General features: G+C 51.1%; 5 protein-coding genes across 15 annotated transcripts in view; 4 read left to right on the forward strand and 1 right to left on the reverse strand.

Annotated features, from left to right (window-relative positions):
• Positions 1 to 1,730, forward strand: part of LOC133357203 (homocysteine S-methyltransferase-like) — an 8,668-nt gene extending 6,938 nt beyond the window's left edge. The window contains exons 7-9 of the mRNA XM_061575032.1: positions 75 to 283; positions 470 to 546; positions 1,269 to 1,730. Coding sequence (XP_061431016.1) covers positions 75 to 283; positions 470 to 546; positions 1,269 to 1,357 — 375 coding nt within the window. The 3' untranslated portion in view covers positions 1,358 to 1,730. The remainder of the gene's footprint in view (positions 1 to 74; positions 284 to 469; positions 547 to 1,268) is intronic.
• Positions 1,731 to 3,229: 1,499 nt separating this feature from the next.
• LOC133357187 (nucleotidyltransferase MB21D2-like) lies at positions 3,230 to 14,989 on the reverse strand. Of its 4 annotated transcripts, none has more exons than XM_061575012.1 (5): positions 13,779 to 14,989; positions 11,388 to 11,745; positions 10,316 to 10,693; positions 9,554 to 9,691; positions 3,230 to 8,587 (listed from the first exon to the last, which is right to left on the reverse strand). In XM_061575012.1, the coding sequence occupies exons 2-5, from the start codon at positions 11,608 to 11,610 to the stop codon at positions 7,794 to 7,796; spliced, it is 1,533 nt and encodes a 510-aa protein (XP_061430996.1). In that variant the 5' UTR covers positions 11,611 to 11,745; positions 13,779 to 14,989; the 3' UTR covers positions 3,230 to 7,793. The 4 variants fall into 4 exon arrangements, with proteins under 4 accessions (XP_061430996.1, XP_061430995.1, XP_061430998.1 ...); XM_061575011.1 differs by having other exon boundaries at positions 11,388 to 11,901; XM_061575014.1 differs by lacking the exon at positions 13,779 to 14,989 and adding an exon at positions 12,376 to 13,314.
• Positions 14,990 to 18,358: 3,369 nt separating this feature from the next.
• On the forward strand, positions 18,359 to 30,319 carry LOC133357332 (RUN domain-containing protein 1-like). The gene is made up of 6 exons (XM_061575225.1): positions 18,359 to 18,870; positions 25,600 to 25,758; positions 26,138 to 26,336; positions 27,426 to 27,524; positions 28,363 to 28,520; positions 29,028 to 30,319. The coding sequence occupies exons 1-6, from the start codon at positions 18,481 to 18,483 to the stop codon at positions 29,814 to 29,816; spliced, it is 1,794 nt and encodes a 597-aa protein (XP_061431209.1). The 5' UTR covers positions 18,359 to 18,480; the 3' UTR covers positions 29,817 to 30,319.
• A 3,986-nt stretch (positions 30,320 to 34,305) lies between these two features.
• LOC133357158 (carnitine O-palmitoyltransferase 2, mitochondrial-like) lies at positions 34,306 to 50,961 on the forward strand. 3 transcript variants are annotated; one of them, XM_061574969.1, is made up of 10 exons: positions 34,306 to 34,612; positions 41,078 to 41,158; positions 41,827 to 41,933; positions 42,279 to 42,540; positions 43,030 to 43,237; positions 43,882 to 44,088; positions 44,547 to 44,771; positions 45,695 to 45,901; positions 46,176 to 46,470; positions 47,008 to 50,961. In XM_061574969.1, exons 1-10 carry the CDS (start codon positions 34,443 to 34,445, stop codon positions 47,340 to 47,342), a joined length of 2,097 nt encoding a protein of 698 aa, XP_061430953.1. In that variant the 5' UTR covers positions 34,306 to 34,442; the 3' UTR covers positions 47,343 to 50,961. The 3 variants fall into 3 exon arrangements, with proteins under 3 accessions (XP_061430953.1, XP_061430954.1, XP_061430955.1); XM_061574970.1 differs by having other exon boundaries at positions 44,550 to 44,771; XM_061574971.1 differs by having other exon boundaries at positions 44,553 to 44,771.
• Positions 50,962 to 54,793: 3,832 nt separating this feature from the next.
• Positions 54,794 to 70,061, forward strand: part of LOC133357345 (transcription factor Dp-1-like) — a 40,412-nt gene continuing 25,144 nt past the window's right edge. For 2 of the 6 annotated variants that reach the window (XM_061575245.1, XM_061575251.1), the window contains exons 1-4: positions 54,794 to 54,934; positions 60,993 to 61,074; positions 61,715 to 61,778; positions 62,791 to 62,897. In XM_061575245.1, the coding sequence (XP_061431229.1) occupies positions 61,063 to 61,074; positions 61,715 to 61,778; positions 62,791 to 62,897 (183 nt within the window). In that variant the 5' untranslated portion in view covers positions 54,794 to 54,934; positions 60,993 to 61,062. Of the gene's footprint in view, positions 55,017 to 60,475; positions 60,497 to 60,595; positions 60,615 to 60,759; positions 60,781 to 60,992; positions 61,075 to 61,714; positions 61,779 to 62,790; positions 62,898 to 70,061 lie in introns of those variants that run through there. The other 4 variants (XM_061575247.1, XM_061575249.1, XM_061575250.1 and 1 more) reach the window with 4 other exon arrangements.

Raw genomic sequence — 70,061 nt, forward strand, 5'->3', positions numbered from 1 at the left:
CGCACGTGACCCCGCGTCGCGCTCCACTTTGACCCCATATCTTCCCCCACGTGACCCCTTATCGCGCCCTGCAGGACAGCCGCCACACGTGCCATGGCGAGGAGTTTGGCGAGGTGGCGCTGGCACTGGCCGCGCGGTCGCGGCAGCTGCTGGCCGTCGGGGTAAACTGCTGCGACCCCGAGCTGGTGGGCGACCTCCTGGGTGGCGTCGCCAACGCCAAGGGCTTCGACAAACTCCTGCTGGCCTACCCCAACAGCGGGGAGCACTGGGATGTGCAGCGAGGGTGCGTGCCACACCAGCCTCATGGGGGTATAAATCATCATGGGTACACCACAGCATGGACACACCAGAATCACACCACACCAGGGAGACACCACTGCTGCTACTGCTGCTACGACTGCTGCTACGACTGCTGCTACTACTGCTAATGCCACTGCTGCTTCTGCTATTCCGTGCATTCCTTCCGCAGGTGGGAGCATAGACCGCGCAGACCCACGCTGGCGACGTACAGCCTCGCGTGGAGGGACCTGGGCGTCTCCTGGATCGGTTCGTGCGCCCACCGTCCCGCACGCGTGCCGGCGATTTGACCCACCCGCCGTGCAGGCCTCCTACCCACCCTCGCCAGCGCTGCGGTGCCCGCGTGCCGGCCGCTTGCGTCAATCCACTGCCGGACGAGGGCCTCCCCCACAACCGTGCGGGGGTCGCGAGGAGGGTGATTTGACCGTAGCGGACGGCGCCAGTCTGTGTGGGTCGCTGAACGCAAGGAGCATAGATGAGGGAGCTTTGTAGAACGGCGACGGAATGGACCTTTGCAGCCCCTCCCTCTGCTGCCCACGAGGTTGCGCCGCAGCAGCCTATAGCACCTGTTGCGCACGGTACTCACCCATCCAAGCACCCACCCAGGCCCAACGCTGCTTAACTACGGTACAGCAATCGGTGCGCTAGCTTCTGCTGACAACTGCAGTCCAGTGCCACGAGGATTCACACGGAGCACGAACGCCACCGCAGCAATTGCTCCTTGCTCCCCGTTTGACTCGGGCCTCCACTGAAGCCTCGTCAACCCCACCTCCCCCCCCCCGCTCTGTTTCTTTAGCGTGTTTCTATGTTCTCCCGTGTCGATCGTTGTGTGTGTGACTTGTGTGTGACTTGTGTGTGACTTGTGTGTGTGTGTGACTTGTGTGTGTGTGGGACGTGTGTGTGTGTGACTTGTGTGTGACTTGTATGTGACTTGTATGTGACTTGTGTGTGACTTGTGTGTCTGTCTGCAGGCGGTTGTTGCCGGACGGGGCCTCAGGACATCGAGGAGTTGAGACGCACCCTGAGGCCTCAAATGCAGCCGCCCAGCACCACTGCCTGAGCTCCTCCTGCCTGGGCCTCCTCCCCGCCCTGATCTCCCAACCTTAGTTTCCTAGCCTTGGCCTCTCATCCCAGGTCCCCCAGCCCTGGTCTTGATATCACAGGTCTCCCAAACCTGGTTCTGCTATTCCAGATCTCCGAGCCAAAGCTGGTGTCATGAAACTCCGCACGGGCACGGAGCTCTGTGCTCGACTTGGCAGGCTCTGACAGAAGAACGTTCAGTGCATGTGTTGTGTTACCCTAATTTAAATTAATTATTTGCCAAAATGTGAATGCGTTCGACGTTCGTGCACGGTTGCGTTAAAAGAGAACAATGCCAACGCTGCCTTGAGTGTTCGCAGTGGAATCGTTTAAATAAACATATCAGAAGCGTGCGGGGCTGTGGTGTGAGAGTTTTAATAACACGGCCTATACCAGGCATTGTGGTGATATTAATCAACATCCCCCCCTCCCCCAGAAAAAAATGTATTTTCATCAATTGACTAAATCGAGGCATCCCTGGATGCCCGATCCATATAAAACCCACAGTTGTAATGATTCGTCAGGTTTATACTGCCCACTGGTGTCCAATCCGAATAGACTGGACAGACCAAGGAGCCGGCACCGGGGCAGCATTGTAGCCGTGTGTGCAAGCTCAGCCGCCCGGCTGGGTCGCTCACTCAGAACGACGCGCTGCACGTGTGCACGTTGTGCTTCTTTTGCACCGTACGTAGCCAACCGTGATCCGACTAGCACGGTTGTGTACGTGCGGTGCCAAATAAGTTTAACATGAAATTGGAGGTGCCGCAACGGAGGACTTTCTCTCTCGACTTGCAATGTTCTTTTTTTTTCTTCTAGATTTGAAGCTTTCGTGACTGCAAGGATTCATATTCTTAGGTTTTTTCGGTAAAAATAAAATAAAATTCACGACGTTTCGGAGGCAACATGATTGCTGTATCGCGCTGTGACGGTTCCACCTGAAAACGGAAGCTTGTGTTGCCTCCGAAACGTCGTGATTTTTATTTTACTTTATTAATTTAAATTTTTTTACCTACGTGACTTTACCGAAAAAACCTAAGAATTGCAATGTTCTGCTTCGCCAGACGTCCAAACCCCCGCGCTCTCTCGCGTGTCAACGCTCACAAACCACACCGTAACCCTGCGAGGACATTATTACCTCACTATCCGTTCCCGCATAACGCCCGACTCGATGAAGCGACTTTGCAGACCGTGCCCAAGGCCGAGCTGGCCCAGGTTTGGGAGCTGCTGTGGTAGAGCGTTGCACGGCCACGCTCGTGCACGGTCTTGTTGGGGAGGCTCGACACGTGTGGGCGCCTACGCCCTAGGTAAGCGCCCACCCCACCGTGGGATATTTGTAAGCTAGCCGACGGTGTAAACACACCGTGTGGGCCAATGTCGGGGATCATCTCGGACCCTCATCGCCGACCGGACGAGAGAGTGACTTGGAGAGCGGCTCGGGCTCCTGCCCTGCCTGTCTTGTCCACAACTCAAACGTCGGCCGTCTCCCGCTGCTCAAATTAGCAATGAGATTGGTGCTCATCTGCCGTGTAGAGCCCTGAGGTCTGTGGTGGAAATTCCTCATTTCTATGGCGGCAGCAGCGGCGAGTCTCTCCATTGGACAACCGACAAAATTCGTCGTCATTTTAAGAGACACCAGTTGAGACGATGGATTGAGTCGCCTCTCCCCCTTCAAACCATGAAATCGCAACCCTCTGGTTGCGAGCCACCGGCTCTACCGCTGAGCCACCTGGGCTGCCGCTCTCCTCTGTGGTTGGTGTCGACGCAGGGGTCACTTTGCTCGTTGTGTTCGGAGCAAAAAGTGGCCTCCTAAACACGCATTCCAGACAGCCATTAAATGCAAAGTGTCGGTAAGTTTCAATTCAGAATTTATTTATTTTTGACAGTAGTACCCTTGCATACATAATCTGAAGAAACGCTTCGTTTTTTGATTACACTGATGATTTTTTTAAGTTTAGTACACTTTTTGGCTTTAAAAAAAAACAACTGATCATGACGACCGATAAAACATTCCACGTATTCATTACAACGGAGGAAATAAACCCGCAAGATCACCTGACAACAACGCTATCGATCACGTCACACCTGTGACGAGAGAAGTTTTACATCGAGACTCCTCTCTGCAGAAAGAGCACGAGACAATCGCGACGTCGCGCAAACAACGCACCTCGAGCGGGGGGGGGAGCGGGGGGGGGGGGGGAGCGGGGGAGCCGGGCCACTCAGGGCATTCAAGTCCGGGCGAAACACGAAATTAACCCAGATCGACCACAGCGAATGTAATAACCTCCCTCAACCACAGTTCCCTGCTCAACTCGCCACTCCCTGCACCAGCCTCCCTGCCCTAACCCCCTGCTCAATCACAATTCCTTGCATCACCCTCCCTGCCCAATCACCACTCCCTGCACTCCTCTCCCTTGCGGCGAGTCACTGCACTCTTCCCTAGCCGCACTGTGCTCAGCCTCCCAGCCCTAACAGACCGCACACCGGTTGTAGCTGCAGCGGTCTGGGGAGTGCAGTCGACCGGTCCGTCCGTCCATCCGTCCGCGAGCCTCTGTAAACACAACGCTGCGAGCTGGGTGCAAGTGTGTGTCCCCCCCATGTACATGCGGTACGTTTATCAAACGTCTCTCTTTTTTTTTTGTTTCGGATGTACGAGCGAGTCACGCCAGAGCCGTGCCAAGCCAGCCCGGCGCGCGTCGGGAGGCGCCGTGCTTTCCCACCGCAGAACCCCCGAGCCGTGCCGGTGACACGTCCTTAGCCCTGCACCCTGGCTCTGCTTGGGCCCCGGTCTAAAAAATGCAGACGTCTTCTTGGGGAGGACCAGCAGTGCATCACTGTTTGCTTTGGGCTCTGCACGGCAAAACTAAAAGAATCCGGTGGAAAAATCACCCCCCGCGCTGGCCCGGCTCCAACGTGCCAGCGGGAAAAGGGGTGAAATTGTCACCTCTATACAAAGCAGACTGGTTACGACGGTATTTCGCTGTAAATAAGGCCCTCAAAAATATATATTTCAATATGAAATGTTTGCCATGCTCCGAATGTGGCAAAAGCCCTAATGTCCTGTGTGTGAGTGTGTGCGTGAGGTGTGCGGATGAGTGAGTGACCTCCCCCCCACGTATGTTCACACAGTGTTTCGATTTTTTTTCTGCTCGAATGCTCCATTCCCCCCCGCGTCTTATCAAGACACCGCTTGACTCTGTGCTATAGAAACCAAGTCGCGCTTCTTCGCGAGGGGAGGAACGACGTATGGGGCGCGCGTGGCTTCGGACCCTGGGGTCAATGACAATCGTAGCTTGTGCCGTCCGCAAGGGATTGCGATCGCGGATTATATAAGACCCTCGGCAAAGTAAGACGCACGCCAAATTCTTAGGCCAATCGAGTTGCGCAAAAAAACTGATCTCACTTAACACACGCGGCACACCTACCGGATTAATCCTAAGACACACCCACCCCCCACCCCACCCCACCTGCCCAGCTTTTGCTTTGAAATACAAGCAAAAAGGTGTGTCTTATAACCCAGAGAATACGGTAATTGTAAGTGCTGTGGATCTTATAATTGAACTTAGGTCCAATTGTTCCCCCCCGCTGCTACCCCCCTCCTGAATCTCCTCCCTTCCAGGATGGGGCCCCTACACGCTCCCATGATGACACAAGGACCGCACAAGACAGAGCACGAAAAATCCAGTGTCCGATCGGTGCATCTGCTCCGCAGCCCTCTCCCAATGCGTGCCCACATTCTTCTCCACCACTCCGGCTCAACGTTTAGACCCACACTTAGCTTAGCGAGCTCGGCAGCTCATTTTTAAGTCAGCATAGTGCATTACTCGAAACATCTACGGTACTCTATTTACATATAAAAAAGCGCACACACTCACATACATACACGAAACGTGTCATGTCAACCGGCACGAACCGGTTACAAAAAGATACAACGCACGAGACCAGACGGGCGGCAGGAGGGCTGCAGATGGGCCAGGGCGCACTGCGCGATGTCACCTTGTGCAAGCTGGGCCTGCTCGCGGCAAGGATAGCCGTGACAGAGAGGCTAGAGAGACCAGGTTGTCGACTCTGCCAGACAAATACCACTCATGACAACAAATCCCAATCACTACCCCAGACCAACCCCACCACTTCCTGAAAACCCCGCCAAAAAACAAAACCGTGTCAAAACAATCCGTATCATTTTGTGACGACACCTGGCCTGGACTAGTGCCGTGGCCTATGCGGGAATCGTAAAACGAGCGAGCTTCCTGGATTCCATCCGACTACCCCGGCAGCACGGGCCACGCTCTCTCGCTCGCAACGGCGCGTAGCGTGGCGCTGTCGGGGCACGGGCGCCCGCCCTCCCTTCCGTCACCCGGCGCCTGGACCCCTCCAGCCAGCCCACGGGCTCTGGTGCAGCTGCATCACCTTCGCGCTCGACAGCTCGCTCGCTCAGCCGGGGCTCGCAACAGCAAGCGGCACGCGCGCGCGCACATCAAACAATACGTCCTGCCGTTGTCTTCACCAACACTGTCCAGTAACAACAAACGTTGCAGAAGGCTTTGCTCAGAGCAGACAGAAGTAGAGCCATTGCCCAGAACGTTAGCCTACGGTGTTTTTTGTTTAAATGATAATACAGCGTTTATGAATTACATTTTTTATCCTGTGCTTGTAAAAGACACACTGCAGACGCAGTCCTCTAAGGCCCAAGACGCTCGTTTCGCTCGTGCCGATGATCCCAACCGAGATCTTCACCTCCCACCACCCGGGACGCAGCCGCTTTACGTCCCGCGCTTGTGGGTGTTCGCGGCTCTGTGCTCAACGCAGCGACCCTCTCAAAAGTCTCTCGCGGAACTGCTATAGTTCAGCGATCGCCTCCGACCGCCCGATTACCGACGGCGCCACATTGAGCGAGCGGCCATCGGCTTAAGCCGCTGAACGTCACGGTTGCGGCGAGCAGATGCAAGCACGCTCCACATGCGATGGTTGTTGAACGACGCTTAATCCTCCTGGAGGCATCCACTCCCAACTGGCGGCGACGGTGGCGACAACGTCGCCAACGGCGGGAGTGCTGCGCCGGTCGTGCGTACGCGGGGGGTTGAGCTTCAAGCCATGGCCGGGTCTCGACAGCGCGGCTGCGTTCATCGCAACGACCGGCACGCAGCCAATGGCCGGTGCCACCCTCTCTTCTCCCGTGTCGCCTCGGCTACAGCTGCGACAACCGTAGACGCGGAATTAAACGCCGTCTGCTGCTGCTGCTACTGCCGCTGTATCTGCAGCGAAGCCACTGCTGGTGCCCCGGTGTTTCCGAATCGCTCCCCACCCTCACCCACCCCGACCGAGTTAAATCTCATCCGGCACCGCCTCAACGTCGATTGAGAGTAGGCATGCAACGACGCATCAATTCATCCCGGACGCTCACGAGACACGGACCTAATCGTGGGTGCGACAATGACGTGCGATTTATGTAGATGTATGTGCGAACGATATTCAAATGTGACACTTAGACTGGCGGACTGGACAGAAATGTACAGACGAGACCAAAACAAATGATATGAACAAGACTCGAAATTCCGAGAAAATGTTTTTCTTGATTTGAACCACGATCGCAACTCGTAATAATTCATCAAGTTCCTCGGGACGAGTGAATCATTACATGCCGACTGAACTGGAAAGGACACTTAATCAACCGTTTTCTTTTTTTTAAACGCCACCGTCGCCCGTGCATTACCGCGGGGGGCACGTCACGCAACACGGCGACACGTCATCCACATGCCACCGCCGAAGATCGCGATGCGCGGCCGCTTCCGGCGCGAAGCGAAAACGCATCACGTCGGGGAGTCATGTGACAAGGGGGGCGACGCCACCGATCGGGGGAACTTGCCGAGAGCTGCGACGATTGGACGACGAAGTCGATATGTCAAACTGACATTTCGCCTCTACTTGGTGGTCGATGATTAAAAAAAATTTTTATCAGCCGCACCTAGAATGTGGCACCCACTTGAAGGTGGGAATCCCCTGTAAGCCACGCCTCGCATGACGTGGCGAATGATGATGTCACCAAGCCCCGCCCATCATCTCCGGTCCCGGGTCATAGGTGGGGAGCAGAGGTAAGCTTTTCTTTCAACTATTTTCATGATATCTGACAAGACAGAGCGACTGAACTGAAAATTTAAATAGCGATCAATTACTTGGATAATTGTATTACAGGCCGGCTCTGAACGACGTAACCTGCCCCCATCACAAAGCTGACGACATCCCATCATACCCCGAATGCTCCCGATCTCGGGAACAAAGGGGAGTTAAACCCGGTGACAGTACTCGGTCGCGAGACCACTTTGTGAATCCCGGGCGTCGTTAAGACTTGGGCCGTGATGCCGGCCAGGAGACGTCAGCGCGACGACTGGGTTCTTGATAACCCAAAAGTACGACGTCGCTCAAAAGAACTTGTCGTCGATGCGGAAGTGCGGCTTAGTCACGTCGTCCGGGTTGATGAACACCGAGATGGACTTGCCGGGGTTCTCCGTCACCAGCTGCTGCAGCTTCTTGGCCAGTCGGTCGTCCTGCCCTCGGATGTCGGCCAGCGCCCCGTCCGACTGCGATCCCGGCAGGCCGCCCGAGCCTCCGCCGGCGCTGGCGGCGGTGCCTCCGGCCGCGGCGGCGGCGGCCGCGTGCGCCTCCAGCCGCACGGCGTTGGCGGCCTTCACCTGCTCCACGGCCGTCGAGAGGTGCTCCACGGGGTCCGATCGCACCGACGAGAGCTTGCGCGCCAGCAGCAGCACCGTCTCGTCGGTGAAGTGCTCGAACATGTTGCACTGCGGGATGAAGTAGTTGGGGCACGACTTGTTGACGAGGCAGTGCAGGACGTCGTCCAGCAGGCCCAGCAGCAGCGCCGCCTCGTTGCTCTCCTGGCCCAGGAAGCTCGAGGGCAGGCGGTCGCAGGCCCAGAGCACGACGGAGCGCAACTGGTAGGGCCCCACGGCCTGCGGGCGGGACAGCAGGCGCAGCACCATGGCCTTGCACGCCTGGAAGGCCTGCATGAAGGGCGTCGGGATGCACTTCTTCATCTGCACCTCGCTGCGAGCGAACGACAGGCGCCACTCGTTGTCCCGGCAGCCGCTGGGCGACGAGGCGGGCACCAGGTAGAAGCCGCCGATCACCTCCTCCTCCGTGATCTTGCCGTCCCAGAAGTGGTTCTCCATGAGCCAGCTCTGCGCCACGGCCGGCCAGCCTGCGCCCGGATTAGACCGAGGAAGTATAGTCACGCACGACAACGCTTACATTATACTCTCCAACATGCTGCTCGTGCTTGGTTACTGATGTTACGACAAAAACACACGAGGAGCGAGAAGTGCGCAAGGAAGCAAGGGGAAATGCACGCTTGGAATTACACATGGAGTACAGAACGCAAGCAAGGGAATGACAAAATTCAAACTGTTTAGGAAAATAAGTGGGCATGTCAATTAATTCTGGAATTACAATATCCGTTGGTGTGATCTCATAACAGCTGGGATGTTTGGTCACGTGACACTGGTCAGAGCGCAAGACCTCACCCCTCCAAGCCAGCTGGTGAGATAATTTTATGCTGCATCTGAATGTATCCGCATCTTAAGATGCTGTTCAGAAACAGTGGGCACATTTATTTATATAGACAGTGATTTGTCTCCGTGAGAGTCTATGGGTCTCTGCGTAAGTCTAAGGGACTGCTTGTATGCCTCCGAGTCCCTGTGTAAATGTACGAGTCGTTTCTATGTCAGTATCTGTGTTTCTATGTGATTATCTGCGTGTCTCTATGTGAGTATTTGTGTAGCCATGTGAATTAGTAAGTGTCTGTGTCTACGAGTATCTGCATCTCTCTGTGTGAGTCTGCATCTCTCTGTGTGAGTCTGTGTGTCTCTGTGAGTATCTGCGTGTCTCTATGTCAGTATCTGCGTGTCTCTACGTGAGTCTATGTAGCTGTGTGACTATGTATCTGCGTGTCTCTATGCGAGTCTGTCTGTGAGTATATGCTTGTCTCTACGCGAGTCTATGTAGCTGTGTGACTATCTGCGTGTCTCTATGGGAGTCTGTCTGTGAGTATATGCTTGTCTCTACGTGAGTCTATGTAGTTGTGTGACTATATATCTGCGTGTCTCTATGTCAGTATCTGCGTGTCTCTACGCGAGTCTGCGTAGCCGTGTGACTCTACGCGAGTCACCTTTGAAGGAGACGACGGGGACGATGTCGTAGAGGATGCGGCTGCTGCCCACGACCAACACCATGGACACGAGCGTCCCCTTCTGCTCCACGCGCTCCACGCGCGGCATTCCCCTCTGAGGCTTCCGCTGCATCTCGCCTGACGAGACGGCGCCAGCGATCGAGGGACGGGAACCGTCGTTACAATCGGATTCACCGTCGCAGAGAGCCGCGCTGCTCTTACGAAAGCGCAGAGATGGCGATGTCACGATCGCGGCGCCGTCGTCGCGACGGCACGATGCCGCCGTCACGGCACCAGCGTTGCGGAGACCGAAACCGCGGAGACGATCGCAGCACCGCCACCGCAGAGAGCACGAGCACAACCTCACCATCACAACCCAGAACCACCGTCACAAGCCTACGCATACGACATCATGGCTGTACCGCCGGGAGGGCAAGAGACAAGCATACAGGAGAACCTGAATACCGGTGGTGCCAGGCTAGATGCACTTGGATGCCGTCACGTGAAGTGCAGAAGGTTCTTGCTGTCGGCAGGCGGTGACGGGACAGCCCCGGGTGCTATGGGTTTACTGAGATGACTGACAGATGCACCAGCTACCGCTCCCTATCGTGCCAACTTGCTGCGTTTTCAGCTGCCCAGCGCTCTGGAGACGGGGCACGCACACTGACGCAAGCGCACGCACAAGACGCCCGCACAAGACGCCCGCACGAGTCGCACGCACGAATTGCACGCGTCACACGGAGGGGGGGGTGCTTTACCCACCGAGCACGACCTCCACGGAGCAGTGGAACCAGTCGGCCACCTTCAGCGGCGAAAAGAAGTGGTTGGTGGCGCCGTTGGGGTGCTCCACCGTGGTGCAGCAGCCGCGCCACTTGCTGATGGTGGCCTCGTCGAAGAGGCGCAGGCTGAGCCACGAGTGGCACGGCGCCGAGCAGCGCATGTCGAGCGTCACGGGCTGGTTGCGGTCGTGTAGCTTGAGCGCGGGGACGAGCAACGTGAAGTCCATGTCGTAGTCTGCGCCGCGCGCAAAGTCGCCCAGCTGCTCCACGTCCATGTCCACGACGCCCTCGCGCACGCTGCCCGACAGCAGCAGGTACTCGTTGGCGACGGGCAGCTTGCCGTCCAGTTTCTGCACCATGCCTGCGCCGGGGCGCGGAGAATCGCGGGGGTGGTGATACGGCACAGCCGGGGTCGGTCGGGGGGGGGGAGGACGCGGGTGAATCAACAGCAAGACGCTCGGAGGGGGTTTACGGCCGCAACTGCGGCGAGACGCACACTCGACGTCAACGACACGTCACATCGGGCGACGTACACGCACGCGACGTACGAGGCGCCGCAGTTCAAACAAAGGTGCAAGCGCTTTAAATACCGCCCCCTGCGCCGCCTCTGTCCACACAGCAGTGTAAATGGGTACACCGCAGTTAAGTCGATTGGCAGGTCGCGTGTGGTGGAGTCAAGTGTGGTTACCTCTGATCTCTTCCAAGATGTCTGGCCAGCGAGAAAGAGCAGGCTAAATACTTCTATAGGGGGCTCTCTAGAGCCCCCTATAGAGTGTATGTCCTTTTGCCAGCATTGGTATGGGCAAGCAATTGCAGGGATGCTGCACTTTTTACACTCACTAAATTCTTTAGACACAGGGGTCGACTATTTTCATCATAAGAAAAAAAAAATCGAAAAAATGCTGAGAGACACCCAAAATTTTTGTTCCAACATTCATCGACTCGCTCACTGTAAGAGAGGACCGAGCCTTGTTGGCGACTTCTGGAGGGAACGTCGTAGTCGTCGCGCTTGCACACGTCCGCTCGCCCGCCCGCCCGTCCGCTCGTCCACTCACCCAGCATGGAAAAGATGAAGTCCTTGGCCGTGTGAATCTCGAGGGCGCGCTGATCGTCGTACTCGCGCTGGTCGTGCTTGTTGAACTCGTGGATGAGCCTCTCGATGTCCTGCAGCCGTGCCGACGACCGGAAGTCGAAGCCCAGCGACTTCGCCGCCGAGCCACCGCCGCCTCCTCCTCCGCCGCCGCCCGCCGCGGGAGCACGCTCAGCGCCGGACGCCATCTCCGCCGCGCCTCCCCCCACCGCCTCCTCCCCGGTTGCGCCGAACGCGCGCTCCCCTCGCCGGGAGAGCGGCGGCGGTGGTGGTGGTGGTGGTGACGGTGGTCGGCAGTCACGGGCGAATCAGGACAGGGCTCCCTACGGGCACAGATGTTGGCGCGGCACCGGGCGACGGCCTGTGAGTAGTTGACCCCGAGTGCGGCCGATCTCGTCGGGGTGCGTGGCAGCCACGCGGGGTTGGGAGCCTGGATGCCGTCAGGATAGGCGACCACCAGGGCGTAATTTCAGCAGGGTCTGCATATGATCGAACGGTCGCAAGAGCAGGATTGTTTACAGGTATCGTTATCACGTCAACCGAGTCAACCTTCGCTTGGCGAGAGGTCGCTACTTCTCTGCTGCTGCTCCCGTGGCAGTGATTGGTACCCACAACCACCGCAATCACACAGTCACTGGTACACACTAACACTGGCATCCCAGTCACTCATACTATGACAGGCCTAAGTTACCAGTACTCACTAACGCTGGTATCACACTCACCGGTATTCACGATAACTGGTGTAAGTTACCACTACTCACTACCACTGGCAGCACACACTCACTGGTGCTCACTAACTCTGCGATCTCTTTAACACGTTCCCACTAACAGTGACGGCGGTACTGCTGGTGGTTCAAGCTTTCGTGGTGTGGCCGTGGCCGAGAGACCTTGCTGTGGACACGGGAGGTCGCCAGCCATTCCACATCCGTGGGGCGCCCAGAGACCACACTCACCTCCACCGGCGCACATGAAGGAGATCAAAGTCCTACTCGCACTGTATGTGACTCACACACACACACACGGGGGCGTATTGACGCATCGATCGATGTCGACGCCGGCGTCAAACTGTGTGTGCAAGAATCGACTTCTTTCAACGTTACTTGACATGGAATGGATGTTCAGATGGTTGTTGTATATGTCGGTCCACGCAAACTCTCACGGATAGCAGTGCACCATCCTGTCTCATATAATGGCCCTGAAGGTCACTTTCAAATATGGATCTGTATCTGCACTAATGACACTTTTTATAATCCCTCGAAAGTGTTCATCGCAGGAAAATTAAACCAAAATAATTGTCATAATAATTACTTTAAAAAGAAAATATTCCACCCTGATCAATCGACTGCTGGATGAAGGCCTCCCCCCTTATCTGCCACGCTCCCTCGCGTTCCTGTGATGTGATATTTTTCTGTCTTTTCTTGGATTTTCTGTTTGCACATAGTCACTTTAAGATGTTTTCTTGTTCATGTTTTTGTTTTCTGTTTGTTGCGGTTGCACCCGATTCAAGAGCCGAATGGCTCACAGGGCTATATCTAATAAACGAACTTGGAACTTGAACAAGCCTCCATCTAGCTTCTGCACGTTCTGACGTCCTAACTTCACCTCTGTAGTTGGAGAAATATGATGGGGGGGGGGGGGGTTGCGTGCAATTATTGGTGCCTGGGCTCAAGATGAAGAACTTGCTGCACTTGAGAACTTGGTTGTAATCGTCACGGGTGGCTGACACCCGAATTTCAAGCCGGGGCTCTCACCACAAAGTCAAGGCCAACTCACACATACCCCAAGCTTATCTTCATGTTAATAAATCACAGCCATTGACCACGCGTATCAAGTGAGCCTGCAAAGCTGGGAGTATGCAAACTCAAGAACTCAGCAGCTTATTAACAAGTGCACGACATATACCGGCTTCATATTCTTGGTTCTTTCGGTAAAGTCACGTAGAAGGGAAATAATAAAATAAAAAAAAATATTAAACACATTTTTTTCGTTTATTTCTTTATTATTTCCTTTCTACGTGACTTTACCGAAAATGTGTTGAACTTCTTTCGCACGCTACCGTAAGCCAACCCTGCTTATCGTAGTAGTGGTGGTGGTGGTAGTGGTGGTGGTAGTGGGGGTGGTAGTGGGGGTGGTGGTGGTAGTGGGGGTGGTGGTGGTGGAGGTGGTGGTGGTGGGGGTGGGGGTGGTGGTGGGGGTGGTGGTGTAAGTGGTGGTGGTGGTAGTAGTGGTGGAAGTGGTGGTGGTGGTGGAAGTGGTGGTGGTGGTAGTGGTGGTGGTGGTAGTAGTAGTGGTGGTGGTGGTAGTAGTGGTAGTAGTGGTGGTGGTAGTGGTGGTGGTAGTAGTGGTAGTAAATCACCGTCTCATCAAGGCGCCCTCAGACGCCGCGGGTGAAGCCTCTCGCACCGATCCGGACCCAATTCGGACCCAAGTGAACCTCCCCACCACCACCACCCCACCACCACCTCCCCACCACGATTCTGATACCGGTCCCAGAGTCCAGCTTGCTACAAACGATGAAGCCTCAGTCTCAGTCTCCCCTATCAGGCTGTCTGCCGGGTCGTGAATCGCCAATAAGCGCCGTGGTGTCGAACTCCGGTTCCTCGTTCGATGTCTGGTTCTGATCTCCAAGTTCAGCTGCTGGTTCCCACTTCTCTCTGCATCTGATCCTCGTCGCTAAGCGTTGATGTCTGGCGCCTTGTCTGGTCGCGGTCGTAATCTCTGATCCTTGTGCCGGTCGGGTCCCCCCGTGGTAACCTCTTGGTCTCGGTTCCAAAATCTCGGTGGTAACCTCTGGCGCTGGGGCTTTGAGTCCTGGTCTCGGGTCAAACTCTTGATCTCTCTTCTCTCTCGTCCGGTCGGGCGACTCCTGGTCTCTCTGGTCTCGTTCTCTGGTCTCAGTGTTGAACTCTGGCCCTGGCCCTGGTCTCAGTGTTGATCTCTGGGCCTGGTCTCTGTGTTGGTCTCAGTGTTGGTCTCAGTGTTGAACTCTGGGCCTGGTCTATGGCTCTGGTCCTGGTCTCAGTGTTGATCTCTGGGCCTGGTCTCTGTGTTGGTCTCTGTGTTGGTCTCAGTGTTGAACTCTGGGCCTAGTCTATGGCCCTGGTCTCAGTGTTGATCTCTGGGCATGGTCTCTGTGTTGGTCTCAGTGTTGGTCTCAGTGTTGAACTCTGGGCCTGGTCTATGGCTCTGGTCCTGGTCTCAGTGTTGATCTCTGGGCCTGGTCTCTGTGTTGGTCTCTGTGTTGGTCTCAGTGTTGAACTCTGGGCCTAGTCTATGGCCCTGGTCTCAGTGTTGATCTCTGGGCCTGGTCTCTGTGTTGGTCTCTGGCCCAGGTCTCGGTGTTGATCTCTGGCCCTGGTCTCAGTGATGATCTCTGGCCCTGGTCTCTGTGTTGATCACTGGCTCTGGTCTCTGTGTTGGTCTGTGTTGATCTCTGGCCCTGGTCTCTGTGTTGATCTCTGGTCCCAGGTCCCTGTGATGATCTCTGGCCCTGGTCCCTGGCCTCTTGGTCCGCGGGTCTCCGCTGAGAATCCGCGAACTGCGCCCAGCTCCAACAGGGCCGAGCTCGGGGACCGCGGCGAATTACGCACCCGCAGCTCAGGGGTGGGAGGGGACAACCAAACAGACTGCAGCCTCAGGGACCGCGGCAAACTGCACACGACTACTTGTGTGACCCGTCGAGACTTGGATGTTATTTTAATTGACCCGGAAAGCCGATCGTTTTAGGGATTAAAACTATTCAAACGTCTTTTAACTTAACACCCAGGGTTTTTGCAGCCAATATTACGATTGATAATTCTATAGTAGGCTTTCACCACTAATTGTGACTCATTACGTTATCAAGATAAAAAAATATCGTCTGGGTATTGGCCACTTAATTTCGGATGGAGGAGAGTTTTGTGACAAAGCAATGTGTCCAGATCGTCACTTGGCTTGACCCAAAGCAATCAAGAATTACAAATTGTATTTATATGCAGAGATACAGTCTGCACTGGCTTACATCAAAAGTTGTATGCAACAACATTTCCTCTAGGGAAAGGATTTAAAATAGAAAGTGATGCTCATTGGGTCATCCCCAGATTTTTGAAAGGGCGATTGCTCGAAACGTCGTGGGCCTGACTGCCGATGAGACTCAACGTTTAGTAGTAGGAGTCTCCGCTGTGGATGCCATGCTGCCGTGAACAGGATACAATTTGTAACGGAATTTCTGTTGCTGGTAGATGGAAATAGAGGAGGCAACAGTCATTGTGGAAGGGAAATTGCCCGAAACGTCGCCCGGTATGGTTTGTGTTCCCCTATTAAGGCTCCACACACTAAATTTCGATTTAAAGCTTTCGTGACTGCAGGGATTCATCTTCTTGGTTCTTTCGGTAAAGTCACGTAGAAGGAAAATAATAAAATAATAAAAATAAACCAATAAAATAATTCTCACGACGTTTCGGCCACAACGCAAGCAGCCGTCCTCAGGTGGAGAGCAGGTCTGTCGAGTAGACAGAGTCTGAATGACACACTCCAGGCTTGGACACACTGCTATTGACGGAATGTGTGGTGAGTTCTCACGTAAACCCTTCAGTCCACACGAGGGCGCAATATGGACAGTTGTGATCACTTCATTTCAATAATATCACCACCACCAGCCTCACATCTGGGAGCGTGTTCTTCGTATGGCTAATACTCTTTGTGTTTTTTTTTTTCGGTAAAGTCACGTAGGTTAAAGAAGAAAACAAAGCAAAATGACTGTATCAGTAATTTGGATCAGTAATTTTGCTGTGACGGTTCCACCTGAAGACGGAAGCTTGTATTGCCTCCGAAACGTCGTGATTTAATTATTTTTTATTTTTTCACCTACGTGACTTTACCGAAAAAAACAGAGTATGGATCCTTGCAGTCACGAAAACTTCAAATCTAGGATCGTATGGCTAATGTTGATGTCGTGCAAAGTGTTCTCTTCACTACTTTCCAGAGCGGGGCCCACCTTTGGTCGATAAGACATCACCGGTATGAGGGCCCCCCACACATTTGAAACCATTGGGGCTTTGTCGGGGGCTGTACGTCAGGGGCCTTGCAATGAAGAACGCCGATGTAGAGCAACAGCTGTTAATAACGATAATACAGTACTATTTGGGTCTTTCGGTAAAGTCACGTAGATAGAAAAATTATTTTAAATAAAATCACGACGTTTCGATCGCAGCAGAAGCAATCGTTTTCCGGTGAAAAAATACAGCAGGCGGACTGCAGGAAAGACCAAAAGAGTATGAATTCCTGCAGTCACGAAAACTTTAAGTCAAGATTTAACAGCTGTAATGGTATACACCGCCACAGTTTCTCGTTGCCTGCCCAAGGTCACGTATCTCTCTCGAACTTGCGTGTGTTCTCTACTGCACGTGATCATCTTCACATCACGCCTCCGATTATCACGGATGGCTACGTACGGTGCGAAAGAAGGTCAACATACAATGCGGTGTAATTCTAAGCGTGCGCCTCTCAATGGCTCTTTGCGAACTTTTCAGCTTTTGTTCCGCTTTCTTTGTCGGCGGCCCGTGTTTCCATGACCAGAATTACCCGGAATGTACCCGAACTCGTTTGAATCTCCGAAGCTAAGCAGGCTGGAGCCTGGGTAGTGCAGCTTTGGCACTCCGACTGATGTAGACTCTACACACATTAACTGGCAGAAATCTTTGAAAAGCCCCTGCTGAAAAATAATCCTTGGGTTTAGTACGGCTTCATCAACCCTCACTAACCAGCGTGGCTAGATTTAAATTACTGAAAGAACCAAGAATAAGTCAACATTATAGACTTCCAGTACGCTCACTCAGGTTAAGAACCAGGCTACAGTCTACATTATAGACTGTCAGTACACTCACTCAGTTTAATAACCATTGTTACAGTCTACATCATAGACTGCCAATATGCTCACCAGCTTAAAAAAACATGCTACAGTCTACATTATAGACTGCCAGTACACTCACCCAGCTTCGAAAACAGGCTACAGTCTACATTATAGACTGCCAGTACACTCACCAAACTTAATAACTAGGCTACAGTCTATATTAGTGTTTTATTTTATTCTATATCATTATTTTTCTACGTGACTTTACCGAAAGAACCAAATAATATGAATTCCTGCACGAAAGTTTTAAGTCAAAATGTAACCCTTCACCACAATGACATCCAGCGGTGGATTAACAAAGGGATGCAAAACTCGCACATGTCCGTGTGTCTGACTGGAGTGACATCGATCAACCTATCGATCCACGTGTGAAGAGACGGCAGCTGCCGAAGCTAAGATCTTCAAGCAACAACCCCCCCCCCTATCTTCTTGGTTCTTTCGGTAAAGTCACGTAGAATGGAAATAATAAAATAATAAAAATACAACATTTTATTATGTTTCATTTTTATTATTTTATTATTTCCATTCTACGTGACTTTACCGAAAGAACCAAGAAGATGAATCCCTGCAGTCACGAAAGCTTTAAATCGAAACAACCCCCTAATCACCATCATCATCATCATCCAAGCTCCTCCACGCTGCATCCACGTGTCAACTCGCACGGGGCGGGGCCAACGGGACGGGGCGAGGCCCCCCGCCCCCACCAGAAAACCACGCGTTCCGATTGGCCGCCCCAACGCAAATCCGGATGTAGGCGGGGCCTGTTCATGGAGGGCGTGGCCTAGCCCGCCATAGGCGTGACCTAGCCCGCCATGGGCGTGACTTAGCCCGCAATGGGCGTGGCCTAGCCCGTAATGGGCGTGGCCTAGCCCGTAATGGGCGTGGCCTAACCCGCAATGGGCGTGACTTAGACCGCCATAGGCGTGGCCTAGCCCGCAAAGGGCGTGGCCTAGCCCGCAATGGGCGTGGCCTAGCTCGCAATGGGCGTGGCTTCGCAACCACGCACTCATGACGAGGTCTGCGACGTCACAGCGTCTAGATGCGAGGAGAGTCGCAGCAGCAGCGACAGCGGCAGAAGGAGCAGGAAGACGAAGCAGGAAGACGAAGGGGAGGAGAACGGGGAGACGACGAAGAACAACAACAACAACAACAACGAGGAGCCACAAAGATGTGCGACGCCACGGATATCGATCAGCGCCCACACGAGCGCTGGGCTCCGCTGGGCGCTGCGAGCAACAGCGGCGACCTGAAGGAGGAGACGTCGTCGGCTCTGGCTCTGGCTCCGAGCCGCGAGTCGGGAGAGCAGCAGCAGCAACAGCAGCAGCAGCAGGATGAGCTGCAGCGCATGGAGGAGGAGCAGGAGCAGCTGAACGCGTCGCTGCTGGCGCTCACGTCGCACTTTGCGCAGGTGCAGTTCCGCCTGCGTCAGGTGGTGCGCGCCGACGCGGCGGAACGCGAGCGGCTGCTGCGAGAACTCGACGACTTCGCCTTCAGAGGGTGCCCGGACGTGAGGGCGTGCGGCCGGCGGGCCCACGACGCACAGCTGCAGCACGACACGGTGAGCACTTGGGGGGGTGGTGGGGGGCTTTGTTGGGGGGCTTTGAGTGTGCGGCTCCTTGAGGATTCACGAGTGAAAATAAGCCCCCACTCGCTCGTGCGCGCGGCGTGGATGTGACGCGCCGTGTTGATGTCGCGTCTCATCGGCCAAAGTGGGGGACCCCCCCCCCCCTTCTCTGGAACGTGGGGAGAGGTGTGTGGGGTGTGGGGAGAGGTGTGTGGGACGTGGGGAGAGGTGCGTGGGACGTGGGGAGGGGTGTGTGGAGCGTGGGGAGGGGTGTGTGGAGCGTGGGGAGAGGTGTGTGGGACGTGCGGAGAGGTGTGTGGGGTGTGGGGAGAGGTGTGTGGGGCGTGGGGAGAGGTGTGTGGGACGTGGGGAGAGGTGTGTGGAGCGTGGGGAGAGGTGTGTGGAGCGTGGGGAGAGGTGTGTGGGGTGTGGGGAGAGGTGTGTGGGACGTGGGGAGAGGTGTGTGGGACGTGGGGAGAGGTGTGGGGAGAGGTGTGTGGGACGTGGGGAGAGGTGTGTGGAGCGTGGGGAGAGGTGTGTGGGACGTGGGGAGAGGTGTGTGGGACGTGGGGAGAGGTGCGTGGGACGTGGGTAGAGGTGTGTGGAGCGTGGGGAGAGGTGCGTGGACGTGGGGAGAGGTGTGTGGGGTGTGGGGAGAGGTGTGTGGAGCGTGGGGAGAGGTGCGTGGGGCGTGGGGAGAGGTGTGTGGGGTGTGGGGAGAGGTGTGTGAAGCGTGGGGAGAGGTGTGTGGGGTGTGGGGAGAGGTGTGTGGAGCGTGGGGAGAGGTGCGTGGGACGTGGGGAGAGGTGTGTGGGGTGTGGGGAGAGGTGTGTGGAGCGTGGGGAGAGGTGTGTGGGACGTGCGGAGAGGTGTGTGGGGTGTGGGGAGAGGTGTGTGGGGCGTGGGGAGAGGTGTGTGGGGTGTGGGGAGAGGTGTGTGGAGCGTGGGGAGAGGTGCGTGGGGCGTGGGGAGAGGTGTGTGGGGTGTGGGGAGAGGTGTGTGGAGCGTGGGGAGAGGTGCGTGGGGCGTGGGGAGAGGTGTGTGGAGCGTGGGGAGAGGTGTGTGGGACGTGGGGAGAGGTGTGTGGTGTGTGGGGAGAGGTGTGTGGAGCGTGGGGAGAGGTGTGTGGGACGTGCGGAGAGGTGTGTGGGTTGTGGGGAGAGGTGTGTGGGGCGTGGGGAGAGGTGTGTGGGACGTGAGGAGAGGTGTGTGGAGCGTGGGGAGAGGTGTGTGGAGCGTGGGGAGAGGTGTGTGGGGTGTGGGGAGAGGTGTGTGGAGCGTGGGGAGAGGTGTGTGGGGCGTGGGGAGAGGTGTGTGGGACGTGGGGAGAGGTGCGTGGGACGTGGGGAGAGGTGTGTGGAGCGTGGGGAGAGGTGCGTGGGACGTGGGGAGAGGTGTGTGGAGCGTGGGGAGAGGTGCGTGGGACGTGGGGAGAGGTGTGTGGAGCGTGGGGAGAGGTGCGTGGGACGTGGGGAGAGGTGTGTGGGACGTGGGGAGAGGAGTGTGGGACGTGGGGAGAGGTGCATGGGGAGAGGTGCGTGGGACGTGGGGAGAGGTGTGTGGGACGTGGGGAGAGGTGTGTGGGACGTGGGGAGAGGTGTGTGGGACGTGGGGAGGGGTGTGGGGAGAGGTGTGTGGGACGTGGGGAGAGGTGTGTGGGACGTGGGGAGAGGTGTGTGGGACGTGGGGAGAGGTGTGTGGGACGTGGGGAGAGGTGTGGGACGTGGGGAGGGGTGTGTGGGACGTGGGGAGAGGTGTGTGGGACGTGGGGAGGGGTGTGTGGGACGTGGGGAGAGGTGTGGGACGTGGGGAGGGGTGCGTGGGACGTGGGGAGAGGTGTGTGGGACGTGGGGAGGGGTGTGTGGGACGTGGGGAGAGGTGTGTGGGACGTGGGGAGAGGTGTGTGGGACGTGGGGAGAGGTGTGTGGGACGTGGGGAGAGGTGTGTGGGACGTGGGGAGAGGTGTGTGGGGCGTGGGGAGGGGTGGGTGGGGCGTGGGGAGAGGTGTGTGGGACGTGGGGAGGGGTGTGTGGGACGTGGGGAGAGGTGTGTGGGACGTGGGGAGAGGTGTGTGGAGCGTGGGGAGAGGTGCGTGGGACGTGGGGAGAGGTGTGTGGGACGTGGGGAGAGGTGTGTGGGACGTGGGGAGAGGTGTGTGGAGCGTGGGGAGAGGTGCGTGGGACGTGGGGAGAGGTGTGTGGGACGTGGGGAGAGGTGCGTGGGACGTGGGGAGAGGTGTGTGGAGCGTGGGGAGAGGTGCGTGGGACGTGGGGAGAGGTGTGTGGGACGTGGGGAGAGGTGTGTGGGACGTGGGGAGAGGTGCATGGGGAGAGGAGTGTGGGACGTGGGGAGAGGTGCATGGGGAGAGGAGTGTGGGACGTGGGGAGGGGTGTGGGGAGAGGTGTGTGGGACGTGGGGAGAGGTGCGTGGGGTGTGGGGAGAGGTGCGTGGAGCGTGGGGAGAGGTGCGTGGGACGTGGGGAGAGGTGCGTGGAGCGTGGGGAGAGGTGCGTGGGACGTGGGGAGAGATGTGTGGAGCGTGGGGAGAGGTGCGTGGGACGTGGGCAGAGGTGCGTGGAGCGTGGGGAGAGGTGCGTGGGACGTGGGGAGAGGTGCGTGGGACGTGGGGAGAGGTGCGTGGGACGTGGGGAGAGATGTGTGGAGCGTGGGGAGAGGTGTGTGGGACGTGGGGAGAGGTGCGTGGGACGTGGGGAGAGGTGCGTGGGACGTGGGGAGAGGTGTGTGGAGCGTGGGGATGAGGTGTGTGTGTGTGTGGCATGACGGTGAGTGCAGTGAGCAGCTTTGTGAGGTTGCTGACAGGTGTGAGAGGATGGCGAGTGGGTGAGTAAGCAGCGGGGTGAGTGGGCCGAGGGGATGAAGAGGTGAGGATGGAGGATGGTGACGTGAAGTGGTGAGGGTAGGGTGGGTGGTGAGGCGAAGCGGTGAGGGGTGGAGAGGGGGGTGTGAGGCTGTGGTACGTGGGATGATGCTGAGGAGGAGGAGAGGTGAAGCGGTGAGCAGGTTAATTGTCAGAGGTGAGGGAGTCGTGGAGTCAGAGGGTACGATGGTCACGTGGGCTAGAGGTGAGGGAATCAAGTGGGGAGGGAAGCAATTGATGAGGAGGCGATGAGGTAGTCGAGGGGTGAGATGCCTGGAGTAAAATGGTCGATGGGTGAGGTGTCAAGGGGGTTTTTTTCGTTATTTCAAGTGTGAGGGACTCTTATGTTAAGTGTTTAAGCGGTCAGGGATGGGTCGATAGGTGGGGGTGGGAGAGTCTAGTGGTGAGGAACTGGGTGGAGAGAGCATGGGGGGGTGTGTCTGTTGTGGGGTTCTGGGTGTCTGGACTCTCTCCTTTTGGATGTCATGGTTACGTGGTGAAAATCACGTGAACTGGACAACAAGACATTTAAAGTACACTCTGGATTTTACGACGACATTTAACCCGGGAGAAAGAAAGAAAAAAAAAACCTCACTATATACGGGCAGTTCGTGGCACTGTCAGAATTTTCGTGAGTGGCCCAGTGTGGATTATATTGAGTGGTGGCTTGTAAGCAATGCGAGTCAGTGGTGCAGTGAGCAGAGTGGTGAGTGTGCTATCATGCGTGCATGAGCCAATTGTACGTAATGCCAGGGTAGTTCTCAAACACAGTGTGCTGCACACACACTGCTTATCTACAAAACTGAAGAATGCCTTTCAGGTGACGGCGTGAAGTTGGCGACCCAGGCCAGGTGACAAGCCTGGGGATGGGTAGCAGCTCCCCGAGCGATGTGACGCATCCCCGACGACTGGTTACTGCTACGTTGTTATGTTGCGTTATTATGACTGTGATGAGCGAAGTTGTGTCGACGGTGTGGGGCTGACCGATCAACATTCCCCACCCGGCCAAGAGAGAGCGGCTGGCAACGCGCTTTGACGTAATGAATGGACCCTACGTAGTCTGGAGGCATATCGGACTCGCGACAAGATGTGCTCTATATACATGCGTTCTTTTGTTGCTGCACTAAGTGAAGTGATAGGGAGGGTGGGAGGTGGGTGACTAAACTAAACAATTTTTAAAAATATATTTTACCAGGTAAGGCCCACTGAACTATCGTCGCTATTTTCAGAAGCAACTCTGGCTATCACAAATGATAGCTCAACGAAGTGGCTTATCACGTATAAATTAATTGCAGCCAAATACTGCAAATGCGTTTTTCTAAATGTGGAGGGGAAAACCGGAGGTCCCCGAGAAAAATCCACGCGACCACGGGGAGAGAGAGAACACGCACACTCCAAATATACAGCAGGCGTCCGGGTTGCGATCGACTGATCAGTATTCTCCTCCTGTTGTTCAAGAGGTCAATCGCCTGGCAACACGCCTTGACGTAGTCTCGAGGCAGATCGGACTGACGAAGAGACGCTTCCGAATGCAGGCTTACGTGCGTTCTGCTATCACTTTGCCAAGTGACGTGCGTCAAAGGTGGCAGGTGACTGATTTAACATTTTCCACTCGGCCAGAAGAGCACCTGGCAAACACATATTCAGGCAACGAATGAACAATGTGTCCTTACATTGTCTGAAGGACGATTGGACGGATTGTATCCTCACAAGGCTCAGCTCTTGAGTGTGTTGACATTAACTTCTTATGATCTTCATGAGCATTTGTCGATTGTTTAAATGGATTTTTTCTGTTTACACGCCTGCATGTCTAGGAGGGACTGGTAAGTGCTCACTATTTTGTTTCTTCTCCATGAACCAACCTGCATTCTGCATGGCCCGTGAACCAAGTCACCCCGAATGATCTTGTCAAATCTCGCTTGGAACTTAAGCGGGGTTGAGCCCGGCAAGTGCTTTGTCATTCAATTTTGTCTCATTCCATCTTATTTAGTCTGTCGTGTTCTGTCTCGTTTCTACCGCTTTCATTTCTACCGTCTCGTTTGTTCCATTAGCCTAAGCATAACACCCGTATGTAATTCACCAATCACGAACCACGAATTCTCACTCGCACGATTCTACATGTAAATTGCAAGCGTAAAAATCAATACGGATTTGTATAAAAAAAATGTATTCTTCGTTTTCATCGGGCATTTATTATTTATACCTCGCCCTCCCGTGTAGCACGTCTCATCGTGGGTTGCGTCAATACCTGCGCACTCTGCACCATGTCACTCTCCGTGGGGGCCTTGACAGCAGCAGCAGCAGCAGCTCGATCAGCGTCACGGGTAGCTTGCAAGGGGCGGAGAGACCTGGCCAGAGGCGTGCGCGTGGCCTGTTGGGGTGTGGTGTGTTCAGGGTGGGGAGACTTGCATGGGAACATTCCACACGCACACTGCTGTGGAGGTGAAGTTGGCTCATGGCGTTAACTCGCTAACTCGCACGCACGGGCAGCAGGAATACATCGGCTTCTAACAATGGGGCTCAAATTGGCCCAGGTGGTGGCTCAGAGGTCAGAGTGCTGAGCTTGGCACCGCTGGTCTGTATGTATATATGTTGAAATTCGTTCGCACCATACATAGTCAACCATGCTAATCGGATTTCCTCCGTTTACGTCCTGGTTTCGATCACCCGCGGTCAACCTGGGTTCTCAAGTGCAGTGGGTTGACGGTCCAAGGGCGGTCTCCAATGACTGCACGCACGGAAAAAGAATGACCACGTTAAACTTGGTTCTGCGATTAATTTGGCTAAGATTCCAGCTGTTAGAATTAAAAATATCCGTTTGACTGTCATGCAATGCACGTTGCGCTCAGTGGCAGGGCAGATATGAAGGTACTGTCCTCTGCTGTGTTTACCAGAGGTCAGGCAAAGGGATCTCGGAGGTAGCTCTGTGACATCCGCTTGCGCAAGCCGTTCTCGAACACGGGGTCGCACTGATCTGCAAGAGCTCCGAATGGATTCCTCATCTCGTAACGCGACGCCGATTACACAGTTGGGATAAGATTTGAAAAACAATAACAAAAATAATTTGGAAAGACCGTGGATAATGTAACGTTTTCCAACATGTGTTTGTCTTCAGAGGGATATAATTACCCGTATGGAATCCAACGCGCAGCTGTTGAGCACAAACTTAATTTGCATATTTATCCGAGGCCTTTTTACTCCGGCTGGTGGTTTTGGGTCACCCCTCGATCGATTTGGGCGGTTTTCAATAGCGCAAGTTCCGAACAGCAACACAACCTCAGACTACAGGTTCATTCACGCAGTACAAATTAGTTGGTGGTTGATGCTGCTGCGTTTGCAGCGGGTCCACAAGCACAAATATCAAACAACTCGGCGCATTTCGTCAAAAGCACTGCTGCATTAAAAGCAAAAAAAATAAAAACAGGCGACGTTTCGGGGCAATGACCCTTCTCCGTAGTGCACAGATCAATTCATATTGGATCAGATTAATGAGAATTGTAATGCTACGCCCACCCCCTCATTATGGATGGACAAACGGACAGACGAACTGAGCTGATGCATGAATGCTTTACAGCCTTTCAATGGAAGGCATTTAAAAGGTAAAATAAACATTGAAATGTACGTATGGATGTTGTACTTCTTTTGCACCATATGTAGCCAACCACGCTGATCGAAATGCACGTGGCACAAACCGCAGTGAGTGCTGGCATTGCTTCAATGCAGCGTGGGCCGCGGTCGAGTGACCGAGCGGCCGAATCGCCTACGCGAGAGCGGTCGTGCGAGTGTGACACCCCCACGTGGGCTCCGTGTGACGCGTCACCTCTCCCCCTTGCGCGCGTGGCTCAGAGCGAACGGGAGAAGCAGGAGCGCCTGGACGCGGAGCGGCAGAAGCAGCAGGAGCTGATCGTGCAGCTCAAGGCGCAGCTGGACGATGTGGAGAGGTTCGCCTACCAGGAGGGCAGTTCCGACAGCGTACCTCAAGCCGAGCTCATGGAACGACACAAGGTGCGGAGAAAACCCATGTTCACGAAAAATAAAAAAGCGGAAAGAAATCAATCTAGATTTGAAGCTGTCGTGACCGCAAGGATTCATACTCTTAGGTTTTTTCGGTGAAGTCACGTAGGTTAAAAAAAGAATCGCACTTATATTCTAAGCATGCTATGGACATCACGTCCTTTGGGAAGCTGTGATTAGCACGGTTGGCTACGTAAGGTGCGAAAGAAGTTCAACACACACACATTGATACACACAGAACTCTGCAGCTGGCAATGCACCACCCGAGCTCGAGAGAGAAGCCCACTGACCGACCTTTAACCCCACTCGAAGCCCTGCACAGAAGTAGCACGTCCCCCTGCCCTCTCTCTTCGACCCCCGCGCGGTCTAGGTGATCGTGGAGGAGCTGCGGCAGAAGCTGGGCATGAACTTGCAGGACGACATCGGCGTTCTGTCGACCGAGGAGCTGCGCGAGCGCGTCGACGCCGCCGTGGCCCAGATCATCAACCCGGCCAAGGTGAAGGAGCAGCTGGTGGACCAGCTCAAGACGCAGATCCGTGACCTCGAGATGTTCATCGACTTCCTGCAGGGTGAGCGCGTGTGCGTGCGTGCGAGAGGATGCGTGTGTGCGTGTGCGAGAGCATGCGTGTGTGCGAGAGGATGCGCGTGTGCGAGAGCATGCGTGTGCGTGTGCGAGAGCATGCGTGCGTGCGAGAGGATGCGTGTGTGCGCGTGCGAGAGCGCGCCGGGGCGGGGGTGGCTCTTCGCGGTGGGTCGTGGCCGTTGCGTCTCGCCTCTCTGGGCCTTCGCTTGGTGTCCCCCTGCTGCTGCTGTTTTAACCCGCGGGCTGCGTGTTGGTTTGCAGAAAAATGAAATCGTTAAAACATTTCCTTTTTCTCACGGAATCTTTTTTTTCGTAAAAAGAGGAAGGCCGAACCGAGAATGGTTTGACGACGAGAGAAGAGATTGGTGCCAGGAAGATGTGGCACCACTTGAGCGTATTGGCACAAGACGGAGGAAAGTGGAAACAAATGATGAAATGTGCAGTGGACACCTATTGGTTATCTGTCCATGGATCATGATGATGAATGTTTTTCATCCCTTGACCGCCGATGGCACAGTCGAGGTGCATGCTGATACAAATTTGATAACCTGCAGAATCTCCCTGTGCGGTAGAGTAGGGTTTCGTTGAGTGTATGGTTGCGCAATGTGGCGATACTATGATATCTCCATGGTAATCGTATTGTCCATCCAGCAAAATGTCGTGATGTCCGTGTCTAAGCGAGCAGTCGTAACAAACCGGTCACTTCAAACGTTGACCGCTCTCCAGGGCAGGTCATGACCTCTAAAAAACAAACTTGCTCACTCTCTAAATTTTGATTTAAAGCTTTCGTGACTGCAGGGATTCATATTCTTGGTTCTTTCGGTAAAGTCACGTAGAAGGGAAATAATAAAATAATACAAATATTAAACAATAAAAATTCTCACTCTCGTAAAATTTTCAAAAGCAGAACAACGAAAAATGTATTTCAGTAAATCCGTGTTGGCGATGATAGGTTATGGTGACACGGTGAAGAAAGTGACGTTCTGGATTTCAATTCGCTTGCGCTGCTGCTACTGCAGAGCTGGAGTTGTGTGTGTGCCCCTACATCCGGTCACTGTTGTTACTTCTCCCGCAGATGAGGTGGGAGCCCCGCTGCAGCCCGGCATTCGGCAGTGCACATGTCCCGTGCATGGGCAGCCCAAGGCAGGAGCGATGGGCACAGGCGTCCCAACCGGTACGTCCTCGCGCGACCGAAGCGGAGTCGCTACTGAGTGCGGTGGCGGCTACGCACGTGGCTGTCTGTAATCCGGCAACCGTGGAGGCAGCAGGGAGGTTTGGCGGATCACTGCACAAATGTTGCGAAAATCCCCCCCCCACCCCGCTCTGCACCGAGGAGCTACCTTACCCTGGCGGTACAGCAAGTGGACTAATCATAATCAAGGTTTTTGGGTCAGATCGCGTTATTTATAAATGTGTCGTAACCCTCCACCACCCGACACGGCCAAACAGTAAAAAATGTGTCACGTTTTTCAAAGGACCAAATAATTCACTTCTTTAGCCCACCGGTGTGTTGAAGAGAGAATCAACAGAGGAGAAAGAGCAAAACTACACGTAACTCTCCTGAAGCCTACTCTTAGGTTTTTTCGGTAAAGTCACGTAGGTAAAAAATATAGATCAAAATTATTAAAAGTAATAATAGAAATAAAATTAAATAATAATTATTAAAAGTAAATAAAGGAATAATTATTAAAATTAATAATAGAAATAAAATAAAATAATAATTATTTCATTTTATTTCTATTACTACTTTTATTAATTTTTATTTTTTACCTACGTGACTTTACCGAAAAAAACCTAAGAGTATGAATCCTTGCAGTCACAAAAGCTTCAAATCTAGAATCTCCTGAAGCCACCCACCCCCTGGTGTGCCATGCCGGCCTTCATAGGGTGCTACTCGCTAACAGCACTTGCCCCAACAGTCTGTTAAGGCTATACGGGCGGGAACTTTTTTTTTGTATTGCTTTGCGAGCAGTCGCCCCTTCAGCTCCACTTGTCTGTTGTTTGACGGCCAGGCCACGTGGATGCGGAGAAGGCTCGGCAGATGCGCGCGTCGGGGCTGCACATCCTCAAGCGGGCACTCACGATGCTGCAGCTGTTCGCCGTCAGCCAGTTCGGCTGCGGCGCCACGCAGGTCGCCGGGGCCTGGTCCACCGAGCCGTCGGATCAGCAGGTGAGCGGCGGCGTTGCAAACGCAGGCACTCGCCGGCCTTCGACGACGGTGTCGAGACGTCCTCGACAACGCTTTCTAAATCTCTCCGGCGTTGATACGCGAAACGAATTTGTACGTCGGCCTGTCCATCCTTATCAGGGTGCGGGGCGGAGGGGGTGCAAAATAACTCTCATAACGTTCCTCTGAAATTAATGAAACTTCATTACCAAGTGTGTTGCTATTACAGACTTACTCTATGAAAGAAAATACAACTTAATTGATTCGAGGGTTGGAAAAGTTTGAAATTTTACTCGCAAATTTCCTGATGGGGGGAAAAGCCACCGTAGCAACCATCGCCCCGCCAACCACTAACGTGAAAACCCTGCTGACTTGCAGCCGTCCGTGAGCCGTGCAGCACCTTCGCGATAACCTTCCGCCGTCGAGAGCAGCGCGGTCGCCAAACCCACCCTCAGCTTCACTTGATGATGACGAGCGAGCGTCCCGCCCCCCCGCCCTCTCTCGCCGCAGGATTACAGCCCGCTGCTGGGCCGGCTCGAGGCGGCCGTGTCCAAGGTCCGCCGCCTGGCGCTGCAGAGGCATCCGGACGGCTGCAGCGCCGGCTCGGGCTCCGACTCGGACGTCTTCTCCGAGGACGCGGCGGCCGCTCGCGGCGGGAGCGGCGCCGACGACGTAACGGTGGCCGTGCGCAAGGACCTGGCGCCGGCGCTGCGCGACCTCCTCTCGCACGGCCTGCAGCCGCCGCTGCGCTCGGCCTCCAGCGGCAGCATGGTGCTGGCGCCCATCGCCTGCCTCCTGCCGGCCTTCTCGCCGGTCAGGTCGTCGAGGGGGTCGGCGGCGGCGCCGGGCATCCACCCGTGGCTCATCTTCAAGGAGTACTACGACACGAAGAACGGGCGCGCTTACATGGAGTCTCCCGCGCGCAAGCTGTCTGAGTCCTTCGGCTTGCGAATAGACGGCGAGACCGGCGGAAGGGCACGTGGAGCGTCGGCCAAGCACGGCCTACTCGTGGCAGTCCACGAGGTGCTCAGCGACCACGACCGGTTCAAGCGCAGCGCCGACTCCGAGTTCAAGGCGCTGGTGTGCCGCGGCCTCAACGAGCAGCGTCTGGTGTCGTGGCTGAACCTGGTGTGCAAGGCCGGCACGCTCGTGGAGGGGCACTACCAGGCGTGGAGCTACATGGCGCGCACCGGCTTCGAGGGAGCCCTCACCATCCTGGGCCGCCTCAGCGACCTTCAGTTCGACCTCCCCGCCGACCTGTCCGTGCGCCAGCTCAAGAACATCAACGACGCCTTCTGAAGCGCTCGCAGCAAGCGGGTCCCCTGGCAGGGACGAGGAATGCCGTCCAGGGATCGGAGGAGGTGGTGTCTCCTACTTAGTCGACTGCACTGTCGCCCGAATTATGAGCGGCTTATTTATATGAACGCACAGGATTTAGCGGTGGTGCTGTATAGCTTGCTCCCGTGTGATTTCAGGTTTTACCGAGTGTCCTTCGGCACGACGTGGGAACTGAAGAAGAGGACTTCAAGAAGCTCCGGAACTGAACAATCTCACAGAACGTGGAGTAAAACTCTGGACATGCCAAACAACAACACACGGCACAACTGTAAAACACATGGCACGGTGGTTTATTTTGTTCGGATTGTTTTACCAATTAAAGGCGTGGTATCTGATAATATTGTTCCTCTGATTTCATATGGTGTATGGGTAATGGGTTGTATGTGTCAGAGGATATTCCATATACTGTATATATTTATTTATGAAGATGTCTAAAATACTACCTTATCGTAGCGTGTGGTACTTTTATGCTGTGGGGCCGTCCATAAATGACGTCACGCACCTGGGGGGGGGGGGGTCAGACATTTGTGACGATGTGTGATGAGGAGAGGGGGGGGGGGGTGAGAAATGTGACGTCACATCAAAATGCGCAACTTTAAATAAATATCGACAACACGTTCTACTTAATTAAAGAGACTTTTTAATAAATGTTTTCTCCTACAACATCAGAGTGCAGCGCCACATTAAATACGCACTACAATGACAATAGTTTAAAGCGATTTGAAGCATGTTTTATAAAAAAAATGGAAATATGTTTTTGGGGGGGGGGCAGAAATTTGTGACGTCATATTTGAGGGGGGGGGAGGGTCTGACTTTTTGTGACGCCGTGTGACCAGGGGGGGGGGGGGGGTAAAAAATCGTCCAAATCGCGTGACGTCATTTATGGACGGCCCCTGTTCCCCGGCTTCAACCCGCAATGACCCACATGGTAAATTAACCCCACGACCTTATGGCGTGGAGAGGCGGTGGAATGACAAAGGGCTGCACATGTACCTTCTCGTAGGCCTTAGTACAATCGATGGCCAGTCTCAATCCACTGTTGGATGGGACCGTTCGCTGGCTGACTTTCATAATCCACAGCCCCATAAAACTCAAGATCTCACTTAAATTTCTATTTAAAGCTTTCGTGACTGCAGGGATTCATATTCTTGGTTCTTTCGGTAAAGTCACGTAGAAGGGAAATAATAAAATAATAAAAATAAAACAATAAAATTCTCACGACGTTTCGGCCACAACGAGGACGGCTGTTTGCCTTGTGGCCGAAACGTGAGAATTTTAGTATGTTTATTTATTATTTATTTCCCTTCTACGTGACTTTACCAAAAGAACCAAGAAGATCATCTCACTTGCTCCATGTCCTGGTGCTTGTCCCTTCCAAGTGTGCTGCCATCCCATTCAGCCTTCATCATTCACTGCCATTCCTTCTCGTGACGCACATGCCCTCGTTTGCCAGCACTGCTTGCAATGTCCCTGACTGTATGAGCAAGCATTTGGACAAGAACGTAAAATAATAAGAAATAAATAACACTGTCCAAACTTGAGTTATTTTGCCCCACCACAATCCACCTATCCATGGTCACCAGTAATCTCCCTTCGCACTGCACAAGCCTGATGATTGGTAAACGTATACCAACATTTGAATCGGTGCTCTCTGCCTCCCATAGGACACGTATACACACACACCATCTCTGTTGTGATTGTAATACGGTCAATGTTATAATTATGATAATGGAGCAATGTGAGAAACGACATGGTAATTTTTTTTTATTGGATGGTAACATGTACTGGATGAAACAACTGCTCGCCTGAACAATTCTGGGTACCTGTGTCTTAAACCTATTTCAGACGGAGCGACCATGACCACACCAAATCTAATTTCTCGTCGCTACTGTTCGTGCCCAGGGTTCTTCGACTTTATTTTCCAGCAAGGCCACAATATTAGCATGTGTCGGCCTGTGCTCCGTTGCATCATGTCACGCGTGCAGACATTTCGACATCGCGTGGGATTGTGATGTCCTATCGTCCCGTACACGTGAATGCCAATCGGTACCGTTTGTCTCTCGTTCTCTCGTCGCTAGTTTACCTCGCTGTCATCTCACTGATCTTCTTGACCTCTTCTTTCCAGCTCTCGCGTTTCGTGTGATTGTCTCTCGCGCGCTCGTCTGTATCTCTGTGCGTCTCTGCGAGCCATATCTCTTGGCTGGCCACTCCAATGAAGAGCCTTGAAATATGGCCCCGGGACAACAGTTGGAGATCCTTGTTCTGAAGTGACGCAGATCCTGTTGGAGCCGAGTACACGCGGCTCAAGTCTTCTGTGTTAGACCCAGAAGTTCAGTCTATAGCACCGCCAATGAGCACTATGCACACAGCGCATTATGTACTTATGGCGTGGCGCCAACACAACAGTGAATGCAAAAGAACAAGCGTTAATTGCACGCATTTTGAATGTCCAAAGCACGCGCACGCGCGCACACACGCACGTCATTTTAAAAAATGCACAGTTAAAGCAGAGTTCATATTCTTGGTTCTTTCGGTAAAGTCACGTATAAGGGAAATGATAAAATAATAAAAAATCTAACAATTAAATTCTCACGACGTTTCGATTGCAAACTCTTAGGTTTTTTCGGTAAAGTCACGTAGGTACGAAATAAAATAAATAATATAAATAAATATTTAGTTATTTTTATTTTTATTTCTATTATTTATTACTTATTTTATTTTTTACCTACGTGACTTTACCGAAAAAACCTAAGAGTATGAATCCTTGCAGTCACGAAAGCTTCAAATCTAGAATTAGTTTCAATTGCAACACAAGCAATCATCATCAGGTGTGAAAACCACAGCAAGAAATGTTTTTGCTGTAATTATTTCCCTTCTACGTGATGACTTTCCCGAAAGAACCAAGAACATGAATCCCTGCAGTCACGAAAGCTTTAAATCGAAATTTAAAGCAGAGTTGTTATTTTCTAAGTTACACGCGTGAATCGATGTGAATGGTGGAGGCAACATTACTTGGTGTAAAATTCACCACAGTCCAGTAATATATATTTTGTTATTGTAGATAGCTCGTTTAGGGTTTTGAACATTTGGTTTCTGTGTGAGACACGTGACGCTGGTGATAATAAAGCCACGACCTAGCTAAGTGGACTCTGGGAGTCGGTGCCATTTGATGAAAGTGATGGGTGGCTGTGTTGCAAAGCAGAATGATCAGAAACACAGTTTCGCCAGGTCAAGTTCAAGTTCATTTCAAGTTCATGTATTAGGTATAGCCCTGTGAGCCATTCAGCTCTTGAATCGGGTGCAACCGCAACAAACAAAAAACTAAAACATGAACAAAAAACATCTTAAAGTGAATATGTGACTAAGTGCAAACAGAAAATCCAAGAAAAGACAGCAAAATATTGCAAGAAAAAAATCACAGTTACACCAACGCTGTGTGCAAAAATCCCAGTGGGATGCAAGTCAAACAACAACAACAACCACAAGACAACTTAGATTAAGGCCATCAGTCTAACTCTGTACTACAACAAACAAACATGGCTAAACCAATACACTTTTCGAAATCACCAAAATAAAGCCATGAAAGCAATGAAAAAGCAATCGTAGGAACTGTGACGGAATTTTCACAATAAATGGCATAAACAACATGTACTACCAGGTCGAAAATGTTCATGCCCAGGACCCGATTGGTGCAGTCAAGTTGCTTGCAGTTATGGATGAAATTAAATTTACCAAAGCCTTTGAAGCAATCGGCCTTTATGTTGCCGTGTTCTCTCACTCTTGTTTCTTCGAGAGTGAACGAATACTGAGCGGCAGCGCGGTACAATTGTGACGCTATACGGTACATTATACTGGTAGGAATGAAGTGAACCAGCCTACAATAGATTATATCGTCCGTCCGTGTAGCAACATCGCCCCCTACTGCAAACACTTGGCAGGACCCTACAAAAACCTTGACACTCAGTGAGGCTTTCCTGGCTAAACAAGTGTAATAATAAATTATGTTTATATTCTTTGGTTATTCGTTCCTACCAGCCCACCCCGCAGGGACCTGTTAAATGGGGTTTACACCACAGAATCATGATCTTGATTTGGACTGGAGGAATCTGATGAGTCAGGTTCTGGGGGCTCCATCGCTACGATTCATGTCTCGGGGCCCGGGGGGGGGGGGGGGGGTCGTGGCAATTCAGGTTCCGGGGGCTCCATCGTTGCTATTCATGTCTCGGGGTCCGGGGGGGAGGGGGTCGTGGCAATTCAGGTTCCGGGGGTTCCATCGTTGCTATTTATGTCTCGGGGCCCGGGGGGGGGGTCATAGCAATTCAGGTTCCAGGGGCTCCATCGTTTCTATTCATGTCTCGGGGCCCGGAGGGGGGGGGGTATAGCATTTCAGGTTCCGGGGGTTCTATCGCCACCATTCATGTCTCGGGGCCCGGATCGCAATTCAGGTTCCGGGGCTACCATCGCTACGATTCATGTCTCGGGGCAGCAGTCGCCTGGCTTCCAGCTGAGGTAGCGAGCGGGAGGTTGTCACCACCTCGGGTTCTCTCTCCTCTCTCTCTCCTCTCGCCTCCCTCTCTGCCCGCCGTCATGGCGAGCGCGCTGGTCAGGGTCCCCCACGCCTCGCTGGGCCGGTGGTGCCGTGCGGGAGGCGCGGCACTGCCCGCGCGGAGACGGAGCGGAGCCGCCTCGGATCCCGGCTACGAGTTCCTGCATCGCAGCGTAGTGCCCACCCTGCACTTCCAGCCCAGCCTGCCCCGGTGAGGGCACTGTACACTACACTGTACACTACACTATACACTACACACTACACTATACACTACACTATACACTACACACTACACTATACACACTACACTATACACTACACTATACACTACACTATACACTACACTATACACTACACTATACACTACATTATACACTACACTATACACTACACTATTTACTACACTATACACTACACTATTTACTACACTATACACTACACTATACACTACACTATACACTACACTATACACTACACTATACACTACACTATACACTACACCATACTGTACACCCTGCACTTCCAGCCCAGCCTGCCCCGGTGAGGGCACTGTACATTATATTATATACTACATTATACACTACATTATACTACACTATACACTACACTATACACACTACACTACTCATTATACACCCTGCACTTCCAGCCCAGCCTGCCCCGGTGAGGGCACCCAGACACTACATTATATACTACACTATACACTACACTATACACTACATTATACACTACACTATACACTACACTATACACTACACTATACACTACACTATACACTACACTATACACTACACTATACACGACACTACACACTACACTATACACTACATTATACACTACATTATACACTACACTATACACTACACTATACACTACACTATACTACACTATACACTACACTATACACTACATTATACACTACACTATACACTACACTATACACTACACTATACACTACACTATACTACACTATACACTACACTATACACTACACTATACATTACACTATACACTACACTATACACTACATTATACACTACACTATACACTACATTATACACTACACTATACACTACACTACACACTACACTATACACTACATTATACACTACATTATACACTACACTATACACTACACTATACACTACACTATACTACACTATACACTACACTATACACTACACTATACTACACTATACACTACACTGTACACTACACTATACACTACACTATACACTACACTGTACACTACACTGTACACTACACTATACACTACACTGTACACTACACTGTACACTACACTATACACTATACACACTACACTACTCACTATACTGTACACCCTGCACTTCCAGCCCAGCCTGCCCCGGTGAGGGCACGCAGACACTACATTATACACTACACTATACACTACACTATACACTACACTATACACTACACTATACACTACACTATACACTACACTATACACACCACACTACTCACTATACACCCTGCACTTCCAGCCCAGCCTGCCCCGGTGAGGGCACTGTACACTACACTATACTACACTATACACTACACTATACACTACACTATTTACTACACTATACACTACATTATACACTACACTATACACTACACTATACACACCACACTACTCACTATACACCCTGCACTTCCAGCCCAGCCTGCCCCGGTGAGGGCACTGTACACTACACTATACTACACTATACACTACACTATACACTACACCGTACACTACACTATGCACTACATTATACACTACATTATACACTACACTATACACTACACTATACACTACATTATACACTACACTATACACTACACTATACACTACACTATGCACTACATTATACTACACTATACACTACACTATACACACTACACTATACACACTACACTATACACTACATTATACTACACTATACACTACACTATACACTACACTATACACACTACACTGTACACACTACACAACTCACTATACACTACACTATACACACCACACTACTCACTATACACCCTGCACTTCCAGCCCAGCCTGCCCCGGTGAGGGCACGCCGTGCACACTATACACTATACTATACACACTACACTATACACTACATTATACTACACTATACACTACACTATACACTACACTACTCACTATACACCATGCACACAGACACTATACTACACTACTCACCATACTATATATACTACACTACTCACTATACTATACACACTACACTATACTATACACACTACGCTACTCACTATACTATACATACTACACTATACACGATACACTACTCATTATACTATACATACTACACTACTCACTACACTACATACTACACTACTCACTATACACCATGCACACAGACACTATACACTACACTATACACACTACACTACTCACTAGACTATACATACTACACTACACTATACATACTACACAACTCACTATACACCATGCACACATACACGATATATATACAGCATAATGCAATGCACTGTTTACCAAACATCTCGTGATGGCTGGGATATGTTAACTACTTCGCCTGGTATGCAGGAGGTCAAGGGTTCGACCCCGACCCTGACGCCTGCTGCTGTATATTTGGAGTTTGCATGTCTCTCTCTCTCATCATCATCATCACGGTGGCTAGGAGATGTTAACTACCTCGCCTGGTGTGCAGGAGGTCATGGGATCGACCACGACCCTGACGCCTGCTGCTGTATATTTGGAGTTTGGATTTTTCTCCGGGTCCTCCGGGTTTTCCCTCCACATTTAGAATCAACATCACGCGTTTCGAGTCTTTCGATGCTATACATTTGCACGTGATAAGCCACTTGAGTGAGTTGTCGTTTTTAGTCAGGTCGCTTCTGAAAAAGAGCCATATTGCTCAAGCGGGCCTTACCTGCTAAAATATAAAATACAGTAGTTTAGTTTACTATATGGCACTACTACTACTGGTCATACACACACATAAATTATAAATATAAGAAAACAACAGCGTCACATGATAATTAGAAAATATTGTACAAAAACTGCACCACACTCAATACACCACACACACACACCATACAAAACACGATACACCATGCATCCTGCATCCACAGTCCCGGGTGAGAGAACTCCATGGATACAGACAGATGCTTGCTAGATGGATGATCTATGCCACTCCGTGACCCATCCTCGGGCACCGCCCGATTATCACCGTTGACTACGTACGGTGCAAAAGAAGTTCAACATACATACTTGCAAAGAAAATCGTGAACCTGTATCGCGAAAATCACATCGGCATCTCGTCATGTTCCTGTCACGTGAGACTCACCGCGACAAGCTTTTAACACGAGTTCGGTTTTACCCGACCCAATGATGCACACCCTACACATCACTCAAAGCACCCTGCTGTTGCAGCTGCTGCACCCCTACCCGCGACACCCTGCCCACTACCCCGGGCACTATGCACCCAGCCTGCGCACTCTCTCTAGCAGCCGGTAGGCAACCTCCGACACTATCCACACATGCCCATGGGGCACAACCCAAGTGGACCCTCGACCCCTGAACCCTGGACCCCTGCACCCCACACCTATCGTCTCTCCGGGCACTGCCCCTCTCTGTAGCATGTCTCTGTTAAGACAACATGTTGAGTGTTTGAGCATTCGGAATTATGGTGCTGTAGTCCAATTGAGTAAGGATTTGTGTCTCCAAGCTTTGGGCAAGTCTGTGATCCATTTGCTGATTTTTTATAAATCCCTGATAACATAACAAATACTAAACTTCGATTTAAAGCTTTCGTGACTGCAGGGATTCGTCTTCTTGGTTCTTTCGGTAAAGTCACGTAGAAGGGAAATAATAAAATAATAACAATAAAACATAATAAAATAATTCTCACGACGTTTCGGCCACAACGCAAGCAGCCGTCCTCAGGTGAAGAACAGGTCTGTCAGAAAGACAGCGTCCAGTCCATTCAGACCTGTTCTTCACCTGAGGACGGCTGTTTGCGTTGTGGCCGAAACGTTGTGAGAATTATTTTATTATGTTTTATTGTTATTATTTCCCTTCTACGTGACTTTACCGAAAGAACCAAGAAGATGAATACTAAACTGTAGTATACAATGGATCATCATCAGGAGAGGTATAGTGCTTCCCCCGCCCCCCCCCCCCCCCCGTTACAGACATAGTCACACGGACAGCCAATGCTAAAATGATGTGGACCTTAGTTGGAAATCGTACAACACTACGCATGCGGTGTGGATTCTGGCAGGGTTATGATGCATTGGGTCAGAGGTGAGGAACGCACAAAATCATGGTCCGTATCTGGGCCGTGACTTTGTTTAACATATTAATGTTTGGCAATCCAGCTCGCTCGTCCAAATGACAATTCATCCTGAGTTCTCACCTGGTTAAACGAAAATAAATGCGAAATGTAAATTGATTATCGCCTTCACCAATGGTTGGAAAAGGTCTTGAGACTCTGAGGCTTTCCCACGTAAAATAATTGTCACGGTCACAGTAAGTCATCATCGGAACTTGCAGTGGTTTGTTTTCAAATAGCGAGTGCGTGTGGTCATGGGATCTTTTTGTGAATTAACAGTGGATTTTGACATAGCAGGGACAGTGTTGGGTCACGTCACCCACTCTGTGAACCATGTTAACCGATTTACAGCGTGAAACGCTGGGCGTCATTCCAGTCAGCCGCATGGCGCACATCCACGTGGATAACTTTGCCCCCCCCCCCCCGCTTGCCTTGGCTGAGTGACGGACTGATAACCTTCATGTCCCCTCAAGCGCCAAATTCACTCTCCCTGACCGCTGCAAGGCGAGACGCGCTGGACGGGCGCGATGGCGCACGCAGATTTGTGAAATTCCCAAACTCGCCGGCCTCTGCGTATATTTTGCGTGTCTATGCGATTTGAGTTAAGAGGGTTTGCTGGCATCTCGGAGCACTCTCTGCATATACTAAGCCTGGGGGGGTTGGAAAGGAAGGGTGCATGGGTGTGCGGGGCTGGGATCCAGGTGAAAGTGCAACTTCGAGGGAGGCGGCTTGGTAGGGGCAGCGTTGCCAGGTCTGGAGAATGCACTACAGTTTGAAACGTGTCGGTCACTGGGTTCAACGAGAGCCATCTCGCAACAAAACTGACACTTTTTTTTACAAGGAGTCATGTTTGCATTGACCACAATACCTGCAGTCGGAATGCAAACAAAAAACATAACTCTGATAATGTATGTACTGTCCTTGAAATTGATTGGTCCACGCCCGAGACAGCTTTCTTTAGAGCCTAGTCTCTTATTCTCTCATGGTGTTGGACCAGATGACGCCAAAAGGCGCACAACTCAAAGGCAATGCACCATCGGGGTGAGCATTTACACCATTGGCACCTCATTTGCCAGTAGCAAAATATGATAATTGGTTACTGTAAAAAAAAGGTGTCAGTTTTGTTGCCAGATAAAAGGGTAAAAAAACAATTATCATATTTTGCTACTAGCAAATGAGGTTCCAATGTAGAGCCATTTCATCTTATCCGAGTAGGTTTGAAACGTTGATGGGACATTTTTAGCATGCGTTTAACTCGTGGGAATAACAGAGCTTGTTCTGATTTCGCTGCTGGATGAATGTCCTCCAGCGCCGTATTGGCCATGGGGGTTGGGAGGTGAGTTGATCATACTTCGCTTAGCTGGTCAGCGCCAATAAGTGAAGGGCGGCGTGGGGGGGGGGTCCAGGTCTGGTGTCGATATTATTAGTCGCCACTCACGTTAGCTGTGGCCGGAAATCAAACTCGGGTCACCACATTCAGTGCGCAGTCTCCTTAGCGGTGTCCAGAGGTTGCCCGTCTTTGTGGGGTGTCTTGCTTCCCCGCCATAGGAATGTAGAATTTCCACCACTAGCATGGAGCACCTTGCCCTGGGCAGTGCTCTGTCGTCGGGAGAGGGGTGGAGGCAGAAGCATGGGTTGGGGTGGTGGGGGTTGGGGCCATATGCAGGTGAAAGGGCACGCCGGCTTTAGCGTGGAACGTGTTGCCAGACCTGCAGAGCAAATAGAAACAAAGACAGTACTGTACCTCCATTTAGCACGGTTGGCTACGTACGGCGCGAAAGAAGTTTAACATAAATACAGTAGCTCGGTTTGAATATTTTTTTTCATCGAATCATCTCCCCCCCCCCGCAACCCCATTATGGAATTATTTTCCCAGCCATCGGTGCTCTGCACTCCATGCCTACTTGCTCAAGTCCCAGGATCGAGGACACCTTCCTCTCGCCTTCTGCCTATAACTGTGCCTCTCTCGCTCTCCATAAAATAAATATCCCCACTGTTTCTGCACAGAATCCTGAGATCCACATTGTATTGCATTTTCTTGTTTTATTTTGCCAAATTTGAACCCTGGCGCTGGCACACAGCGACCTGCTCTTACGAGCGACGTCACGGGATTTTTAATGTCCACTGCACGTAGGTCGTGTTGCTGTTACGACTCCCGCGGCATTAACCAGGGCGGCCACTGGATTCGAACCACAAACATCTGCAGCAAGCGGCGAACGTGCCAGCGCTGGGTCGCCTGTCACCGCCTTGTCAATTGTGAAACGACTTGAAGTGTTCCGTTTGTTTTTTAATTTCATGTCCTGAAACGTGGTCGTTAATGAACGTAGCTGACGCATTGCACGTTTACACCGTGCCGCTGTGGTCAGGTTACCCATCCCAAAGCTGGAGGACACCGTCAGGAGGTACCTGGCTGCACAGCGCCCCCTGCTGAACGATGAGGAGTACAGGTGAGACCGACGGCCCAGCAATGCGTGCACGTGTAGAGGAGTAGTGGGAGGAAGTGAGGGCATCGGCAGAAAAGAACGGGATTACATGATAGGGTGACGTCATATTACCAAGAGGACAGGGGTCGTTGTGGGGAGCCGAGGGAACAGGAGTCTCGAGGAGACGGGAGACGCGCCGAACGGACGACACGCCGCTCGGCACCGAGACCCTAGGCCGAGGAAAGAGTAGGATTAGTGGGGAGCTTAGGTGAGGATAGGCCGAGGAGTTAAGCGGGTACCGGGACGGTCCACGGGAAGGACCTAGTTTAGAAGTGTCTACCCCGCGTGTGATCCGGAGATGCTGTACGGGAGTGTAGTGCTTAATAAACTGGCAATAGCCCTTACAGAGAATCTCGTCTCCGTGTGAGTTTACACCTCAACACACGTCACAGCCCTTTCTTTTTTCAATCCGCTGCCGGATGAGGGCCTCCCCCCACGCCGGACGCGTCGTGGGAGTTGCTCTTTGACCATATTTGGCCGCGCTGGTCAGTGCGGAATGGTGGAGGCGAATGAACGATGCTGAAAGTGGTAAGGGATTGCAAGGCAATTCGTAATGGAAGGTACCACGAGTCTCGTGGATAGTCCTTGAGGCTCGAGATGTGTGGGTGTCGCACGCGCGTGCTCGGGCGCAGTCAGACGGAGCGCATCGCCCGCAAGTTTGAAGCCGGGGATGGCCAGGAGCTACACAAGGAGCTGCTGGCGCTGGACAAGCAGAACAAGAAGAGCAGCTACATCTCGGGTGAGACGCGCGAGGCACGCTCAGCGGGGCCCAGCACCCGGCGCTCGGCAGACACCAAATCGCTGGCGGTGGGCGGCGATTTGTTTGTCTGCCTAGCGCCGGTTGCCGATCGACCGCTCGTCAAGCACACGGATTCTCGCTCTCTGGTCCTGTTCACAGCTCTGTTCACAGCGTGATGGTGACAGCCTTGGGTCCAACGCCGTCGCGGTGCCTCGATCACTCGTGGCTACGTGGCACCAGATTAATTAGTGGCTACGTGGTGCTGACTCATGGCTACGTGGCGCTGCACTGACGTTGCTTTGCAGCGCTGACTCCTGGTCACGTGGTGCGTTGCGACTGCTGCAGGCCCTTGGTTTGACATGTACCTGGCGGCGCGCGAGCCCGTGCTGCTCAACTACAACCCGTTTGTGGGGCTGACGGCCGACAGCCGGCCGGGCTACGGCGGGCAGCTGACGCGCGCCACCAACCTGACCGTGTCGGGGCTGCGCTTCATGCGCACCCTGCGGGCCGGCGTCCTCGAGCCCGAGGTCTTCCACCTGAACCCGGCGCGCAGCGACACCGACTCCTTCCGCCGCTGGGTGCGCTGGCTGCCTTCCTCCCTGTCCTGGTAGGTCGCCGATTGTTGTGGCCCGCTGACCCGCACCGCCTGCTGGGCGTCTGCGAAAAACGAGCCTAGTAACTCATCGCGTTCCTCAAGTCTGAAAGGAGATTCTGCTTAATATTAGAATGGTTTTCATGAACTCCCGATCCCTGTGTCATCATCAAACATTGTCCACGGTCGGTCCGCTGGTGGCTCAGCCGCAGAGCGACAAGCTCATAATCGGACAAATTCTGGCTGGGGTTGACTCGGCCCATCATCCATCCCAGGCCAATAAAATCAGCAACACTTTATGGGGAAGATCAACATTGGTTGTCCTATGGATAGGCTCGCTGCAATCTTCGAAACGCGAAATTCCGACCACTGGCGCAGGGCTGTAACCATAGCCCAGTGCGTATTCGCGCAGCCCTTATGGACGTTCCGCGTGTTTCTCTCCCCAACCCCCCCCCGCCACGGCCGCCCACCCTCTTCCCGCTCGCGCCTGTAATGGCGGCGCAGGTACGGCGCGTACGCGGTCAACGCCTACCCGCTTGACATGTCGCAGTACGGCCGCCTCTTCAACTCCACGCGGCTGCCCCGCGCCGACCGGGACGAGCTCTTCACGGAGCCCACCGCACGCCACCTGCTGGTCATGCGGCGCCAGCAGCTGTTCGCGTGCGACGTCCTGGATCGCGACGGATCCATCCTCCCCGCGGCTCGGATACAGGTGGGTTGGCGGTGCAGGGACGGCAACACCGTACCGCAGAAGTAGCTAGCTCCCAACTGGTAAACAAGTGGTTCCCCCTGTACTTGAGGTTGGTTGGTGGGTGGTGCTGAACCCCGTGGAGCAGAGGGATTTGGCTCCCAACCAGCAAGACATTGCGTGAGCCGTGTGGGTGGGTGTGTGAGCTCAGTGTGTCTGACTGTTTGAGGTCTGTGTGTGAGCGTGTGAGGTCTGTGCATGACTGTTTGAGCTCTGCGTGTACTGCGTGAGCTCTTTGTGTGAGCGCGAGCTGTGCGAGAGTGTGTGCTGTGTGAGTGCGAGTGCTGTGTGATTGTGTGCGGAGCGGTAGCGTAGTAGCGGTTAGCGCGCTGCGCTATGAACCCAATAACTGGGGTTCGATTCCCACGCACAGCCAACATCAGTCAAGATTATCTGAACCGGTCCTGGGTCTTCCCTCAAATGAGTTTGTAGCGGTGTGTAAAGATCGCCACTCGTATTTACGGGGGATCTTTGGCTTTGCTTTATGTGAGTGTGTGCGAGTGGGCCCATATGCTACGGGTGAGAAAGGCCCTAGCCCACGAGCGTCACACCCCCCCCCACCCAATTCACGAGGGCCGTCTCTTATGCCACTCTCTCCCACGCCGTAGGAGCGCTTGCGCCGCGTGATGGCAGAGGCTGACGCGGCGGGAGAGCCGTCGCACCCGCTCGCCTACCTGACCGGAGAGAACCGCGACACCTGGGCCGGCTTGCGCCAGCACCTGCTGGAGCTGGGCAACCAGGAGGCGCTGGCGCTGGTCGACTCGGCCATCTTCTGCCTGTGCCTGGACGAGGACGGCGCCGAGGGCGCCTCGCAGGTTACGACGATGAGCCGGCAGCGCCGCTGGCATTCCGCGTTTAATGACGGATCGTTTTTTTTTTGTATTTCGCGTCGTTCGTGCAAGTGAAAATGTCAAACACGCCGTAGAGTTTCTAACGCAGGCACCGGGAACCACAGATAAAAGTGGGGACCGCAGCCAAAACTGCCGCCAACAAATGCCAAAGCACTGTGGAATTTAACATTTAACGTTCAATTTACATTGATATATATTTGTTTGCAATATTTTGTGATACAGTTGTTTTGTGTGTTTTGTTCCTGTTCTGATTGCTATTCACTTCACTGCTGAAACTTCCGTTTTGCTTTTCTCATTTCGGTGAGCCAGGTCCGCCACTCTTGCAAATCACACCCCTGGTCTCGCCTGGTGCAACAAAATACATTTTCACTCCCCGTCCACATGCCACCCTTCTCCTGTCCGCTTGTCCGTGCGACGGTGAGCAGCAGCAGCAGCAGGGTGAGGAACGATTGACGGCGCTCGGCGGACGCGACGCGCCGGCTCCCGTGCGTCTGTCGCACCTCATGCTGCACGGCGTGGGCGGCGACCGCTGGTTCGACAAATCCCTGAGCCTCATCGTGGCGGCCGACGGGGAGGCGGCCGTGCACTTCGAGCACTCGTGGGGCGACGGCGTGGCGGTGCTGCGCTTCATCAACGAGATTTACAAGGCACGGCGTAGTGACGACAACGGGCCAGCAACGGCGACTGCGATATCCTACTCACAGCCCCTCAGTCGTCTTCCTCCGACGACCCTAATTCCTGACCCGGCTCCGACTTCTTGCTTTCTACGTGCACCTAACCACGTCTCTCCCCCAGCCCGACACTTTGCTCCTGCATCGGTTCAACTATCCGGCCACCAGACCGCTGCCCCTACCACCCTTCACCTACCCTCATCCATGCCAATTTCACTGCTTCACGCACATGTCTCATACCCCACTGCATCTCATCCACGCCGCAGCCATCAGACACCCTCACTCACCATCACATTCCACCCTATTCTGCCTTAACTACCCCAGCAACATCGGCTCCATTCCCAGCCACCTGTCCATCCATTCTGTCACCTCCCTCACTGAATGCTGTTGGCTTGCATATAAATCCGAAATAGAATAGAATAACAGTGGCCGCCGAGTAGAAGTACTGGCCAACGTAAGAGGTCGGCCAGGACATCTCCTGGACATCTTTGACAAAGAGCTTCATAGCTCATCGGCTTTGTCCAGGATTAACAAAGATTCTTCATTGTGAAGTGGCCGTACGACGTCTCGTAGAAACGACCGCCAACGCCGATTGGCATCGTAGGTCGGGTTGAAGCGATAAGAATCCCCGAAGCCGACGGCCCCACAGTGCCGTCAAGTCAGGACTCGCCTACCATCAAGGCTGCATGCCCTTCGTATTGAAACGATACAAATGCCTAAGCCGAGGGCTCTGTGACACACAGCGCTGACTGCGAACGACTGGAAAACCTGGAGAGTGTTGACAGCCGTGGCGTTAGTGGCGTCCATAATTGCAGTGTAGGGATCGATGCAGACGGTGATTCCAATATCTGTGACGGGCGACGTCAATTTCGTGACGTCTCTCTCTCTCTCTGATGCAGGACTCGCTGAAGAGGCCGGCCGTGTCTCCCGATGACGCGCCGCCCTCCTCCGACGTGGAACAGTCGTCCGTGCGACGTCTCGATTTCCGTCTGGACGACGCGATGAAGGCGGCCGTGGACGCCGCTCGCCGGCAGTTCCACCGGACGGTGTCCGGCCTCGTCATTCACGCCATGGAGTTCGACAAGTACGGGAAGAACTTCCTCAAGGTGCGGCCCGGCGGTTAGCGTGGCGGTGGCGGCGCGGTGTAGGCGGTTGTGCCCGCCTGTCCACCGCGGGGCAATTTACCGAGGTTTCACACCGCACTAGGTACTCATTTGAGGCTGAGTCAACCTATGGGAGGCCCAGGACCGGTTCAGACAATCTTCACCGGTGTTGGCTGTGAGCGATGAATCGAAACCTGGGCGGCCGGGGTTCATTGCTCGGCGCGCCAATCGCTATACCACCCCCCCACCCCACCCCCACCTTGTCGTCTCCCCGCAGAAGCAGAACGTGTCCCCGGATGCCGTGATGCAGCTCGCCTTCCAGATGGCGTTCTTCCGCGAGCACGGCCACGAGGTGGCCACCTACGAGTCGTGCAGCACCGCCGCTTTCCGCCACGGGCGCACCGAGACCGTGCGGCCGGCGACGAGCGCCACGCGGCGCTGCACGCGCGCCTTCGTCCTGGGCCGCGACGAGGCCGGGGCAGGCGCATCGCCGCCCGGCGTGGCCGAGCTGCGGGCCATGTTGGAGGAGTGCTCGCGCTACCACGGGAAGCTCACGCGCGAAGCCGCCATGGGTAACGCGCACGCCACTGACGGGAAGGTTTTGAAGGGGGTGGGGGGGCTGTGGACGGGGGAGCGGTGGGGCAGTGGGCAGCGCACCGCGCTACGAATCTGGCGGTTTGTGTTCGTTTATACCAGCTGGTTCATGCCAACAGGTGCATGGTTATTACAAAGCTTTAGCAATTACAGCAGCGTCAGTGCACAATCGCTAAAGGTACTAAACAGTCTTGGTGGCTTTTTGGGCAGTTATGGCGTCAGAATATCTGTCCCCTTGTCCCGATCAAATTAGTGAAAAACTTAAATTTTGGTCTTCTGCTCAACTCATGATGTGGGCAAAGAGTGAGGCTACCCGAGTCGTGGGCAGGGATCCGCGAACAGCAGGTGGTACCAACGTCACAACGTGCGAGGCTTGTGGCTGTGTGAAGGTGGGCAGGGCTGGTGAAGTGACGTTGGGGACCGCCAGATCACCACCCCTCCCAGTTGTAGCTTTACCAACCAAGTCTCTCCCTCTCTCTCCACGTCCATCTCGCCTGTCTCGCCGAACCGTCCAGGCCAGGGCTTCGACCGCCACCTGTTTGCGCTGCGCAAGCTGGCGTCGGAGCGCGGCGGCTCGCTGCCGGAGCTGTACCGCGACGAGGCGTACGCCCGCATCAACCACAACGTGCTGTCCACCAGCACGCTCGCCAGCGACGCCGTGCGGCTCGGGGGCTTCGCGCCCGTGGTGCCCGACGGCTTCGGCCTGGGCTACGGCATCCACGCGCACGCCATGGGCTGCAACGCGAGCGGCTACGCGGGGGGCGGCCGCGACGTCGCCCACTTCCTCAAGACCCTGCGCGTGAGCCTGGAGCAGATCGGCGCCGTGCTGGAGGGCCGGCCGATCGCGTGAGGGTCGCCACCCCCCCACCCCCCTCCCCCTGTGTGGGCGCGTTTTCTGAAGACGTAGGGCTCGGCAGGGGGGCGGTGGGAAGCTGCCAGGATGAGTTGTCGGAACTAGACGAGTCGCTACTGCGCAGGTTTTCGCGGTTGTGCTGTATGTGGCCCCCTTCCGTCCCCCCTCCCCTCCTCCCGCCACCAATGTGATTTCGGGTTGTACCACGCGGTCTTCGTTGGGCACAATGTCCGACGTTTCGCGACACGTGCTGAGAACTTCTTCAGCAACTGATTTTAGAAGCTTCCTTGCACGTGGAACGGAACAACGGTCAGTGCGCCGAGCAACACGCTGTGACAATGTGAAAGCGTGTCGTCAAAATGGCAGGATACAAATATAAAGGAGACGGTAAACACGGGACGAAAACAAAATGAATTATCGAGTCGTGACTGCGAATCGTGACGGGCAATTGAACGGCTGAGGTCAGGGGAGGGGAATGGGGAGTTCACCGTTGCGTGACTGGGGCCTCGGTCATTCCCTGAGGCACAGCCGTGGGAGAATATCTCCCACTCATCCCACGCACGCCTCCCCACTCACGCTCACTCCCGTCCGTCCCTCGTTTCCCAGCCACGCAAACCTCGTCTCCCGCAATTTGTCCCACTCCCTGCCATCCATCCCTTGCCCTCGCGCTGAAAGAATACAATTTTATTTTTCGATCATATAAATTCCACCACTTAATATTACGGATGGCTGGAGGATTGGAGGATAGAGACTGTGATTGGGTGATGGGGGAGCAGAGAGAATGAACGACCTCTATCTCTCATCTCCCACACATCTCTTTTTCCTTGCACTCCTCACACTGGCCATCATCTCCCATCCAACCCATTACTACCTCCCCATTAACTCCGTCCGCACTGGGCCCTAGCTGCCAATTTCAATGTCATTAATTGTCGATTTTATGAATAGTTTTTTTGACTAAATTAGTTTTTTTTTTAATCCGCACAACTAACTAGTGTTGTTAATTCAGAGTTTACTGTATTGCAAGTGCATTATTTTAGATGGAAAATGAATAGCTTTGTATGTCCATATGACATCCAACATCTCGGTAATCGAAAATGAGCAATGGGGGGGGGGGTGTGTAGAGAGTTCTCTAAAGCGGCCGTCAAAAACGGCAAAATGTGACTTCCGTTTGTTCTTGAAACACGTGGCGCCTCCAAAGAAACGCAAACGTGACGATGTCGCGGCTGCACTGACCACCGCGCCCACAGAGTTGGCGTAAAGGCGCAGAACTTGGGTCCTGTGTCTGTGTAGGCACGTAAGCTGCACTGCCAAAATATAATTGTGTGTGGCTTTGTAGACATGCTGTGAATGTACCTTCAACGCTCGCTCGTTCAAACGCACACTCGTCTCTACGGCAAAGCCCCTCTCCGTAGCGTCATCACGTACCCCACAAAGGGGGGTACGTGATGGTCCTCGTGCTGTTGTTCCGTTTATAAATTTCCAGTGGTCACGAACTGCGTGACAAGTTTGTGTTGATGAACATGTTATCGCACAGCATAGAAGTACAATGCAACTTTGGATTTTGCTGCAATGTCCTGTGTTGGCAAAATGGTCCCGAAACAACCAAATTGGTTTCGATTTAAAGCTTTCGTGACTGCAGGGATTCATCTTCTTGGTTCTTTCGGTAAAGTCACGTAGAAGGGAAGTAATAAAATAATAAAAATAAAACATAATAAAATAATTCTCACGACGTTTCGGCTACAACGCAAGCAGCCGTCTTCAGGTGAAGAATGAGACACTGCCAAGCTCGTGAGAATTGTTTTATTATGTTTTATTTTTATTATTTTATTACTTCCCTTCTACGTGACTTTACCGAAAGAACCAAGAAGATGAACCAAATTGGTGCTTGACAGTCACCCATGACCACACTATCCTGGCTAGGCAAATGTATAAGAAACTACAGTATACTCAACAGACAAGTCATCCTCTTTGGGTCTTTCGGTAAAGTCACGGAGATAGAAAAATTATGAAATAAAAATCATTGTGATTTTTATTTCATTATTTTTCTATCTACGTGACTTTACCGAAAGAACCAAAAGAGTATGAATTCCTGCAGTCACGACAGCTTTTACGTTAAGATTTAGACGAGTCATCTTTTGGCCAATTGATCACATTATGCTGTACGTGGTTGTACATTTCAGTGTGTAAATAATCTCAGTTGTCATTCATTCAATGATCACGGTTAAGTTGGTCTCAAGATTCATGCGCAGGTCTTTACGGACCGGATGCTTCACGGCAGAGGTCCGATTCTGTGAATGCAGCTCTTTATCCACCAGTTTATTCGTGTTGGGGTAGTTTGTAGGTATAGTACAACGTCACGTATCCGACACGCTGGAGGACTAAGGTATAGTCGCATGTGTGAAGAGGTCGGATAACTGAACAGATCTAAAAATGACGATCACATACACAAATAGGTCACTGGACAAAGAGCTACAAACTGCAGGGGAAGAAGGGTAATCATTGCTGCAAGTGCTGTTCACCAGGAATTAGGATGAAGAAGAGGTCCAGGTGTGGGATGTACTGATTGGATTTCTTAGTGCAAAAGATTATACTATTAATATTTCTTAGACAGGTACAGCCCCGAATATGCTGCTGGATGAGGGCTGTCCCCCACCCCGCTAGGCTTGGCATGCCATGGGGATTAGTTGACCGTAACGTCACCACTGGTTACTGTGGGTTTGTGAAGGTTGGGGAGCATAGTCCAGGAAGGCAATCCACTGCTGGGGCATCTGGATTTAAGTGAATAGGTTTGTGAAGGAAGACGCAGATGTAGGGATCTCCGCTAAAGTGATGGCGATCCTTTTGGAAATTATAAGCTACCCGGAGCCTTTGTTGATGTTTCTTAGGGGAAGATTGCGTAAATATAAATGTCATTAAACCCGTCACCACCCGACACGGCCAATTAGTAAGGTTTGTCACGTAGATAAAACATGCCAATTTATTACTAGTTCAGCACACACCAGCGTTACTAGTTTAGCATAATTTCGATTTAAAGCTTTCGTGACTGCAGGGATTCATCTTGGTTCTTTCGGTAAAGTCACGTAGAAGGGAAATTATAAAATAATAAAAATACAACAATAAAATAAAATTCTCACGACGTTTCGGCCACAACGCTGAGGACGGCTGCTTGCGTTGTAGCCGAAACGTGAGAATTTTATTTTATTATGTTTTATTATTTTATTATTTCCCTTCTACGTGACTTTACCGAAAGAACCAAGAAGATAGTTTAGCATACGCACCGGTGTGCTGAACTCGAATTTGCATGTTTTGTTTCCGTGACAAACCTTACTAATTGGCTGTTTCGGGTGGTGGCAAATTTATCGACACATTTATATATTTACGCGATCTAACCCCAAAACACCTATTATTATGGATGATATTGGTCGTGAAAGCCTCCGACTACGCGTTATGCTCACCTTGAGCCTTTTGTCTGATGTATCTATGCAACCCCCCCTGACCCCCCTACTCCGGACGGCGAAGGGCGCGTTCCTTTTCTCTTCAGCTCGTCATTGGACACGTGTACGTAAGGCTGTACGTATTCTGGTGATGCGTCCAATAAAGCCAATCGTGTGCAACACATCGGAGGTTTTGTCTCTTGATCAACAGCTACTAATAGTTGAACCCGTAGGATTTCTCGACCAATATAATTCGTAATACAGTTTTTTGGGGGGTTAGATCGCGAAATTTACACGGAATTTACGCGATCTAACCCCCCCCAAAAAAGCCTGTATTATAGATACGAATATGTTACTCCATAGTCCAATTTAAAACTGGTCGTCAATATTTTTGTTTAATATCTCCCGTAATTTTTTTTATATTCGTATTCGGCACCACGGTGTAAAGTGCAGTCGCCAACTCTTGTTCAGCCTCTGGGCGTATGTGGTATGAAGGGTCAATGCCTCATACGTGGCCTCTTATACAAAAAACCTGTTAAGGCCACACTATGGACGAGCGTGTTAAGTTTTTTGTTCCTCTTGTGCACCACTGCCAACAGCAGGAGCGGTGGTGCAGTGGTTGGCGCACTTGCACGGTGAACCTGGCCACGTGGGCGGTATTCGAACCGGTCTTGCCCCCCACCTCAACCAACCACAAACCCGCACTGACAAGTGTGGTGAAATATGGTCAAGGGGACCGTCCATAAATGACGTCACGCACCTAGTTGGGGGGGGGGGGGTCAGACATTTGTGACGGGGGGGGGGGTTTGAGAAATGTGGCATCACGTAAAAATTAGCAACTTTAAATAAATATAGACAATACTTTATACCTCTTCTTGGTTCTTTCGGTAAAGTCACGTAGAAGGGAAGTAATAAAATAATAAAAATAAAACATAATAAAACAATTCTCACGACGTTTCGGCCACAACGCAAGCAGCCGTCCTCAGGCGAAGAATGAAGCACCACCAAGCTTGGAGCGTATATTTAAGCTGCTGGGTTAGAGGGGGGGAGGTGGGAAGAAGAGCGCCTAAACAAAATAATTTGCATATCAAGAGGAATTCAGCATATGGAAAATGCGTAGGAGGTGGGCGGGGGAGGGGGTTCCAAATCAATACTATGCCCGTGCATTATGCAGGATTAGCAGCATCAAGGGGGGGAGGGGGTAGCATTAACAAAGGAAAGGAATGTTAGTAGTATGTAGCTGCAGTTACTAAACAACCACGTAAAAAACTAAAGTATAAACTGCATAACAAACTAAAGTATAAACTACATAGCATCATCAGTATACTTACTATACTCTACAATAAGTTGAGTTACTAACAGTAAGTAATACATAAAAAATGTTCTACGTTGTAAAAAATTATATAATATGCTTCCATCTAAACTTTATTCTCTTACATCACACGCGTCTATACCGTACTATATACTGCCATAGGCAAACCCAACATTAAATTACATACTGTATTGCTATAAACCACCCTATACCTTATACATTTTAATATAACACTATGTATTATTCTACCCACCCTAATGTGTATCAAAATGGTTTATTACGTCCTTCCAGTGATTGCTAAGCCAGAATCCATCTTCTCGGTTAAAATTGTCTCTGTGTTTGTATATGTGGATCGCCTCATGAACGAATCTCTCATGATAGCCAGATGGCTTGCAGAGAACCTCTGTCTTGGAGAAGTCAATGTCATGTGAGCCCACTGAGTTGTAACAGTGATCTGCCACTGCTGAGGTGTTTGTCCTACCGTGTTTCAGGTCTGCTTTATGTTCACGGATGCGGTCCGAGACATGTCGTTTGGTTTCCCCAATGTAACTGCTACCACAGAGGCAACTTAGTTTGTAGACGCCAGGGTACTGTATGTCTGGAACCACGTCTTTTACAGACGGTACCAGATCACGGATGGACAGAGGTTCTCTGCAAGCCATCTGGCTATCATGAGAGATTCGTTCATGAGGCGATCCACATATACAAACACAGAGACAATTTTAACCGAGAAGATGGATTCTGGCTTAGCAATCACTGGAAGGACGTAATAAACCATTTTGATACACATTAGGGTGGGTAGAATAATACATAGTGTTATATTAAAATGTATAAGGGTGGTTTATAGCAATACAGTATGTAATTTAATGTTGGGTTTGCCTATGGCAGTATATAGTACGGTATAGACGCGTGTGATGTAAGAGAATAAAGTTTAGATGGAAGCATATTATATAATTTTTTACAACGTAGAACATTTTTTATGTATTACTTACTGTTAGTAACTCAACTTATTGTAGAGTATAGTAAGTATACTGATGATGCTATGTAGTTTATACTTTAGTTTGTTATGCAGTTTATACTTTAGTTTTTTACGTGGTTGTTTAGTAACTGCAGCTACATACTATTAACATTCCTTTCCTTTGTTAATGCTACCCCCCTCCCCCCCCCCTTTGATGCTGCTAATCCTGCATAATGCACGGGCATAGTATTGATTTGGAACCCCCCCCCCGCCCACCTCCTACGCATTTTCCATATGCTGAATTCCTCTTGATTTGCAAATTATTTTGTTTAGGCGCTCTTCCCACCTCCCCCCCTCTAACCCAGCAGCTTAAATATACGCTCCAAGCTTGGTGGTGCTTCATTCTTCGCCTGAGGACGGCTGCTTGCGTTGTGGCCGAAACGTCGTGAGAATTGTTTTATTATGTTTTATTTTTATTATTTTATTACTTCCCTTCTACGTGACTTTACCGAAAGAACCAAGAAGATGAATCCCTGCAGTCACGAAAGCTTTAAATCGAAAAATACTTTATACTTCATTAAATACTTTTAAATAAATGGTTTCTCCTATAACAGAGTGCAACGCCACATTAAATACGCACTGCAATGACAATAGTTTAAAGCGATTTGAAACATGTTAAATTTTGGGGGGGGGGGGGGGGGCAAAGCTTTGTGACGTCACATTTGAGGGGAGGGGTCTGACTTTTTGTGACGAAGAGAGGGGGGGTCAAAAATCGTCCAAAATCGCGTGACGTCATTTATGGACGGCCCCATAGGGGTGGGAACAATGCCAGTCTGTTGGTCATTACAATAAGGAGCTGTGCTGTTGGACATCTCATTGTTCATTCGTACAAGTATCGGAACAGCTGCAGTGAAGATTGAATGGACACTCAACAAATGAGAGGGAGACCAGAGTTATTCACAACGACAAGATATATTGACCAAATAGAACAACCTCATTACGTGATTTTACGATCATTTAAAGTCACGTGCTAATCACACTGAAGTTTCGGATTATAAGACGCACTTTGCCCCCCCCCCCCCCCCCCCATTGTTTTTTATAAACAAAACATTTTACGCGTGCGTCTTAGAATTCGGTAGGCGTGTGTTTAAAATAGTTTGGATAATTATGGAAACCGGGCAACGCGCTTGGAGTGCGTCTTATAATCCGGACAAGACGGTCGATATTCAAATCTGTCACGTGCTCACCAAACAGCCGAAGTTTGCACGCCAATTAATTATTCATGAGCTTGGTCACGTGCTCCGGGTTTTGGCGCCAAACGGTTACATCCGCCAACGCGACTATGCGCGGCAGCCGGCCCATCGCGCCCCGCCCCCCGCGCGCGCTTCAGCCAATGGGAGCGCGCCTAATTAATTATTCATGAGCCCGCGCCAACCGCTTCAGCCAATGGGTGCGCGCCTAATTAATTATTCATGAGCGCGAGGACGCAACTTCTCAGACATTTTCCAACCGACCAATGGGGATGTCACCTAATTAATTATTCATGAGCGCGCGGGGGGGGGAGGTGGCGTCACGCCCACCCCCCTCGGATACGAACCCGCCAACCAATGGCGTGTGAGGAGGGGTGGTGGCAACAACTCGTTAATTATTCATAACGAACGCGAGGATCCGAACGACCAATGGGAGCGCGCGCTTGACGGGTCATCGATTATTCATGAGCTCTGGAAGGGGGCGGGGCGATGGCGCTGTCCAATGGGAGAGGAGCATCGGGCAGCGCGCGGGAGACGACGACGCTCGCGCTGCCGCCACCAGGCAACGGGTTCACTTCGCGAGGAGAGAGAGACAAAGACGCGTGTGGGTGGTAGTAGTTGCTGCTGCTGCTGAGGTATTGGTGGTGGTGTTGGTGGTGGTGGTGGGGGGCGTGAAGTTGTTGCAAGCAGCGTGTGAGAGAGTTGACTGAGGTGGTGGTGAGTATTTTCGCTGAGTGTGTACGCGTGGTTTCGTGTTGAATCGATGTTGTTGTTGGTGTGTGGTGTTTTGCTATAACATGTCGTCCGCGATGATTCGTGTGTGTTGTGAAGAAGAGGGGGGGTTGTCTACACGATGGTCTGGGTAGGCATTGAGTTGTTACGCAGTCCAGAGTTATTGTGGCGGGAGAGACGGGGGCTTATTGTAGCACTTTGTTCAACCAGGAGATGCTTTGTAGTAGTAGTAGTAGGCCTTCGTTGAGACTCTTGTGGGGGTTGGAGAGGAGACGTTTCGCAGCCCCCCCCCCTTCCCCAGTATTCATTCTCGCCCATTAAAAAACTCACCACCCCCCCCTGTGTCCATTATTATGTTAGTAACAAACAAAAACGTGGCGTTAGTTCGGTCAAAGAACCCGCACGGAACTGCGTGGAGGCGGACAAGGAGCCGGGGCGATTGTTATCCAGCAGTGGATCGACCATGGCCGAGGATAACGACGATAACGACGACTTTGTGTCAACCCACTGCGGGATGTGTAGGCCTCGCAACGTCGTGTGTGTAGTGCTGATTTCGTGGCGTGTTTCACCATACTTCACCACACTTCACCATTCTTAACCACGCCGTTGGGGGGTGGACAGTGTTTCACCATACTTCACCACGCCGTTGGGGGGGGGGGGTGGACAGTGTTTCACCATACTTCACCATACTTCACCATACTTCACCACGCCGTAGGGAGGTGGACAGTGTTTCACCACACTTCACCACGCCTTGGGGGGGGGGGGGGTGGACAGTGTTTCACCATACTTCACCACACTTCACCACGCCGTGGGGGGAGGGGGTGGACAGTGTTTCACCATACTTCACCATACTTAACCATACTTCACCACGCCGTAGGGAGGTGGACAGTGTTTCACCATACTTCACCACACTTCACCACGCCGTTGGGGGGGGGGGGTGGACAGTGTTTCACCATACTTCACCACGCCTGTTACAGTAACCTGTGTTGTTACATTTAAATCGCTAGAATATCTGTACCGTAATCGCAAAACGTAACGTCCTCTCCGATGCGTTGTCGTGTGGCAAGCACGTGGAGTAAGTAGAGGGGGACCCCCCATTGTGAGTACGGCAGGAGGTGGTGTGATGCTGTGGGTCACGGCTTCTTTATAGGGGGGTGAGGGGTTGTCCTTTACCGCCACTAACCACTACTAACCACTAATTAACATCGTTACTGCGGCGTCGCTACATTCGTATGGGGGGTGGGGGAGCTCTTTTGTCAAAGAGTGCAACGCTGCTTGCTGCTGGATTTGAGGGGCCTGGCCCTACCGCGTTTCAAGCAAGTTGTGGAGCTTGGGTTTGGTGGAGGATTAAGTTGACCCTAATTCACCGCGTCTGGCACTTGCGGTTGTGGTAAATGTGGAGGGGGGCTCTCAGGAAGCAACATAGACCAAAGATCCCCCCTTTAAGGCAGTTATTTTGACCATACTTCACCACGTTTCATCTTCTTGGTTCTTTCGGTAAAGTCACGTAGAATGGAAACAAGCGTTGTGGCCGAAACGTGAGAATTATTTTATTATGTTTTATTTTGTTGTTTCCATTCTACGTGACTTTACCGAAAGAAACAAGAAGATGAATCCCTGCAGTCACGAAAGCTTTAAATCGAAATTCACCACGTTTGTCGCTTGTTGGTCATTTTTTGAGGGGGGCTCCCAGAAGGCAGCATAGACCAACCATGACTGTTGCCCCTGGCCACCTGCCCCCTACAATTATGTTCCCTATACGTCGTCTGTACAGCCCCCCCCCCACCCCGTATCATGGAATCCAATCACTGCCTGATGAAGGTCGTGGTGGTTTATTTGACCATACTTCTCCCAACGCGGACCAACGTTGGTTTGGTGACATAGAGGAGTACAATACAACGATCGATGTCACTGTAGCAGCCTGACAGCCACCCGTGGTATGTGCACGCCCGTCCAATAATTGTCCAGGCTCAGAAATCCTGCCCAGCTTCCGTGATGTCACGCCAAAGTGGACGCAATCCGGGTGATTTGGTCATCATAGTCTTACGGTCCCAGGCCACCACAATATTAATTCAATCATCGCGTTAACAAGGTACTTGTAAATGCCCGTAAATATCCTCGCAAAGTGTTAAAGTCGTAATCTCAAACTTGCCACGTGACTGGCTCAGCTGTCACGGAACTGGTTGTTTACATCGTATTCTTAGGGTTTTTCGGTAAAGTCACGTAGGTAAAACATTAATAAAAGTAAAATGAAAATCACGACGTTTTATTTTATTTTACTTTTGTAAATTTTTTACCTACGTGACTTTACCGAAAAAACCTAAGAATATGAATCCTTGCAGTCACGAAAGCTTCAAATCTAGAATTTTTACATCGGTCTGGCATTTGGTGATTAATTCATATTTACAGGACTACTTATACTCAGCCCTTTGTTAATCTAGCTGCTGGACTTAAGCCCTCCCCACGCCGTGTTGGTTATGCAGGAAGTTTGACCATACTTCACTAAACTGGTTATGGTGAGTTAGGGAGGGACAGGGAATCGATTGTTTCTGGGCATCTGTGAAAAAGAGCTTTATAGCTCATCGGATTTCCCCAGTATATATATTCTGGTTCTGATATGACTCGCCACTGATACTAGCCGTGGCCAAGAATCTAACACACTTAGGGATACGATTCGCCGATTCAAGAATGAATATATTGTGTCATTTGAACTGTCATCTGAGTCGTCGGTCTCCTGCATTGTTTATCCCTTTTGTTTCTGGATCTCGGTGGCCACAAACCAACCGGTGTCACCCCCAACCCCACCGCGACATTGGCCGTGATTGCACGTGTGCGGTTTCCGTATGGCGTGTGCGGAAATACGACGCTTGCTGTGGGGTGGCTGTACGCTGTCGAAATGTTCAGGGATCTTTAATATTTGCCTACGCCAAACTCGTGATCAATGCCAGCGTGTGGAGTATGTTAACACAACCGCTGCTGTCTATCTGCACCGTATGTATTCTTTGAAAAATAGATGTAAGACATCTTATCTATGTGTTAAACCAAAAAAAATATTCCAATTTACAGACGTTTGTCAATGCACTGCTGGATGAAGGCTTCCTCCGTGCCTTGCCAGTGATGGGGATTTGTATGGCCGTATTTCACGCTGGTCACTGCGGGTTGGTGTTAAGTGGGTTGTGCCAGGCTTGCCACCGACTGATGTTAGACGTGGCTGGGATTGTAGCGTACCTGTCAACCCCCATTGTCTAACTTATTACACACCAATTCAAACCTTATTGGTCACCGCGTGCCCTTATAAATCTACAAAGCCCCATCACAAGGGAGAAACACAAACAAATAGACAAAAATGTTTTTTTTGCCCGTATTGAAACGGCTGTACGCCGTTTGGACCTGAGAACTCCATTTTCCCTGTACAAGAATACGAGGTAAACTGTATGGGTTGACAGGTGTATGATGTAGCCCCCAAGGCTCCCATCGCGTTACAGTAAAACCTTGGATTGCGAGCATAATTCGTTCCGGAAACGTGTTTGTAATCCAAAGCACTCGTATATCAAAGCACTCGTATATCAGTTGTGAATCACGTGACGCTCGGAAGACAAAGCGTATACACGTACTACTCGTATTGCAAGACCTCGCTCGTTTATCAAATTAATATTTATTTTAAAATTTTGCTCGTCTTGCAAAACACTTGCAGAACAAGTTACTCGCAATCCAAAGTTTTACTGTATTTTGTTTTGCGTGAACTTGCGCTGCTCCCGTGGTTTAGCGTTGCCTTGAAGGGCCTCAGCTGCCCGAGTTTGCGGGCACATTTTAACGGCCGGTTTCACACGGTGGCTTCTTCACACTCCTCTCTCAAAGCACTGGCTGTGTTGGTTTTAAAACTACTGTATGATGACAGGTTACCAGATATGAATATTTTTGACACGGTGCACATTGCATATCATTGCCGGCTGATGGGAATTATAATGATGGTCTAGAAATGTATGAAAGTTGAAATTTGGCACTAATATATGCAAGTGTGCATGTTTGTTTATAACAAGAAAAATGAAAAACAAACCTGTTGAATTTCGATTGCGAATATTGTGGGCCTCCAGATAATACAGCCTAGAGGCCAGTTGGTTTCACTTGTATGGCAAGGCGAGATTTGAGTTTGACATTGATTTGAATCTCATGATAAACACATTCAAGTATACAATCCCCTTGTCATTGAATCAAGTTGTCTGCCTCTTGTGGCGTGCGATATTAAAGCTTGAAATGGGGTAAAGCCAACACTACCAGTTAACACAAGCATTGAACAGACCCCGGGTAAATCTCTCTACTTCAAATTAAAACCGAGTCATATTTTGGTGCACCACCCTATTTATTTAGGCTCAAAAAAAGTGAAACGGGACCTTGTGTTTTTATTTAATTACCAGCCTGACGGGAATATTTGTTGTAACTAATAAATGAACAGACGCTTGTCTGTTCATTTGTTTTACCAGCCTTAACCCTTCCAGGCAGTGCATGGTTATTAGGCTGTAGTTCAAATAAACACGGTATGGCCTCATCCACGGTCACGTTAACCTTAGTCTTGCTCGGCAACCGTCCTCCCTTATGAGGTCGGGCACTAGGCCGCTGTTGTACGAGTGGGTGAGTTGGGAGGCCCATGGTTTGTGGAGAGAGTGTGACCTTGGTCGGTTTGATTCAATGACCTAGCACTGCTCTTTGGTTCTTTCGGTAAAGTCACGTAGAAATTTTAAATCAAATGATAATAGAATACGACGTTTCGGTTGCAACACAAGCAGCCATCATCGGGTAAGAATGAATGATAAAACACAGTGTGTGTCTCGCTCGGTGTGTCTCTGCATGTGTGACTGCCGATGTTGTTTTCGTGTCTGTGTTTTATTATTCATTCTTACCTGATAATGGCTGCTTGTGTTGCAGCCGAAACGTCGTATTCTATTATTATTTTATTTTCTACGTGACTTTACTGAAAGAACCAAAGAGTAATTCCTGCAGTCACAAAAGCTTCGAATCTAGTTTGACCCAGCACTGCCTGCCACTTCCTTTTTATAGTGGAAATGTGGCATGCGTGATACCTCTAGGCTTGACATCTAATTTTTGTCAATTCTATGCAACATTATTTTCCGAGATATGACCCATGGTCTTCCACAATTAGTTCTTTTGGATACTAAAATAGTTCCAGATATTTATCAGGTCCAATTCTGGATTCAGATCCATTTAAATCCTAGAACATTACTGTTAAAATCCGTCCATTCAACTCCCCTGATTGGTCTAACAGCGAGGACGTTGGGAGCACTGCGTTGGAAGCTGGGGTTTTAATATCCCCTGCGTTTAACATAATTGGATTAAACCACTACATTCTAACCACCCCCCACCTCTAGATCATCTCCATGGTACATCCCGTACATTCACGTAATGCGTGGCCGGCAGTCGCGTATGCAGCATGCCAACAACGGGTGGCCGTGAGTAGTGCCTCTCGTTTTCCCAGCCGCCAGACCGCGCTCGCTAGCGTCGAGCTTGTTTTATGACCGAGCGTGCGTGAATTGGGTCTTTACAATATCGGGATAAACGTTTGGAAAGGTCTCTGCATGAGGTCGTCGCCTAATGTTTACTTAAAAATAAGAAGCCTCAACATTTGTCATGTGTTTAATTGAGTGAAAGTTTGCTCCCCCCCGCCCCCATCTTATTTTCTGTTGGCTTCGTTGCTTTACTTTATTTTATTGTTTTTGTTATTTGGGTCACCCAGGTCAGTCTTGCCATTAAAACTGATTCTGCTCCCTTCTGAGGTCCTACCCGGTTAAACTAATAAACGTGAAATGCGTCTTGGCGTTAATGGATGCGCTTTTAACAGCGCATGCGAGAAACTGCCGTAAATGATGTGAAATGTTGAACGTCGGATCGCGTCTTCTGTTCGGAGGTGTAAGTACTGACATGTAGTTGTCTGCATTCCCATTGCAGATTATCGCTTTGAACGGGAGCCGGAGTTGAACGCTGAACTGGTCCTTACTGGCATAACCCCGGTGACATCATGGCCAAAGATGTACGTGCGCACACATTGCAAGAACTACAGAGAGAGCCCGGTGCTTAATCATGGCAGGGACCACGAAGTTGCCTTGAGAATTTTCAAAATGGACCATTATTGTGGACAAGTGTAACTTTACAACTAAAACCTGTTGTACAGTTTACATAAAAGCTTTGGTTGGAGCAGTGGAACAGTGGTTGGTATTACTGTGCTCTGGGTCCATTGACCCGAGTTCTGTTCCTGGCTATGACTTGCATCAGTGGCGAAGTAATATCTGAACCGGTCCTGGGCTTTTTCCCCCTTCACAAATCTGCGCCGACCAGGATGGTGAAGTATGGTCAAACAAGCCTCGTAACTGACACAGCAGTACGACGACCTTTGTACAGCAGTGGATTGACTGTAAATTGTTAGAAAGTTCTGGTTATTTTTTTACATGTGCTTTCAATGTAGGTTATGTTGCATGTATTCATGACATAGTGATAGTTTTCAAATGTGTATCTTGGAATTTTCGTAGTTTTTTACATAACGTGCACTACATGTTAATGTTATAATTTTTTGTGTGTGTACTGGACACATTATTTTTCCATTCACTGATGTGTGAACCGCGTTGAAATTGCAAAGGTGGCCCGTGTCGCTGACTCGTGTATTCGCTCTGCAGGTCGGATATTTTGACAAGAACGGAGAGTTAAGGGGCTTTTTGGAAAACTTCAGCCCATCCAAAAGTAAGTTATTTGATCTTTTTTTTTCAATCGTCATGCCATCTCGAACACAACGGCAATATTCATGAATGTGACGCCGATCCCTTCATGGGTCAGTCATGTCGTGCTGTCTCGTCTGCGTCCGAGTAGAACTGCGTTATGGCCCACAGTTTTCAGTGAAATTCTGGAAGTTGGTATTTTCAACTTGTACCCAAGACAAAAATAAAAAAAATTGGGAAATGTATTGGCACCTATCGTAGGGCCGGCCTAGCAGTCGGTGTGTGCTCGGTCATGAACCATCTTTTCTTAGGTTCAGTTCCTGGTACGATCATCTTGTAGTGCTGTCGTCACAGGCATGTCCTCTGCTTAAAATTCAAGCGTGAATGACTGTTCTTCTCCTGTGATAGTCGGACCGATATTTTGTCAGTTTTTAATGCATAGGCGTTTGCGACCAATATGAATAATAGAGGGTTTTTTTTGGTTTAGATCATGTCAATATATACGTGTTATTAAACTCGCCACCAATCGTCAAAGCCAATTAGTAAGGTTTGTCACGTAAACGTCGTTCTCCGATTGTAAATGTTGTAGGTTTACTCTCCAACACATCGGTGTGCTGTACGAGTAATGAATTGTTTACGTGACAAACCTTAATTGGCTTGTCGGGTAGTGGCAGGTTTAACGACACATTTATATTTACGCGATCTAAACCAAAAAGCCTCTGGATATTTTTTCATCTTATAGCTGCAGCTTAGGAAGATTAAGTATTGAGCCAAATTTAACGCGATGAGTTTTTTTTCGCACGGCCGATTTGTGACTAGGCTGAGACTTGGGAAATCGGTTTTAATCACCAGCTGCTCAAAGCCTCGATTTAAAATCCAGGATCTCAGCGATCCCAGGCCCTGCCCTCGACTTCTGAGCCACTGGGGCCGATCACCTTGAGCTTGTTTTCTGCTCGTCAAGTCGAAATTTGAATCGTGGTTGGATCCGTATATTGAAGGGTGGCAACCCCCCCCCGTCCCGTGTTGCCGTGGCGCAGGCACCGTCTCTGTGGTCACGCTTCCCGTTGGGAGCCTGGGCTCGCCCGGCAAGCACATCCTGCCCAAGACGCTCGCCCCGTCCAACGTGAACGTGCCCCAGCAGATGGTGAGTGTGCGCCGCTCATGTGACTTGTAAGGGCAGTCCTAGGGAATCGTACGGGCCTGCCCGTTGAACACGAGCCCGTCGCTTCATTTCATTGGGTATTTTGGAACTGCTTTTTGTGTTTAGTTTGCTGTCCTTCCCCCACACTTGAGATTAGTAGCACGGTCGGCTACGTACGGTGCGAAAGAAGTTCTACATGCAGTTGGCCCCGCGGTCACACGAGGCCTACCACTAGGAAAAGGCCCCGCAAACATCATTCATCACCGCGAGCATCTTAGGAAATTAAAGAGTGTCGGTGTTTGTCGCCAAAGCGATTAGAGCTGTTGTACAAACAGCTCCTTGTTAGCTGTTGCTTGTCTATTGATTGTGGTTGTTTAGCGAAAGCCAGGTGAGATGCTGTTTGATCAGTGGGCCTCCGTGCTCCGCAAGCAAATGTCCCCAGTGTAATGTGTCTCTTGCAAAAACTCGCCGCGTGCAGCCGTCGTCGTAAAGAGGCCCCGTAAATAGCTGCGTCGTTCAGCCGGTGTTGTTGACGCAGTATGTTTTCTCGCTTTTGGGCTCTGGGCGGCGATAAAAACGATGAACATGAAAAGCTCGGTTTTCCTCCCTTAATTATTGCGTCACAAAAGGGCCCTTGCTCGGCAGGTGGGAATGATCCGCAGCTGCGTTTGCCTGGCAATTTGTAACCTGACGCAGGTGTAGATAGGAGGGTCGATGTCGCAGGCCAGGTTTTTTTGGAAAGAAGCTTGGGAAAATGTTACCCAGCCACCACGGCAGTAATAAGCAGTGCCACGGATGTAACATTTTATCTTTAAAATATTTTTTGCCCTCAGGATAATAATGATGATGACATTTATAACTGGAGGCGCTAAGCCAAGCTCAGGGCTGCTCGAAAGCCTGACCCAACACAGATAGAGAGGCCTTTAGATGTTTCTTGAAATTCGGAGTGCATTTTATGTTGCGGTTGTGCAAAGGTCTTGGGAGAGTTCCACACCGAGGGGGCGATAGTAGAGAACAGACGTGAGGCTGCAACATAAATCCATGCGTGTGGGAAGTGATAATTTCCGATTTGTGTACGTTCACAAATGGGTTGTTTTGTGCTCTGGTTCTCCCACATGCATAAACACCCATCGGTTGGCTCAGAACATCTTTAATATACAGAGGACCGCAGAGAATGGGCAATTATTGGTAGCGCCAGATCCGTGCCTGGCTTGCTGCCTTCCCGCCAGAGGTCGCAAACAGGTTTTGATTCCTTACCCGTACCCGTACCCGGCCGCGCCAGGGTCGCAAACGGGGGTACCCGGCCGGGTACGGGTAGCCGGGTATCGGGTAGGGTACGGGTATCGGGTACCCGATTGCGACCTCTGGGATGAAGCCATGTTGCAGGCGCGGGTGGGTTGATTCTAGGAACTTGAATTGTGAGAAGAGACAAGACATTGGGAAATGAGTGACAAACAGTTACTCACCAGTGTTGACATTGTTATTGGTGTTGTACTTGAACAACTAATGGGAACCCTGCATGTTCAGCATCGTCCACTGTTGCTTCCAATAAAACGGACACACAAACACCACAATTGCAAAAACACAATAATTCGACTCGCAAATTACATTTTGAGGGTTAATTGAAAGCAGACAGTGGGTGACTGTATGAGAAGGCACGTATAGCGATGCGTCAGTGTGTGTATTGAATGGATTATTATGGTTTTGCTCGTGTAAATGGCTTCAAATTGTGAGTCTTAAGAATCTGTTCTTGTCGATTTCTGCTTGGGGTGTGTAATTTGGTCTTGTGACCCCTGCAGGTGCTACAACCACAAAAACGAGCCTGCTACAGCCTCCTATAATCATGGATAATGCGTATGTTGTAAATCATTGGCCCAGATAAATTAGACAACAATTAGGAAACATGAATTCGTTTTTAATTATTAGTGTCTTGTTTAAACTGATTGGTTGTTCCAGTGATGTGATGACACCTGTTTAAAAAAGCAGGTCAGGTGACGTTGTGACTTCCTGAGTCCTGTCCTGAAGGTGCTTGACGCAGTGTCATGCGAAATGCCGCGTATCCGATTGCTAAACTAAGTTAAGAATTTAGATTTAAAGCTTTCGTGACTGATGGTTGCTTGTGTTGCAGTTGAAACGTCGTGAGAATTTTTATTGTTTAATATTATTTTATTATTTCCCTTTTACGTGACTTTACCGAAAGAACCAATAATTAGTTAAGAGTTGTTCATAATACAGGTTTTTTTGGTTAGATCTCGTAAATATGTGTCGTTAAACCCGCCACCACCCAACATAGCCAATTCGTAAGGTTTGTCCCATAAACAGAACATGCCAATTCGTTACTAGTACAGCACACCGGTGTGTTGGAGTGCAAAGCCACAACACTTACAATCTGAGTACGACGTTTCACCAGTATTTACAACTAGCTTCAGGATACAGCCATATTTGTTAATGTTTTATGACACTTTTATATATGTACGCGATCTAACCGTAAACACCGGTATTATGGATGATATTGGTTGCGAAAGCCTACATATTAAACTTGAGAATTGATATAAAAATTAAGGTCTCACGACAGAAACTTGGCCGGATAATTGCATGGCCTAACCCAAAAATGAGTTGTGAATCATCATTTCGGCTGCCACAACCTGTTGTGTAATAAATGAATATTTTTATGAAATCACTGCCCCAAATCGTGACATTTAATTAATTGAATCGCGAGGGAACGATTCATCACAGGCCGAGAGCCCTCCCAAGATCTAATCACATTGTGATATGAGTTTCACTTAATTTTATCGCTATCATTTTCTTATATCTGGTGTTTGTTTCATTTGTTTTTATCACTTTGTCCGTGCTTTATACTACTTTACTTTATGTTACCCTGGTCTCCCTTGCCAGAGAGACCTTTAGTCTGCACCTGTTCCCACCTGGTTTCAAACCGAGGTATCGATCGATTGTTTGTATTGTTTGGCACTGCCGTTGTAAAGTGGCTGCACGCTGCAGTAAGCTTTGGCACTGGTGGTGAATGTGGAATGCGTTTGTCTGCGATGGTTGTCGTTAGCTCGACGCCATCGGCGCCTTGCCCCGGGTGGGCTTTGCGTAAGAACGCCGCAGGTGTTTGTGTTTGCGACAATCTCGCCGAGTTCGCACGAGGCCAACAAATAAATAGTCCGTGTCCGCATCCAGCTGAGTGACAGCCCATAGATTCTTCCCGAGTCCGCCACTCTAGCTCGCACGGAGGCATACCGCTTTCGCAGGAGGCGCGGGAGAACGTCCCGCCGGCAGTGCGAACGCGCGGTGGTGCATGCTGGGCTTCGTGTGAATGTGTTGAAATGTCACCTGCGCACGGTCAATGGAGAGGAATGGACGTGCATGTCAAGTTGCATTGTCGTCATCGTTAGCCGTGATCAATCCGATGCTGGCGGAGGCCGCTCCCCAAGCTGTTGCCGTCTATTATGGTCCTGCGCTGTAGCAAGCCACGTGGCACCAGCTCACGAGATGGTCTGTCTCGTTGCTCCTAGGGGACGTTCTCTTTGGCGGCGTTAGAGTTGATGGCAGGAGTAAATTTGTTCAATAACAAAGGAAAAAAAAGTACTTGACGGTCCTTTATCAAGTGTCTGCTGGGTGAGAATTTCCCACGGCACGTCGGCAATGGGGGTTTGTTTGACCGTATCTCGCCACACCGGTCAGCGCCGGTTGGTCAAGGAAAGGACCAGGATTGATTGGTACAGATATCACGACAGGTTTATGGAAGGCTTGAACGTAAGCGAAAATGCATTGCTGTGAAATGGGATTTTAAGGGTGGCTGATAACCTTCGAGTACACTGCTGTACCAGGTGTCGGTAACATAGCATGACTGGTATGGGCAGTGGTGCAAGAAATACAATGGCGGAGGGGGGGGGCACTATTACATCTTCACCCCCTCGTCGTAGCTGAACGCCTGGGTCCCTACGGCCCGTGGGCCTCGGTGCAGTTGCACCGCCTGCACACTCGACAGCTACCCCGCCGCTCGGCACCACCGAGACCTCGTACTGAACGCCAGGGCACGGACGGAGACTTGCACTTTTTTTTTTGTCGTGTGTGTGGTGATCCCAGTACCTTCACTTCACTGTGAAAATAGAAGCCCGGAGTTATTTCTGCGGATAACAACATTCCCCAGTAGCGTAGCCTCTCCCTCTCCACACCACCTCGGGTGAGTGGTTGTAAATTAACCCGAATGTGGATCCTGATGTCGGAAAGGTTAGTGGAGATGACTTCTCGTTGACTGTTAAGGAAAGTAGAGGCCGGGCTTGGGTAGGTCAACGCGTCACTCGGTGGAGATGACGGTGAATGGGTGAGACTGGTGGTGGAGGGACAGCCAAAGGAAGGGTCACGCCCGCGAGGATGCCCACCGTGGAGACGGAGCGGTGATTAAATAGCTCGTATGCAGGAGCTGGATGGATCGTTACATTACTGGACCATGGCGATTGCTTGGGGGGAGAGTGGGGCAAGGGGATTGATCACGATCGGCGAATATTATGGTTGTAATTGGTGGTTCCCGTTGATTTTTCCGCCCATCTTTAACGGAGTGTCACGAGTACAGTGTGGGCCCTGTTTTGGTGTTAATCCGCTTTTCCTGCTGTTCCCAGTGTTTGAATGGCCCGTGTTGCATAGCGACGGTAACCACGCTGCAGGTTGTGAGGGAGTCGGTGTTGGTGTGCTGCGCCGCGTGTGCGTGGGTTTGTTTGCACACGAGCTTACATGCGTGCACGTCGCACGTTCGCTCTATACAAAGAATGCGATGAAACTTAAGACGTCCACTTTGGCAAAAATGAAGAGGCCTACTTTGCTGTAGAGGCCCTTTTCATTGGCTCCTTAATGATGCTCGCATTTTGTGGTTTGGGCCAGCCAACGCGTGGCTTTGAGCGGCACGAAAAACCCATCTCGTGATTGCCACGGATAAACTATGGAAAGGCAGAAGTGTTGGCCGAGCCAAAGCAATCGTGGTAGTTAAAACATTGTGGGGGGCGGGCGTTTCCCCCGGTTGCAAAGTATGTATGTGAAACGTGCGTGATCAATGCAGGAGATTAGGGTGGAAGGTCACAGCTTTTGAAGTATGCTGCCACAGGAGAACCGGTGGACATGCGTGTACCACAACATGTTTTGTGTAGACGATGAGCTGTAGACCATAATCGAGAGACCAAAACTATAAAAGTGTTTTTGGACGGCGGCGAGCTGGGCGTGATGGTGGAAACTTTAAAAAGTCGTTGCACTCTCCTCGATTTAACAAAAGATTTCACTTCTCCATTTTGACATAAATGGGAATGTAGCAAAGTTGTAAAAATTCAACCACTCTCTCCTCTGTCTCTGAAGGACGTCCAGACTAATTTAACAACCAGCACAGCGATTATTACTTCTTTGTAATTATTGCTGTGCTTAAGTGTCAAATGTAACTCTCTGAAGGACGTCCAGACAGAATTTAACAACCAGCACAGCAATAATTACTTCTTTGTAATCATTGCTGTGCTTAAGTGTCGAATGTAACTTTATAAAAAGCCATCGGTTCATTTCTCAACTCAATGGAAGCTTTTTGGCAAACAGAAATGCCTCAAAAGCAGCGTGGACACGCCTGCCCATTGACGCACAATGCCATATGGCAATTGAAGAATTTCAAAGGGCTGCCAACGGAAGGGTTAAACATTCACCACAGTTCAACACACATGCATACAATACACAAAGATCCCCCCCACCATATAGCCCTAACAGACTATTGGGGCAAGTGCTGTTAGCGAGCACCTATGAAGGCCGGCATGGTGCACGAGGGGGTGGGTGGCCAGCACCACTGCCTGAACGCCTTTGTCTCTGCAGCGATTTTACACACCTCACCAGGTCCTCATTTGAGGCTTAGTCGATCTAGGGGAGGCCCAGGGTCGGTTCAGATAATCGTCACTGTTGTTGGCCGTTAGCAGGAATCAAACTCGAGTCGCTGGGTTCGTAGCGCAGCTACACTACCGCTCCCCACAACACACGCACACACACAACACGCAGACGCAATGCTGGGCTGCTTTCGAGAGCAAGTATGGAACGTATCCGTAAAGTATTTTTCACAAGTGCGTGTGGATACGTGCAGAAACAAACGAAAATATTGCGACGGAAAATGTAGGCAAATGAGAGGGACCATGTACAGGATCTGTGATAACGTTTCTCGGAAGTGCTAAAGAGTCGTGCAGTGCAACATTAAGCGACCATCAGAAAGTCGGCAGACAACTCGCAAGATGTGTACGCGGTTCATTTCGAAATCGACAAGTAAATGCGGAGGTTTCGCCGGTTACAAACATCCGTTCATTCGGCACTTGGCAAATGCCCACAATTACAACGGTTTCCTCTCAGTCGGTTATGGCACTGGGGCCAGCTGCTCTGTCGGCGGTAAGCACTTGCACGTTCAGCAAAACCTCACGGCTTCAGCAGCCCTCTGCGTTCCCCTTACACACACGTGTCTCTGTCGTTCTACTCATTTCCCGAGACGTGAGCGGAATCGCGTACAGGGATCTTTTATGTATCTATGTTGAACTTTATTCGCGCCGTATGTAGCCAACCGTGCTAATCGGAGTAGAAGGTTGACGACGACGATGATGGTGATGTTGGCAGATATTTCGTGTTTGTGTGTACATTGATATTGCCAGTCCACTGCTGGATCAAGCCTGGCATAACCAGGCCCTCCCCCACACCGTACAGGTCATCGGGGTTACTCGACATTACTTTATCAACCCAAAGGAAGTCGGCCTTGTATTTGAGCAACGCTTGCAAATTCACTTTTTATGACTGTGCAATGGTTTTCTGATAACGTTCCCGGCTTGCTTGATAAAATAATGGGTGTGCAGTGGAGGTGGCACCGTGGTTAGAGCACCAAGCCAGCACCCTTGGCATCCTTGGGGTTTGATTCCCGTAATTAAACCGTTTCTCTAGCGCGCTGCCAGTCAGCCATGAGATGGCAACAGGGAAGTATGTCTTGTTGAATCTGTTTCATACGTAGGCTTTCGCGACCAATGTTGTCCATCATCAACGGGGTTTTTTGGGGTTAGATAAATAAGGCCGAAACAGGAAGACTTCTTCACAAATCTTGCAAATCGCCTGGTGAAGCTGGTTGTAATCGCCAGCGAAACGTTGTACTCGAATTGTAAATGTTGTGGG

This window comes from Lethenteron reissneri, chromosome 57, assembly GCF_015708825.2.
Source record: "Lethenteron reissneri isolate LAM-NWPU_2019-01 chromosome 57, ASM1570882v1, whole genome shotgun sequence".
Classification (NCBI taxonomy): domain Eukaryota; kingdom Metazoa; phylum Chordata; class Hyperoartia; order Petromyzontiformes; family Petromyzontidae; genus Lethenteron; species Lethenteron reissneri.

Bases quoted from the DNA above. Each gene is read 5' to 3' on its own strand.
- LOC133357187 (XM_061575012.1), bottom strand. From the start codon at position 11,610: ATGGCGTCCGGCGCTGAGCGTGCTCCCGCGGCGGGCGGCGGCGGAGGA. The intron at 10,694-11,387 runs GTGAGTGGACGA...GCCCCGGCGCAG, and splicing joins CTTCATCTTTTCCATGCTGG to GCATGGTGCAGAAACTGGAC. The intron at 9,692-10,315 runs GTGGGTAAAGCA...CCGTCTCGTCAG, and splicing joins CTCCGTGGAGGTCGTGCTCG to GCGAGATGCAGCGGAAGCCT.
- LOC133357332 (XM_061575225.1), top strand. From the start codon at position 18,481: ATGTGCGACGCCACGGATATCGATCAGCGCCCACACGAGCGCTGGGCT. The intron at 25,759-26,137 runs GTGCGGAGAAAA...CGCGCGGTCTAG, and splicing joins AGCTCATGGAACGACACAAG to GTGATCGTGGAGGAGCTGCG. The intron at 27,525-28,362 runs GTACGTCCTCGC...TTTGACGGCCAG, and splicing joins GGGCACAGGCGTCCCAACCG to GCCACGTGGATGCGGAGAAG.
- LOC133357158 (XM_061574969.1), top strand. From the start codon at position 34,443: ATGGCGAGCGCGCTGGTCAGGGTCCCCCACGCCTCGCTGGGCCGGTGG. The intron at 34,613-41,077 runs GTGAGGGCACTG...CGCTGTGGTCAG, and splicing joins TTCCAGCCCAGCCTGCCCCG to GTTACCCATCCCAAAGCTGG. The intron at 42,541-43,029 runs GTAGGTCGCCGA...ATGGCGGCGCAG, and splicing joins CTGCCTTCCTCCCTGTCCTG to GTACGGCGCGTACGCGGTCA.